The sequence below is a fragment of the Vicugna pacos genome, chromosome X (genome assembly GCF_048564905.1).
Source record: "Vicugna pacos chromosome X, VicPac4, whole genome shotgun sequence".
Lineage (NCBI taxonomy): Eukaryota > Metazoa > Chordata > Mammalia > Artiodactyla > Camelidae > Vicugna > Vicugna pacos.
The window spans coordinates 77950296-78021481 of record NC_133023.1 but is presented as its reverse complement, the minus strand read 5'-3'; the positions used below and the strand labels follow the sequence as shown (position 1 = coordinate 78021481).

Sequence of the window (71186 nt, the reverse complement as noted above, 5' to 3'; positions counted from 1 at the left end):
CCCTCAGGTGGGTTCATCCCTAACTTTGTGCTAATCACCACTCCTACCATTCACATTTTGACTGAGTGGTAGGATTAATAATAATAATACTAATAAAGCCAAAACCCCCACAATAACAGTAATAAAAGATACCAACAATTATAGCACACACATGGATAAGTTACTTGCTCAAGATCGGTCAACCAGCAAGTAATAGTTCTAGCATCAAATCCTGGTCTTCTGACCCAAAAGGCCCTGCTCCTAACCTCTGCTTCTATATTGACTGTACTTCTGTGTTAAGACAGACAGAGGCCAGCACAAGGGAAGGGACTCAGCCCAGGTCCTTTGCTCAGTTGATGGGTCTGGAACTGGATACAGGTTTGATGACTCCCATGTTCTGTCTAGCTGACCTGTTCCTATTCTTTGCTCTTCTGTACTAATTCTTCTCCCTGGGTCTCAATAAAAAATTACTTCTGGTCAAACTAGAATGAAAAAAAGGAGACAGGAAAGCATGTGGTAAAAAGAAATGACGAGATGGAATCAAAGTTCACTTCCTGCTGCTGCATTTCCAGATGCCGTTTCAAATTTTCTATTTTATAGACCAAAAGAGGCAAGGTGGGCTGGGAGTAATATATCCCAAAGTCCTAGATATTCCGCATGCCAGATATTCTTTGAGGTTTTTTCCTTTTCTTCTTACAACAAATCTAGAAGTAGGTACCCTTAGTCTCATTTACAGAGGCCAATCTCAGACTCACAGAGTAAGTAAATTTTCCAGGGTCAAATGTCTACCCTTTGCCCTCTACACAGGCCAATCAGCAGCTCCCATTTGGATGACACACTTCTAGGGTTTAAAGACTGATAGTGGAAAACTTGCCTGATGTGGAATGTGGGCTGTGTCATGCTCCCCACTGGGCATGAAGATGATGTTGGGGATGAAACCCTGCCCCATGGGCCAAGAGGCCTGGGTGTGGGGGCCACACAGATGGACTGACTCCTGAGATGCTGAACTAGAACCAGGAAGCAGCTCAAGCTGTTGCCCTTTGGAAAGAGAACCTGAATGGTGGGATATTGACATGTACACAACTACTATATGAAAAGGCTTTTACGTTTTATCTCCTTTAATCCTAAACTTTATTCAAGACCAGTATGTATTTATCAATGACCAGAAACAGATTTTTTTGCATTTTTTAAATTGAAGTATAGTTGATTTACAATACTGTGTTAATTTCAGGTGTACAGAAAAGTGATTCAGATATATATATATATATATAACTGAGTCCCTTCCCCTGTGCTGGCCTCTGTCCTAACACAGAAGTACAGTCATATAGAAGCAGAGGTTAGGGAGAGGGCCTTTTGGGTCAGAATGTGTATATATATATATATATATATATATATATATATATATATATATATACATACATATATATACATACATATATACATATACATATATACATATATATATATATACACACATTTGTATTATTTTCCGCTATAGGTTATTACAAGATATTGAATATAATTCCCTGTGCTATATAGTAAATCCTTGTTGTTTATCTATTTTATGTGAAACAGATCAAGACAATTTATTTGACAGTTTTCTGTGTGTGTGTGTTTGTGTATGTTTCTTTGTCTCAAACTTTTTCACATCAGTTATTCATAAGCTAACTCACACCAGTCATTCCTAAACGAACTCATGCAGCTTTCTACTGAGTTCACTTAGGGGCTGGATTTCCAGTCCCAGGACTTGAAGATTCTGCACGAATTCAGAAGGATTACTGCCAGTGTGTGAAGTCTAGACATCTTGGCCCATAGCTGGAATCCATTCAGCTACCTTGCTCCCCACCAACACCACAGCCCTTTCTATCCTCCACGCTTTGCCAAGGCCCCAGTTCACTTTCACACCTGCAGTTCTGACAATGGTCACCAGGTGGCAACGCTCTCCATTTTCTACAGATTTTTCTTTCTGCCCGCACCGCTACCCACCCCCCCCGCCCCAAAAAGACATCATTTTTATGAACAGAAGCAAAAAGTTTCCTCAAAGGTCTTAACTTTCCTTGAAAAATTCAGATGTGTATAAAAAGACTAAAAGGACATCTGTGTGGTTTCCATCCAGCTTCTCCTTAATTTATTCATGTGTCTTGTGTATGTACTGTGTGCCAGGCACTGTCAGTCCAATTCCTTATCTGCATCCCAACCTCCCCTCTCTTCACCTCCAGACCTGCATAACTGGAAGTGCCCACAGGAAGCAAGATGGATGTTAGTGCCCACTCCATGGGGTATGAACTCAGACTCTATTCCAAGCAAGGTCAGTCCAAGCCTGACGCTGGATCATGGCATCCAGCATCAAAACAGGAGATGATGCAGCTGAGTGGGAGAGGTTGTAGCTTGGGAAACTGTGGCACCTTTAACTCACACCCCCACCCTCTTACACAGGACTAACAGCCTATTACCTTCTCCTGACAGACCTCACTCACAGAGAGCAAAGGACCAGGCAAACAGTGTTGGTTTCAGTCTTGCTTCTTCTCATGGGCTTGAGCTAGAGGTTTTGCTTTCTCTTTGGTCCTTTGCTCTATCGGAGTGGTGCATTTCGGATTTGGTTCTGTATCTGTTTTATCTCTAAGAGGGTGGTTCTATCCATTCAGTCACCTGACAGGTCCATTTGAGGTGACATGGGGTTTTTGCTTCCTGTAAGAACTTCTCTACTTGTTAGGGGAGCCTGGGTCAATAACCAGAGGAGGCAGAAAAGAGGTATTGAGCTATCAAGACAAACACAAGACCAAGACTCTGGTCCAAACATCTGATTCTCTTCACTTAGTGAAATGGTTTTCAGATTTCTTACATGCTACTCACCTCTTCTCTGGTTTCCTTTTACACCTGACACTCTAATATAATTCCTTTCTCTCCTGTCCACAAATGTGCACCCACGGTAAATTCCTCTATTAATTAGTAGTAGAGAAATTTTTCTAAATATGACTTCAAATCCAGAAACAATCTGATTTCATTAAAAACTGCATGGCAAAAAAAACCCATAAGCAAGGTAAAATTAAAAATTACAAATTGGGAAGCATACAACTTATGTCACAGACAAAGGTTATATACCTTGTAGTAGAAAGATTATGAAAAAGGAAAAACAAATTAGAACATTCTGAAGGAGAAAGGACACTAGATACAAAGATACATTTCACTGAAAAATGTTCCTTAAACATATAAAAAACCCTGCTAAACCTAACATTTGATAAGAGATGCAAAGAAAAAAAACCTGAGATGCCTCTTACCATTTACATAATCTGTGAGGAAACAGACAGTCACCTTGCTGGTGGTAATGTAACATGGTACAACTCCTAGCCAGGGGATTTGATATTGTTTTATAAAATAACCGGGATACTTACTGTTGGAACCAACAATATCTCTTCCAAGAATCTATCCCAAAGAGACAATGTGGAGACAAAAAGTCATAAACAGAAAGCCATTCCTGCCAGAACAATTCATATAGCAGAAGACAAGAGACAAAGACACATCCACCAATAGGGGGCTTGTTGAATAAGCTATGGTCCATCTGCATCTGAGAGGAAAATGTAGCTATGAAAAGCAATGAAGACTCCCTCTCTGTACTGCTATGGTGTCATCTCCAGGGTATATTGTTCAGTGAAAAAAGGCAGGTGCAGAAAAGTGTGTAGCGCTACTGCTGTCCGATATGGTAGCCACTGGCCTCAAGTATCTATATTAAATGACATGAAATTTAAAAATCAGTTACTCAGTCACAGTTGCCGCATTTTAGGTGCTAGATGTTCAGTTCCTGAAAAAGCATTCAGGCAGCTAATGACTCCTGTGATGGACAGTACAGATACAGAACATTTCCATCTCCACAGAAATTTCTGTTGGAAAGCATTGGTGTAGAATATGACAACTTTTACCTATGAAAAGGAGAGCAAACTAAAATACATGTTATATTTTTAAAAAGTGGTTAAAACAAGATGATAAAAATGCTTACCTATAAAGGAATAGAGGAGAAGCCCAGGATGCAAGCCAATGATGTACATTCTCTTAAAAATATAGATTTATTGGCTCCATGCACTGAGAAGGTCAAGAAACAATGAGCAACCCAATAGTAACTGGCAACTACAGTCCCTAGATTGAATTCTCTAAACACATTTCCCACTAAGAGTAACCAGGCTTCCTTGGAGAAATGCCTGATTTCTGGTCTTGTTAAGGATTGTACCAGTTGAGTCTGGACTGAACTTTCATACCAGAAAGTATGTTAAAAAGACTCATAACCTGAGGGGCTCCCAGTGGCCAAAGATAGAACAATTTGAACAACAAAAACTTTAGTGACTACAGTGCACTAAAACATGTCAACAACAGAAACATCTGTGAGCTGATGATGACACAAAAAAGCCAACAAAATCAACTCATTGTCCACCTTTGAGAATCCTAGGGAACAATTCATTTTAGAAAGTGGAAATATTGCAAAAAAATTGTATATTCACCCTACCTTTCCTGTGCATGTTATACCTATGCATAACCTAAGAGTTGATGAGGTGAAGATTCTTTTATAAAATAATTTCAGCTAATACATGCAGAAGAAATTGAAGAATTAGTATATCATACTTTTGCAATCTTCAATGAAATGTCGCTCTAGGCAGTGATCAATAGAGGCTGCAAAACATGATGGGAGAAGTAGATGGGAAATTTTATGATGGCTGCGTTATAATATTTCTGAGTTTGCCTTTCTTCAGTTATAAAATGGGGCCAGTTTTATCCATATTAGACAATTACTGGCAGGAACAAAGTATTTCAAGTCAATCCAGCATATGATACATGTAGTACTCAATAGATATGAGTCATCTTCTTATTCTATACCTGACCTTTCTTTAAAAGAGATTCTCAAATAGCATGGTTATAAGACAATAATGTGGAAATATTAAATGGAAGGGAAGTGTATAAGTTTTCATTATATATTCACTTCAGTGTCATTTCTTTGTGCTGGAGTCATTTCTCAGATAATTTATGGAAAAAGGAAAACAATGACTGGACCACTTCCATTGGGTATGCAAAAGAAAACTATTAGTCTGTTTCCCATTATTTCATATACTTTCCTATCCCACTTTTTATCTTCTGTGTTAATTTCTTAAGACTAACGTGTGTGTAATGTAACCCAGCAAGAATAGGCTTTGCAAAAGACCACTGCAATAAATCTCTGGTGGCCAGGCACATCACAGGTACTTAGGAGAGTCATTTCCCCTGTGCTGGACAGTTTTTGAATAAAACCTCTCAGATGTACAAGCTAATGAGATCCCATCCGGGAAAGCACTTTTGAGACCTTAGGTGGGATGGAGGGACAAATTATTTCTAAGTAATTACTTTCCAATCTGCACTACAGATATTTTCATACTCTGTGTTGAATGAATTCAGTAGGCATAAGTCCTTGCATTACTTTGCACTTGAACAGCCATTTGTGGATGGTCTTAAGGTGGTTGGAACTTAAACATGATATATTAGGACAGGGCCTCTGACCCAGAAAACCACGGGGACTTAACCTTTTGTGAATGAATGCATTTTTCTATCTCATGTATTTTCCACAACATTTCTTGGGGGGTAGAGGATACATCTCCACATCATTTTGTAGCTAGAGAAACAATAAGGTACAGAGGTTAAGTCACCTGGCTGGGGTTCATCCTCCTCTTAAGTGGAAAAGCAGAGACTGACACCCTATATGTCCAAGTGCAAACTGCATGATGCTCAGCTGCACATCACACTGTAATCAAGTAAGTCTTGCTTTTCCGCTGACCTACGGTGTCACTACTGAAATCTGTATCTTCGCTTCTGATACCAAGCTGTTAGTCCTGCCTGTATTTCTGCAAGTCAGTGAACATCGTCGTCAATTTCCTATTCTGTTAAAAAAAAAGAGAGGGAGAGAACATGTTTAGGTCATTTGTTTTTGAAAGTCAATTCCCAGACAACATAAGGAATATGCTCTGTCTAATAGAGGGACAGGTGTTATGCTGTTGATGACAAATTGAAGGAGCAGTCTTCAAATGCATGGAGATCAAAGGCGCCTGGATTCTTTGATGCATACTGATAAATCAACCTGTAAAAATGTTCTACTAATGGAAATCCTCTCCAGCAAAATCAGGCTTTGTAGGATTCCCCATATGCACACGCACACTGGGAATTCTCAATAGTTTTATTGTTACGCTTGAAAAACATGAAATTAGAAATTATTTTATTGTTATCATACTTAGTTGGATAATAAGGTTATTTTAAAATATTCTTAGTATGCAAAAATGTCCTGCTAATCATTGTCATTAGTTATTAATGCAAAAAGGTCTAGTGACATTTGCATCCTAACAGTGTGTGATGACCACATGAGCCGGCACGTTCTCCAAGGGCTGCTACCTACATGTGGTCTCCAGGTGTTTTGTGTGTGTATATGTGTGTGTGTGTGTGTGTGTGTGGACTTGGGGGGCTCCTAATGACATTGTATATACCTGAAGGATTACCAGTATCTCTCTGATACATATGGTGAGGAGTAGGATCTGCTCGTTCTTGAGTCTTTCCAAATGGCACAAGAGCTGGACCACACACTTCCAAGCAGACCGTGAGATGGAAGACAAGCCTGTCTGTGAACTCACCTGCTCAGATCAGGGGTGGATCCCTCCAGGATGTAAGGTGTGTTGGTCTGCCTAAATCCACTTCTAACCACTGATGTTGGGAGCTCCCATCTTGCAGCCATCAGCTGCAGAGTTCTGAGAAGCTGCATCCTCTCACCCACTCAACACCATGAGTTTCAGTCATCTGCATGAGGAGCTCTACACTTGGAGATAAAAATCCTCAAATTCCCAGCTCATGTGTGACACATCTTGTATCCATCCAGTCATATATTCATACATCTAACAGGCATTAAGAAGAAAGTCTACACTATCCCTTTGGTAAGTTTCAGGCTTCTCCAGAATGGAAACAAGGAAGAAAAGTATGGGAAGGCTCGTGTGGTAAGTTCAGATGTTAAATCTAAGAAGCGATGGCTCCTTCCCATTAAGATTTCAACCTGCTCAAGTCTCTTATAATTGATGATTTTAGAATATCATTTAATGCCATGGACTTCGGTCCACATCTCTTGTTACTGTCCTCTTTATATATGTATATATATATTTTTTCTTGCGCTTTACAACCAAATACTTGCAATGAATTCTTGGAACTCAATTCACATCCCCTGACCTTCCCTCCAACTCAGTCTTCATCCCTTCTCTAATGAGGAAGTCCCCCGACTCCTCCACTAAAATTTAGCTTGCCAAAGTCAACAGCTACCTTTTTGGCACATTGTACACCATGAGGGTTGAAATGCAGGTCAAATGGAGACAAAGTTTTCCCTTCCCAAGACAAAATTAATTTGCTTGTCCCCAGACAAGGATTACCTTGCCAACTGATGCTATCAGTTACCTGAAATCTAGAACTGTAAAATACTTACCATGGCAATCAAGTCAGATAATGGGGAAGTGTGTGCTACAGACAGTGGGCTTTCAAATGAAATATAAAATTTCTCAATGTATCTTACACTTTTGCATCATTGAAAGGGATTTTACAAATAGGTCTACAGCAGGATAACAATTTTTAGGGTCGCTTCACTAGACTCTGTCTTACCTGTTTCTCTTTTTTTTTCCCTCAAGGTCTTTCCAAGTATGGAGTTGAATCACCTGGAGTTGTAATGTTGTCTTACCCCTTGAGGTGTCTTATGATCCAGTGATTCCAGTCCTAGTTACATACTCGAGAAATAAAAAAATTTGTCTACGCAAAAATTTGTACAAAATGTTCATAACACCATTATTCATAACAGCCAAAAAGTGGAAACAAGACAAATGTCTATCAATTGATAAATGCATAAATAAAATTTGGCATATCCGTACAACAAAATATTATTCCGCTATGAAATGAATGAAGCACTGATACATGTACAGCATATGTGATCTTTGAAACCATTATACTAAGTGAATAGAGTCAAACATAAAAGACCAAATATATGATTCAATTTATAGGAAATGTTCAAGATAGGCAAATCCATAGACACAGAAAGGAAGTCATTGTTTGCCTGGAGCTAAGCATGGGTGCAAGGATTTACTGCTTTCAAGCATTATGGAAATTTTGGGAACCATGGAAATGTCTAAAAATCAATTATGGTGATGGTAGCATGCACTTACTAAGAATCATCATACTGTACTCTTAAAATGTATGAATTTAAAATGTATGAATGTAAATTTTACCCATAGAAAGATGTTGAAAATATGATGTTGACCTGGTCTTCCATTGACCACAGTTAACAAGCAAACTACATTCAGGATGTAGTTAAGGATGGTGATAGGAGTTGGTTATAAGGATTGCCGTCCTGCTAAATCACTACCTTCATTTCTGGGCCTGGATTTAGGAAGGGAGAACAAATGAGAAGCAACACCTTGAAGGGGTTGAAGGACACAAAGGAAATGTGGTTGTCAGCACTCACACACACACCATAGATAATTCATACATCTACCAGATTCTGTTATGAATTCTAGGACTCCCACAAGACACTTTGCTGGGCTCAAAGAGGACACATTCAGCTCACCAGTGCAAACAGCCATGCGAACTGTATCCTGAACTGTGCCCTTCAGTACATAAATGCCAGCCACACAGCATTGACAATGGGGAATATAAGAAACGCCGAATTCCAAATAATAGGGGGTTTTGAGAATTGATTCTGTCATATCCATAGGATGGAATTCTAGCCTGGCAGCAAAAATGAGAATGAAAGCAATGAGGAGAGAGGATTTATTGTCTATCAGATTAGCAACAATTCACATTATTTCTAAAGTGTGTAGAAACAAGAATTTTTCATACAGCACTGTTGGAAACATAAAATAGTAATAGTTTCCCCAATGTTGTGTTCATATAAAATATAATTTTCATGGTTTTGAAAGAACACGTTCAGGAACTTACAAAAAAATGCCTACTAAGGAATCTGCATATATGTGAACAAGAATGGTAAGTACATTATTATTTGTAATGGAAAACATGGTAAAGGAACTATATTCACCTCACTAGCACTGGAAAAGTGAATTCTGGAACATCCATGTGATGCATTGATACAATGATGGTCGATATAAACAAATAAATGAAATCATCAATTTAAAATGCTATATTAACGCATTTACATGGAAATATGGTCACAATAAGTGGCAAAGCAGGTTGCAGTGGTCATAAATGACACGGATCCATTTTTGCTTTTAAAGGTGTATATTTATCTAGAGGTCTTAAAATAAAAATGATCTTTTTGTGGAAACAAATATAAAAATAGTCCTTTTGTTGAACTCACATAGAGCTTTCTGTTCAACATAGAAAGAGGCTGGACTTTCTGTCTGGATACCTCAGTATCCCTGTAACGCCGGCAGTGTTCCCTTTCCACGCAGACTTCCGGAAAGCTCTGGGTTTTAGCCACAGCCCCTCCCGACCTTCAGGCTGTGATGTTCAAGCTGCAGTTCAGACTACTGTCACGAGGTGGCACCAACGTGCCGCCATCGTCAAATTTCTCTAAGAAGGCCGTTATTAAGAACTAAAAAATACCATCACTTTTCACAAAATCCAGCCTGTGAACCTATGTACAGAATGGTTCTAATTCTGTATGAAAAACGTATTAGGTGTCAAAGAAGACTGTAAAAACATATACTCCTGATCCTGCATGCGATGACGATGAAACATCAGGTGGCAGCAGCGCCTTGGCGGTGGTTTGCTGTTGAAGGGCTATGCAGGACTGGTGGGAGGTGACAGAGAGAATGAGGTGCCAGAGCGGGGTCTGGGCAGCTGTGTCCAGTGTCATGGACAGGGTATGACAGACAGAGGATAGGAGAAGGTCTGGACAGACTCAACAGGGGTGGGAAGATGGAGGGTGAACATCCTGCTCTCTGAGAAGGACCCCTCTGCAGTGTGGACACTTCAACCTACGCTGATGAGGGAAGAGATACATCAATGAACTCGATGTTCAGCAGATGGAACTGATTTACTAACACATTCACATTTTGCGAACATAATTAGTGTCTTAGTAAACAAAACATTCCAAAACTTTTCTAATTTTTGGCATAATGTACTCATTTTCTTTGACAAAGAAAAATGGAGACGGAAGCCACCTGCTGGCCAGAGCCAGGATTGCAGCTCTGAGGCTCAAACCAGGGAGCTTGGCAGAGTGAGGAGGAAGTTTGGAATCTGGGCTTTAGCCAGAATTTTCCGGAATTTTTCACTTACTGGCAGCAATTTCTCTGTATCCACCATTTTCTGGCACATCTAAATCTGAGATAGGAATAAAGCCCCAGTCTTATCTGAAGATATAGGTATACTTGTGACATGGAGTTTACAAGCTATAGGAAACAGAAAGAGACACACACACACACACAGAGTCAATTCAATTTTTAAAATCTACTTTGTTCTCCTATAAAACTGAATATAATGAATGCTTATAAAGAGAAGAATGCATGTACTCATCATCAAGAGGGACTTTTGTGTGAGTGCCCATGGGACCACAATATCAAGGGAGTGTAAGAGGCTCATTTCTTAAGCCTTGGGAGCCCATTTTTGAAAAGGGAGGCTGCTCTGTGCTCTCTAGGGAGGGCGAGGAATGTTACTTCATTCAGGTCCTGCCACTTATCTGGAGAGGTAGTGTCGGTTCTGTGAGCCTGTGCTTTCTTGTTTATGAAACGGGATTCAAGACACTTTCGTCAAACAGCCATCCCGAGGGGAAAATGAGAACACCTGCTGAAAGTATAAGGCATGTGGTGGGACTTTAGGGGCTCTTTAAAAGTTAATACTCAGCAGTAGGGGCTGGCTGAGCCTCAGGGCTAAGGCAGGCATTGTGGAAAGTCATTTCTCACTGTTTTTCCTAAAGAGAAGATAGAGATATTTATGAAGGAATCAAATGCTTCTCTGATATGCCTTGAGTTCAAAGTCTTAAGAACAGAAAGATGTCTAGTTTCTGGGGTGATTAGAAGCTCATAAGAGCTGCCCAACATCGTGCCTCTGAGCAGATCCTAATCCAGTTCCCCACGCTGGGAAGACATGTTTGTCTTTGCCTCACCTGGTGAGCTCAGTGAGAGATGGCACCAGGGCAGCAAGGTGTGGTGTTTGCCTAACTGCTGCTCCTGGACTGTTTGGTATGTTAATATATTAAGAGGAAAGTTCTGGATCCGACCCACAGTCACCAGTGCACGGGTCCTCAGATTATGCATCATCCAGCCATGTCACAGCAGGACTTCAGCCATCTGTGAGAGACAAAAATCCAAGAATTAATAGCATTTTTGGACACTTAATTGTCCAGCTTTTAATTCACTAATAACTATATATATATATATATATATATATATATATATATATTTGTTTGGCTTAAAACCCATACTGTCCATTGAAAGTGTTTCATTAACTCTATTGTGAAATAAGAAGGTAAGAAGAAAGGGAGGAAAATGAACATATAGGAAAATGCAAGGGTTAAATCTGAGATAAGATAGCTCCTTCATATTAACTTTTAAACTTGTTCAAACTTCATGGCATCAAGGATTTAAAGAAAATCCCTCTTAGGGCGCCTAATGCCCCTGCAGACACAGGTCTCCTTCTCTCTGTGTCTCTGTGTGTGTGTCTCTCTCCCTCTTCTCCTTCAGAATAAAGGCTCCAGAAAGAGTTTTCTGCATTCCCTGTTAGCATTCCTCCTTCCCACAGACCCCTTATCTCACTGCATTGTCGATTCTGCGCACACGGTTTCAATGAACATACTCTCACCAAGGTCACAAGCCACCTTTCTGTCACGAGGTCCAGATGTTTTGTACAAGTATTAACATATTATTACTTTTAGTGACCACCTGCAATAAGCATGCTTGCACAGACCGCTCCTGTCACTTAACAACAAATCTTTGGAATTTTTCCAGCCTCTGCAGAATGAGGCATTGGGTACAAATCCATGCATGTGCGCTACCACTGAGCTATACCCTCCAGCCCAAGGCTGTACTATTTGAATGACACGCCAGTTGCATATAAAATCTTTACTTCAGGCTTTCTTTTTAGTCAATCTGTTTTTAGATTCTTAAAAATATAGTGATTAAAGGTGAGTTTCATATCCTCCAAAGCTTGCATGATTGTAATTATTTCTGTTTGGAGTGCTGACTTATAGTCTCTTTCTGCTTCATGGTTGTTTAACATCTGTGCAGTTTTGTTTCCTCATCTTTCTTTTTTAACAGTGTTTTGGATGAAATTCCCTTCCTTATGTCCATCTGTATGATATTGGCTTTTTCACAAGATTCCTGGTTTAATGTCATTTTTTGTCAGTATATAGTAAAATCCAGATTTTGTATTTATTTTGTTTGTTTTGGTGATGAAGTGAACAGCTGTGAATGCTCTGATTTTGTAGTTCTCTTGTCTTGTAATATCCTTAACTTTCCCCTTTTGCTTATTTTCCCCATAATTACCCAAGTACCAAAGGATGCTTCTGCCTTCCTCTTTGCCTTTTTTCTTCCGTAAAAGTCATATGTTTGAAAGACTGCACTTTTAAATCACCCCTGTCCCTTCAAAGTCTCATATTTTGTAGTCCCTTCCTTGTAGCCCCGGCTCTCATATTCCAGGACACCTTTTTGCTATTTTTAGATTTATTCTGTACTAAATCTTTCTGCTGTAGTTTTATATCACTTTTAAGCCCCTCTTCATCTTCCTTCCTCTGTATCTCTTGCAGCTTTTCTTGGTCTGTCTTTTTGCTTGCCACAAAGCCTAGTAATGGAGTGTGACAAATCTAGTGTGGGAGTTTCATGATTTTCTTTTTTTACACACAATTATTCTGAGTTTTTGGCATTCTCCATTTTAAAGTAATGATGAGGGTGTGGCTTTTATCTAATTTACATTTTCCTTCTTATTGGTTTGTATCCTCTTGGGAGAAGATATTGGGAGGAAGGCAGATAGGTGGTCAACATTGTATTCTGCTAACTTGCCTCTGATTTCTAAGGGCATTATCTTATGTAAATGTGTGTATATATACACATATAGTTAAATATACACACAAGTCTATTTTCATTCTATTCCTATAGTAGATGTCAATTGAGGTGGCTGTATGATTCACCATATCTTTTTCAATAAATATTTTGTCCATAGCTAACCTTGTGAGCAAACAAGACACTGTAGATGTCTTCTCAGGATTTCTAAATATTCTTCACCCCAAAGCAGGTTTATGAAGATGGACCAAAAACCCACAGCCACACTGCTAGAACTTGCTGCAAAGAGTCTGCTGAGTAATGAGCCTGCAGCTATCCATGTGCTGAACGAAATCCCAAGAGACCTCTTTGTTCCCTTGTTCAACGCTGCCTTCTTGGGTAGGCATAAGCAGATGCTAAAGGCAATGGTGAGGATTTGGCCTTTTTGCTGTCTCCATATTGGGTCACTGAATGCTCGAGAATCATACTATGAAATCGTGGAAGCCATGATTGATGGTCTGCAGATCCTCCCAGCCCAGAACTCTTCCTCTTGGTAAGACTATGACCACTAGAGACATAGTGAATCAGCAGGAGGGTATGCTGTAGCCTGGGGCAGGGGAATACCTAACAGTCTCCCAAAAGTAGCCAAAGGTGAATGCTGCAGATCTTTGCGGAACTCTCAGTCCAAAAGTTGGGGTCACCTTTGGGACTTCAGTGTCTTATGGAGTTGATTACAAAATAGAGGTGAGTGAGGATACAATGGATTTATTTGCCTCATGGGTGTGATTATATATAAAAAGGATGTGGGCACTGAGATAGGGAAAGATGGGAGGGAAAGAGTCTGGGGAGGGGGAGGGTATAGCTCAGTTGTAGAGCATGTGCTTAGCATGCACGAGGGCCTAGGTGCAATTCCCAGTACCTCCATTTAAAAAAGTATGGGGAAAAGAATGAAAGATGCTGAAATTGTGTGGAAAGTGTGGGAAGGACTTCTTGGTGAATGGTACATGAAGTGGAAACCAAGTCAAAGTGTTCTGTCCTTGCTTTCCATCATTGACCTCGCTGGGTTGTATTAAAATTGACTAACTCTTATATATTCTGTCTCCTCCTTTCCTTACAGGCGGCCAAAACTGAGGATCTTAGATTTAAGATACGACTTGGACTGTGGGACAACATGCTCTGAGATCAGGACCACATTCCCTTTCTGTCTTCAGTCATGCATTTACTCTCAGCACTCTATCCTTAAAATAGAAGAAGCTCAGAATAATGTCAGGTGCCTTGGGATTGGTAATTCAGCATCTAAGCCTCACTTAGCTCAGGAACCGATGGAATTAATAGTAGATATTTCCCTCAATGGTACCTTGAGAACAGAGCAGTTTCTTTCTTTACTTCTTAGTAAAGTTGAGCAGAGCTCGGGGTCCCTGCACCTCTGCTGCAGAGATTTGCAAATTGATACAGTATCTGCCCATAAAACTATCCTGCAGTTTCTGGATCTGGGATGCATTGAACACCTGGAAATTGATCAGACTTATCTGAATGAAGTTACCACTCTTTTGACTCAGGTGAACCACCTTAGTGGCCTCAGTCTTTCTAACATCCCCTTTAAATCTTATAAGGGAAGAAATTTCAGATCTTTCCTCATCTGGCTTGGGCGGCTGGACACCCTCCAGGAGCTCAGCTTGTCTTACTTCTGCCTCACAAATCAACTGTACAAACTGCTCAGGTGAGGGATGGGGAGGAACCTGGGTTCCCTGAGCACCTCGTTGTTAAGACAAAAGAGGCCATGCTTGGATATTCCTAAGCTCTTTGTAACCTATTTCTCCTTTCACCTCAGCACAGGCATGGCTTGGAGTTTGACACTAGCCAGGGGAGGGGGAGGTACCTTATAGTGAGAAGACAAGATTAGAAAGGAACTGTGATCATTAATTCATTCATTCAGTGACCACATGCAGACACTAGATAAGTTCGTAAATATATTGGTGAAAAAACTCAGTTCTTCTCCTATTGGAGTTTACAGCTCTCTAGAGAGGAAGGGGAGACATTCAGATGGAGAAACATTTTAAGCTATAGCACTAATACAGATGCCCATGGATGGGCCACAATAGTTAACATTGCCAGATAAGTTTGCTCCAGCATTCTTCCCAAGGCTTAGACCCTGAATGGAGAACATGTCATCTGGGAACTACTCAAGGAAAACCTTCACTTGGCTGCTTTCCCAGACCCATCCTCACCAAATAAGTGAACCAGATCCAACACTGATAACGTCGAATATACTAAGTGCAAACAATTTTTTCACTTAATCTTCCCTGCAACCCTGAATAATAATTACTGTTGTGCACATTTTCAAGATTAAAACCCTGTGTCTAAGAGTGAAAAAGTAAGATTTTCGGGGTCACAAATCTATAAATGTAAAGTCTGATCCCCACACCCCCATTGTTAACTACTGTTGCAAAATATATACACATTAGTTTATTTTAGAGCCTTAGATACCTATAATTCAGGGCTCTTTGCCTTCATTCTTCTAAAATAACCTTTCTTTTTTCTCTCTATAGAGTCCTGCCACCTTGGATGGATACATTGTATCTATCTTTCTGTGGCCTTTCCAACAGAGATGTCATTGTCCTGTCCCAGAGCTCTCAGGCCACCCATCTAAGGGTATTGAATCTCAGTAACAACCAGATATTCTCAGAAGTTGATGAGCCCTTCCTGACTCTGTTGGAGAAGGTCTCAGACACTCTGGAACATCTGGAGGTAAATAATTGCTTCATTACTGATTCAACTCTCTCTGCTATCCTCCCAGCCCTAAGTCTCTGTTCCAAGCTCTATTTCCTTAGCTTTGCCTTCAACCCCATTACGATGCCTGCACTCAAAAGCCTTCTGCAGCACTTGGCACCCTTGAGGAGGCTGAAGCATGTGATTTATCCTGTCCCTGTCCATTGCTACGATGAATGGAATTTTCTTGAGACTTTGGACCGGCGCAAACTTGCTGAAGCTCAGGCCCAGGTGAACGTGATGCTGAAGGAAGTACAGCGGGAGGATATGAAATGGACCTCTTGTTGTGATTGATTTCCACACAAGGTGTACAAGGTGTTGTTTCAACACTGACATGTGGCCATTTAAGCATTCATTGTTATGCCTGAAGCCCGAATTTGTAGAGACACATAGATAAAGTTCTACTGTTCCAGGAAACTGGAGTTAGGAACACTGGATATGTAACTGACCTCTATAAAAGAGGAACTTTAAAAAGGAAATAGAGAGGTTTGAAAGGTCCTCTGGATGTCTTGCCCACTGCTGTCTACATCTTCTGGTTACTAACCACAGTGTTAAGTATGTGAAATAAGCTAACCCAGTCATGACACGTCATTTCATTCTCCACACTGACTGGCCCATTTATCCATTTATGGGCACTTGACACAAGTCAGATCAGTTGAAACTCTAGATGTGGTAGTTGTTGAAGCCAATATGTTTACCATGCAAACTTGTATTTCTGATTGCCTCAGGTTGCTTCAAAGAAACCATGTGCAAGCAAAGGAAACACACTATGTCCACTATCTACTGGTACCTTCATCAACATGTTGCTGCCTGGTTTCCCAGGTCTTAGACCCCTGGCTCAGTCTTTCCTTATTCTACATGCATTCATCAAGCATCTGTTATGATTTAGGCACTGTTCCAGATGCTAAGAAAAAGTCCCTGATCTCAGTCAGAGTGTAAGATGTTTCTGTGGTTTATCATTTTCTCCACTCTTTCCTGGAGCATTTGAAAAATTATTTATCCCCCCATAGCCCAATTTTCCCCCACTCTTTCCCTCACATACTCCTCTTAAGCCATATTGACCTCTTCATGCTATTGGATAACTGCTTAGTCCTCAGGTCATGGCTTAAATGTTACCTCCTCAGATAGGTTTTCTCTTATTTCCCTATTAAAGTAGGTTTATTCTACCATTGCTCTCTCTTAATGTACCAGGTACATTACCTTCATGGTACACATTATTCCACATGCATTTGCTCCCTCTTCTCTTCCATTAGAATTGCATTGTTGAGTATGGTACACACTAACCATCTGTGGCTACTGAGCTCTAGAAATTTGACTACTTTCCAAAGTGATGTACTCTGAATGTTAAATGCACACTGTATAACCAAGAGTTAGTAAGAAACAAAGGATGTAGAATAACTAATTGATAATTTACTTGTACTGCTTATGTAATGTAATAACATGCTGCATATCCAAGACAGTAAAGGAAAAAGAATGTCAATTAAGCTGTTTATATTGTTAAAGTTGAAATGATAGCATTGTATTTCAAAGATTTAGTAAGAAAATATGTTAAAATAATTACCTGATTATATGTTTACATGTCAAAGTGGTAAACCTTTGCATTTTAAAACTTATTGAGAAAAATAATGTAAAGTTAATAGATTGTTCCTCTTGTTTACATGTTGAAATAGTAAAATAGAAAATGTCAGTGATTTGGTACAAGAAAAGAATGGAAATGTCAGTAGTTTGTGTATAGTGTTTCCTTGTTGAAATGAAAGCAGATTGCATTTTAAAGACTTAGTAAGAAAGAAGAATGTAAAGGTAATTAATGATGTTTATATCATTTCCATGTTGAAATCATAACATACACATTTCAAAGACATAGTAAAAGTTTTAAAAATTGTTTTTCTTATTACTTAGGGGTTTAAATGATAAACTGCATTTCAAAGACTTAGAGAAAATGTAACAATCAATAATTAATAAAAATAGTTAATAATTTTTTTATGATTTCCATTTTACTCCTGCATTTCTGACTTAGAAAGAAAAACATGTTAAGGTAACTAATAAGTTAATTGTATATAGTGTTTCTTTGTTGATATGATAACACATGGCATTTCAAAGACATCATAAGAAAATCAGAGTGCCTCAAGGCCACCATTACCCTGATACCAAAACCAGACAAAACACTACCAAAAAAAGAAAATTACAGGCCAATATCTTTGATGAACATAAATGCAGAAATCCTCAATGAAACACTACCAAAGCAAATGCAGCAATACATAAAAGGGTCATAAACCATGATCAAGTTCCATTTATTCCAGGGTCACAAGAATGGTTCATTATTTACAACTCAAATCAATGTGACACACCACATTAACAAAAGGAAAGATAGAAATCCCATGACTATCTTAATAGACACAGGAGAAGCATTTGATACAATTCAACATCCATTCATGATGAAAACTCATTGAAGGGCGTAAAGAGGGAACATGTCTCGGCATAGTGAAGGCCACTTACCAACACTCATGGCCAACATACTCAGAGGTGAAAAGTTAAAAGCCTTCCTGCAGAATTCAGGAATAAGAAAAGGATGCCCAGTCTCACAACTCCCATTTAATATTATATTGGGTATCCTAGACACAGCAATCAGATGGAATAAGAAATAAAACATACCCAAGTTGGAAGGGAAGAGATAAAACTGTCACTCTGCAGATGACATGATACTTTGTATAGAAAACCATAAAGCCTCCACCCAAAAACTTAAAACTGATGAATGAATTCAGCAAAATTTCAGGACACTAGATTAATATGCAGAAATCTGTTGCATTTCTATACACCAATAATGAAATATCACAAACACAATGTTAAAAAGGAAATCCTATTAAAATCCCATCAAAAAGAATAAGATACCTAGGAATAAACTTAACTAAGGAGGGAGGCAGAGGCCAAGATGGCAGAGTAGAAGGACGCTCGTAGCTCACCCTCTCCCATAAATACACCAAGACTCACATCCACAGAACCACTCAGCCAACCAGAGCACCTGTGGAACTCCAACAGAACATCGTCCTCTTCAAAAGACAGAGATGCCAAAAATCTGGTAGGAGAAAAGGAAAAAAGAAGAAAAGGCAAAACAGACCGGGACGGGTTCCGCAGGGAGGGAGCGGCAAAGGAGGACTGGTGCACGTTCACGGGGTCTCCCCCTCCAACTGAGAGGCCAGCGGGATGGAGGGGGAGCCTCCGAGGCTCGGATCTGTACAGAGCAGCCCTTGACTGACAAAACTAAGTTAAACAGGCACAGAGGGTCCCCGCAACACCCAGCCTGAGATGCAGCCCAGCAGCTGGGGGCAGGGCCAGGCTTCCCGAGATTGGAGGAGGACCAGGACAGCTGCACTGAGGCAGCCCGGGGGGACTGCAGGGGGCTGCGTGCTGTGGCTGTGGGTGCACAGGGCAGAACAACCCAGGCCATCCATAAAACAACATGGCTGATGTGCCCTGGGGGGAAGGGTGCATACCCCCATCTCTGAAAACCCGTGGAAAGTTTTCGGGTGAAGAGAGGTGGGGCTCAAGCACAGCCGCCATATCCTCCGGCGCTTAGCACCCAGGTGGGGGCGGAGGCGAAAACTGCATCCGCACCTAAGGACTAAGCAGCCTCAAGGGCCAGACGGAGACTTGTCTACAGCCCGAGGCAGATAGGATCCTTCCGTACTGGTCCCTCAGAGAACTTGCTCTGCCAAGACAAACAAGGAGCTGGATTTTGGCTCGGAGCAGGGACAGGGCTGTTCCTTGGTCTTCCCTGAGCCGGCCTGTGGAGCGCCAACCCGAGGCGGAGCACACAGTGGCAGAAAGCACCAGAGCGACTGGTGCTGGGAGAGGGCGGGCGGCCCCCTGCCTTCCTGGCAGGAACGCAGCCCCTGACCGTGGTGATGGGAGGGGGCGCGACCCCCCCTCCCACCTGCCAGTCTGCAACATCTGACTGCGGCATCCGGAGGCACAGTGACCCGCCCGCCCACAACAAAGGAGAGCTGCACCTGATCCAGTGTTGGGTAGAGGTGCGATCTGCTTGCTGACAGGCACTGGGAGCAGCACAGACGAGGGCGCCAATGGAGAGCCTCTGGAAACAGCAAGCTGAGCTTCCAAAACAGGACGAAGATAGAAAGACTTCACATTAAAAGCACACAGTCTCCAGGAGAACACCGACCGCCCCTCCCCCCTTTTTTTAAAATCTGTTTTTACCTCTTCTATTTTCTATTACACTTTTAATTTTTACTTCTTAAACAATTATATATATCCCCAGTTTTAATCCCTTTTAAATTGTTAAAAATTATTTTATTACTATTATTTTTTAAAATTCTGCTTCAACTTGCTCTTCTATTATTCATTGTACACTATTTTCAAACCTTTTTTCTCCCTTCTTTTAAAATTCTTTCTCTCTCTCTCTCTTTTTTTTTCTTTTCTAAGTCTTATTCCTACATAGGCATTAGATAGATAAACTCCTTAAGGACCACTATCATAACTGATACTCCATAAACCACAGTGCCAGAGAGGTATGAGCAAGATGAAGAAGCAGAGAAACCATTCCTAATTAAAAGAACAAGAGAAATCCCCTGAAAGAACGATCAATGAAATAGACATTGATAGCCTAGTAGATCAAGATTTCAAAAAAGGATGATCAAAGTACTGAAGGAACTAAAAGAGATAGTGTTTAGAGGTATAAAATACATCAAAAATGAAATTGAAGCTATAAAGAAGAGCCAAGTAGAACTGGTAAACTCATTGGCTGAGATGAGGAATGATCTAAAGGCTGTGCAAAGCAGACTAGATAATGCAGAGGAACAAATTAGTGACCTAGAAGACAGGACAATAGAAAGCAGACAATCAGAAAAGCTACAAGATAAACAAATAAAAACAAACTAAAATAGCATAAGGGACCTATGGGATAATAAAAAACATGCCAATCTTCCATAATAGGGGTCCTAGAAGGGGAAGGAAGATCAAAGGGGATTGAAAAGGTTTTTGAAGAAATCATGACTGAAAACTTCCCAAACTTAAAGAAGGAATCAGATATCCAAGTACAGGAAGCTCAGAGGGTCCCAAATAGGAAGAACCCAAATAGACCCACACCAAGACATATCATAATCACAATGGCCAGAGTCAAGGATAAAGAAATGATACTAAAGGCAGCAAGAGAAAGCAAGGAGTGAGTTACAAGGGAACCCCCATAAGGCTCTCAGCTGATTTCTCTACACAAACACTACAGGCCAGAAGGGAGTGGCAAGATATATTCAAAGTCCTGAATGAAAACAAAGATGCAGCCTAGGATGCTTTATCCAGCAAGGCTATCCTTTAGAATAGAAGGAGACATAAAAATTTCACAGACAAGAAAAAGCTACAAGAGTTTAGCAACACTAAACCCATGCTAAAAGAAACATTGAAAGGTCTACTCTAAATAGAAAAGCAGCAGGATGCTACAGAAATCAGAAACTCACAAGTGGAAAGGTGATAACTCATGAATTACAAATAAAACAAACACAAAAGTATAAAAGAAGACATACAAATCAATGAGAGTGGGAGAGGGAGACAGGAAAATATAGAATTTTTTTCTTTCTTTTTTAAATTTTTTGTTCTCGGTAGGATGGGTTTGAGATCATGTTACTATCAGTTTAATAAAAACAGTTATAGTAATGGGCTAATAGACTTACAAAAAAAGGTAACCACAAGCCAAAAACTTACAAGGGAGTCACAAAAACTAAATAAAATCCATGATAATACAAAGGAAAATTACCAAACCACAAAAGAAACAAAGAAGAAGTACCAAATCAACTGCAGATAAGTTCAAAATGGCAATAAACACACATCTATCATTAATTACTGCAAATGTTAATGGACTAAATGCTCCAGTCAAAAGACATAGAGCGGCAGGCTGGATAATAAAGCAAGAACCTTCAATATGCTGCATACAAGAGTCCCACTTTAGGGAGAAGGACACATATAAATTAAGAGTGAAAGGATGGAAAAGGATATTCCATGCAAATGGAAAAGCCAAAAAAACAGGTGTTGCAGTACTGATTTCAGACAAAATAGACTTTAAAACAAAGGCCATAAAAAAGATAAAGAAGGACATTTTATAATGATTAAAGGAGTACTACAAGATGAGGATATTACACTCGTTAATATATACGCACCCCATATAGGAGCACCTAAGTACATAAAACAATTACTAACAGAGATAAAGGGGGATATTGATGGGAATACAATCACTGTCAGGGATTTTACCACCGCATTAACATCACTAGACAGTCCTTCCAGACAAAAAATAAATAAGGCAACAGAGAAATTAAATGATACAATAGAAAAATTAGATTTGGTGGATATTTTCAGAGGATTACACCCCCCAAAAATAGGATATACATTCTTTTCAAGTGCACATGGAACATTTTCCAGGATCGATCATGTACTTGGGCACAAAAGAAACCTCAACAATTTTAAGAAGACAGATATTATCTCAAGCATCTTTACTGGCCACAATGCCATGAAACTAGAAATCAACAACAGAGAAACAAAGGAGACAAAAAGGAAAGCATGGAGATTAAACAATACGTTATTAAAAAACCAATGGGTCAATGAGGAAATCAAAGCTGAAATTAAAAAATACTTTGAGACAAATGACAATGAAAGCACAACCACACAAAATTTAAGGGACACAGCAAAGGCAGTGCTAAGAGGGAAGTTTATAGTGATACAGGCCTTCCTCAAAAAAGAACAATCTCAAATAAACAATTTAACACACGAGCTGAATGAACTAGAAAAAGAAGAACAAAAAACCCCAAAAGGCAGCAGAAGGAAGGAAATTATAAAGATTAGGGAGGAAATAAATTAAATACAGATTAAAAAGACCATAGGAAAAATCAATGCAACCAAAATCTGGTTTTTTGAAAAAGTAAATAAAATTGACAAACTTCTGGCCAAACTCACAAAGAAGAAAAAAGAGAGAGCACAAATTAGCAAAATAAGAAAGGAAAATGGAGAAATTACAACAAATAAAATAGAAATATAGAATATCATATGAGACTATTATGAAAAACTATATGGAACCAAACTGGATAACCTAGAGGAGATGGACAAGTTTCTGGAAATATACTGTCCACCAAGAGTGAATCAAGACGATACTGACCACTTGAACAAACTGATCACTAGAAATGAAATCGAAATAGCAATAAAAACCTCCCTACAAATAAAAGTCCAGGACCAGATGGCTTCACCAGGGAATGCTACCAAACATACAAAGAAGAACTCTTCCAGAAGATTGAAAAGGAGGGAATACTCCCAAACTCATTCTATGAAGCCACAATCACCCTGATACCAAAACCAGGCAAAGACACCACCAAAAAAGAGAATTTTAGGCCAATATCACTGATGAACATAGACGCCAAAAATCTCACCAAAATATCAGCAAATAGAATCCAACAACACGTAAAAAAGATTATACATCATGACCAAGTGGGGTTCATCCCAGGGACACAAGGGTGGTTCAACATACGCAAATCAATCAATGTAATACATCACATCAACAAGAGGAAGGACAAAAACCACATGATCATCTCAATCGATGCAGAAAAAGCATTTGATAAAATTCAACACCCATTTATGATAAAAACTCTCACCAAAGTGGGTAAAGAGGGAACACATCTCAACATAATAAAAGCTATATATGACAAACCTACAGCCAGCATAGTACTCAACGGTGAAAAACTCAAAAACTTTGCACTAAAATCTGCGCCAAGACAAGGATGCCCACTGTCACCATTCCTATTCAACATAGTCTTGAAAGTCCTAACCACAGCAATCAGGCAACAGAGAGAAATAAAAGGGATCCAAATTGGAAAAGAAGAGGTAAAAGTATCACTATATGCTGATGACATGTTGTTATATGTAGAAAACCCTAAAAGGTCCACACAAAAACTACTAGAGCTGACTGGAGAATTCAGCAAGGTAGCAGGTTACAAGATTAACGTTCAAAAATCAGTTGCATTTCTTTACACTAATGATGTATCAACAGAAAAAGAAAGTCCCCTTTAAAACAGCACCCAAAGTAATAAAATACCTAGGAATAAATCTAACCAAGGAGTGAAAGAATTATACACAGAAAACTATAAACCATTGAAGGAGAAAATTAAAGAAGACTTTAAAAAATGGAAAGATATCCCATGCTCCTGGATTGGAAGAATCAATATTGTTAAAATGGTCACATTGCCCAAGGCAATCTACAGGTTTAAAGCAATCCCTATCAAATTACCCAGGACGTATTTCACAGAACTAGAACAAATCATAATAAAATTTATATGGAACCACAAAAGACCTAAAATTGCCAAAGCATTACTGAAGAAAAAGAAAGAGGCTGGAGGAATCACTCTCCCTGACTTCAGACAATACTATAGAGCTACAGTCATCAAGACAGCATGCTATTGGTACAAAAACACACATATAGACCAATGGAACAGAACAGAGAGCCCGGACATGAATCCACAAACTTCTGGTCAACTCATCTTTGACAAAGGAGGCAAGAATATACAATGGAATAAAGACAGTCTCTTCAGCAAATGGTGTTGGGAAAACTGGACAGCACCATGTAAAGCAATGAAGCTAGAACACTCCCTTACACCATACACAAAAATAAACTCTAAATGGATCAAAGACTTAAACATAAGACAAGATACAATAAACCTCCTAGAGGAAAACATAGGCAAAACATTATCTGACATACATCTCAAAAATGTTCTCCTAGAACAGTCTACCCAAGCAATAGAAATAAAAGCAAGAATAAACAAATGGGACCTAATGAAACTTACAAGCTTCTGCACAGCAAAGGAAACCATAGGTAAAACAAAAAGACAACCTACAGAATGGGAAAAAGTTTTTGCAAGTGAAACCGACAAAGGTTTGATCTCCAGAATATATAAGCAGCCCATATGACTTAATAAGAAAAAAATAAACAACCCAATCCAAAAATGGGCAGAAGACCTAAACAAGCAATTCTCCATGGAAGAAATACAAATGATCAATAGGCACATGAAAAAATGATCAATATCACTAACTATCAGAGAAATGCAAATCAAAACTACAATGAGGTATCACCTCACACCAGTCAGAATGGCCATCATTCAAAAATCCACAAATAACAAATGCTGGAAAGGCTGTGGAAAAAGGGGAATCCTCCTTCACTGCTGGTGGGAATGCAGTTTGGTGCAACCACCGTGGAAAACAGTATGGTGATTCCTCAAAAGACTAGGAATAGACTTACCATATTACCCAGGAATCCCGCTCCTGGGCATATATTCAGAAGGAATCCTACTTCAAAATGACACCTGCACCCCAATGTTCATAGCAGCACTATTTACAATAGTCAAGACATGGAAACAGCCTAAATGTCCATCGACAGGTGACGGATAAAGAAGCGGTGGTATATTTATACAATGGAATACTACTCAACCATAAAAACCGACAACATAATGCCATTTGCAGCAACATGGATGCTCCTGGAGAATGTCATTCTAAGTGAAGTAAGCCAGAAAGAGAAAGAAAAATACCATATGAGATTGCTAGTATTGGACTCTAAAAAAAAAAAACAAAGCATAAATACAAAACAGAAATAGACTCACAGACATAGAATACAAACTTGTGGTTGCCAAGATGGCGGTAGGTGGGAAGAGACAGACTGGGATATCAAAATTGTAGAAATAGATAAATAAAATTATACTGTATAGCACAGGGAAATATACACAAGATCTTATGGTAGCTCACAGAGAAAAAAATGTGACAATGAATATATATATGTTCATGTATAACTGAAAAATTGTGCTCTATACTGGATTTGACACAACACTGTAAAATGATTATAAATCAATAAAAATGTTTAAAAAAAACTTAACCAAGGAGGTGAAAGACATATACACTGAAAACTATAAAACATTTATGAAGGAAACTGAAAATGATATTCATAAACAGAAAGATAGCCCATGCTCTTAGATTGGAGTAATTAACATTATTAAAATGTTCATACTACCCAAAGCAATCTCCAGATTCAATACAATCCATATCAAAATACCCATGACATTTTTCACAAAACTAGAACCCACAATTTTATAATTCATGTGGAATCACAAAAGACCCAAAATTGCCAAAGTAATGTTGAGAAAAAAGAACAAAGCTGGAAGTATCACCCTTCCAGACCTCAGATTATACTACAAAGATACAGTAATCAAAACAGCGTAGTACTGGCACGAAAACAGACACAGATCAATGGAACAGATTAGAGAGCCCGAAATAAACCCATGCACCTATGATCAATTAATCTCTAACAAAGAAGGCAAGAATACATAATGGAGAAAAGATAGTCTCTTCAAGAAGTGGTGCTGGGAAAAATGGACAGCTACATGTAAAACAATGAGATTAAAACTTTCCTTCACACCGTATACAAAAATTAACTCAAAATGGTTTGAAGACCTAAATGTAAGACCTGAAACCATAAAACTCCTGGAAGAGAACATAGGCAGAACACTCTTGGACATAAATTGTACCGGTATTCACTTGGATCAGTCTCCTAAGGAGAAGAAATAAAAGCAAAAATAGTCAAATAGAACCTAATTAAACTTAAAAGTTTTTGGACAGCAAAGGAAACCATCAAGGAAATGAAAAGACAACTGATGGATCGGGATAAAGTATTTTCAAATGATGTTACTGACAAATGGTAATATCCAAAATATACAAAGAGCTCATACAGTTCAATAGTGAAAAAATACATCAAGCAAAAATAAGCAGAAGACCTGAATAGACATTTTTCCAAAGAAGATATACAAATGGCCAACAGGCACATGAAAATATGCTCAACATTGTTAATTATTAGAGAAATGCCAATCAAAACAACGAGTTATTTCACACTGGTAAGAATGATTATCATCAAAATGTCTACAAATAACAAATGCTGGAGAGGATATGGAGATAAGGGAACAATTGTACACTGTTGGTGGGAATGTAAATTGGTGTAGCCACTATGGAAAACAGTATGGAGGTTCCTCAAAAGAGCTACCATATTACTCAGCAATTCCACTTCTGGATGTATATCCAGAAAAATAATGAAAATATTTACAACTGATTCAAAAAGATACATGCATCCCAAGGTTCATAGCAGCCCAGCACTATTTATAATAGCAAAGATATGGAGGCAACCCAAGCACCCATCAAAAGACAAATGGGTCAAGAAAATGTGGCATATATACACAATAGGATATTACTCTTTTCATAAAAAAGTGTGAAATTCTGCTACTTGCTGCAGCGTGGATGGACTTAGACAATATTACTGCTTACTGAAATAAATCAGATAAAGATAACTACTGTATGATATCATTTATATGTGGAATGTAAAAATAATACAAATGAGTGTGTATGCAAAACAGAAACAGACTCTCAGATATAGAAAACAAATTTGTAGTTACCAAAGGGGAGAGGGAAGGTGGGAAGGACAAATTAGAGGTATGGGATTAAGAGATACAAACTACTATGTATAAAATAGGTAAGCAACAGGATATACTGCATAGCACAGGGGATTATAGCCATTATCTTGTAATCACTTATAATAGAGTATAACCTTCAAAAATACTGAATCACTATGCTATACACCTGAAACTAATATAATATTGTAAATCAACTATACTTCAATAAAAACGCTATGAAAAATTATTTAATAATTTGTTCATAATTCTTACATATTGAAATAATGCACTGCATTTCAAAGACCTTCCCCAAAACACCTAAAAGTAAGTAACCATTAATGTATATTGTTTCCATGTTGAAATTAAATATTTTTAACTTTTAAATGAAATAATTATTTAAAAGTAAATTCACTTTTTTGAGGAACTTTTTTGGGTTTTCCTTGTTTTGATGTGGTTTATACTATGTTCTATTGGACAACACAGCACTAGACCATGCAGGCAGAGGCTATTTCTGTTTTATTTATGCATTAATCGTGCCTTCTCATGTTCTGTATTTTCTGATGTTTTGACATCTGGGGCCTTGCTGTCACTGGAGAGACTGCCCCTCCCAAGGCTAGCTAATTCCTAGAGATAGCAGACTATTGCCTGTGAGCCTGTGAGCATGCTTTCCTTATGCAAAACAACCAGTACAGAGCTCTACCCCCACAAGAATCACCTTGTTTATGGGCTCTCACAGGGCTGTTACACTCTGGGCCATTATCCCTTTAGCCTAGTTACCCCATGTATAAATATCAAACAACTAGAGAAAAATTCTACCTCTCAGTGCCCAGGGAAAATACCCAAATTAGCTCATCTTGAACTTGTTTAACCTACCTTGCCATGCCTTCCCTTAGAAACCACAGTAAAGGGGACAATCTCTAGACCACTAAGCAAAGGGATGAATAAAAATTTTATTGGTGTGGTGTTAACAATGTGAATAACATGATTAGAAATTCCTTTTGAAGTCTGGTGGTTTCCAATTCTTTGTTCTCAGAAGACTGAAAGAATGACCTAAATGACTTGTCAGATAGGGAATCACTGAATATTATTTTGGAGGATAACAAGACATTCAAATAATTTACTGCTGTTTCTATGGGGAAAAAAATCCTCTACTACTTTGTTTGGGTCACAAACGCAGACTAGAGAAGTTCAGAGATTCATTTTGTTTCCTGCAGGAGACCAAATGCCTTAGAACTCCATTATTTATTTATTTATTTAGTTAGTTAGTTAGTTAGTTAGTTAGTTAGTTAGTTAATCTATTTATCTACCTGTATGTCTTCCAGTTTTATGGAGATATAATTGACACACAGCACTGTATAAGTTGAAGGTGTACAGCATAATGATTTGACCTAATACATCATGAAATGGTCACCACAAAAAAAATTTAGTGAACTTCCATCACCTCATATAGATTCAACATTAAGAAATAGAAAAGAAGTATTTTTTGTGTGTGTTGAAAACTCGCAAGATTTACCTTCTTAACAGCTTTCATATATCACACACATGTGGTATGAAACACATACAGTGGTCTTAAGCATTTTTATCATGTTGTATATTACATCTCGAGTACTTATGTATAACTGGAAGTTTGTATCTTCTGATTAACTTTGTCTAATTCCCCCTCCTCTCATCTCCCATCTCTTGTAACCACAAATCTGATTTCCTTTTCTATGAGCTTGTTTGTTTCCTAGTTTGTTTTGAAGTGCAATGGATCCACAACACTATATTAGTTCCTGGTACTTAACATAGTGATTCTGTATTTCTATACCTTTCACAATGATCATCATAAGTCTAATTGTCACCTAGTTACACGAGACACACCGACCTGTACAAATACTGTCTTCTCTTACCATTCTTCACTCCAAACCTTATGACATCTATCCATAGGCCTAGAACCACAGATTCTTGTCTTTTCTAAATTCCTCAACTTTAACCACAGTGGAAACTTTGGTCTGCTGCATTTTCCTCAGCTCATTTATGTAGCCAGACCACACTGCAGGGACCTAGTGAAATAACACCAACATAGATAGAGCATTGCTTGCCTAAGCCAGCAAACCAGAATGATCAGATCAAACTTACCCTGGACATACTGACAAAGCTGCAGTTTCCCAAACAAATCAGAAAAAGAAGTGTTTGTGGAAGTGCAATTAAAATAACCCTGCAGTATATATTCTTCTACTCCTTTCTGTGTGCTTTCTGGGGAACACAGACAGCATATATACTGTAAAACCTGATCAATTCAGATTCCACTCATTTGTAACTGTTGTAAATCAGACAAGGGGACAAGTAAAATGATTAAACATTAGGATAGTTTCCTTTTCAGTGTTTATTTATAAGAAGGAAATGTTTTCATCTAACATCAAGCAATTTATACAACACTCTCATATACACATTTCACATATTAGAGATAGGTTTATATTTATACATAAACCTCAAATGGAGTTCATTAAATGGACTTCTCTTTGACTGGCTCTAATTACTCATAGTATTTGAAATTATTTACCTGGCATTTCAAAAAGACTTCTCACGATTTCAGCTTTTTAGTACCTGAGGCTTGTTTGCCACATTTTTTGAATCAGGGAGGCTGAACCCCATATTTCTTTCCATTGAGGAGTCAGGCAAGTGACCAGAACACAGAGCCTGGAGCCAGATGACCTGTGGGCAACTCTTGGTTTGCCACCTACATTATCTGTGACCTCTTAGCCAACTGATTGATTTAATACCGCTATACTTCAATCTTCTCACTGTAAAGTTCTGTAACAATACCTAACCTATACAGTTACCTCTCTAGGTGAGTTATCCTTTTAAAGTGCGTGGCAAGTAGTAATCACTACACACTTGTTCTTCCCAAATTAACAACTAAAACTCATTAGATTTGCTTTAATTTCCTTTAGACCTACATGAAGTCAACAGTGCTGGCCTGTACCCACTAGTTAGGCTCTTACAGTAGTTTCTACAGTATGCCCAGGATTGTGGGTTTTGGGGGGACTTATTTAATCATTATGTATTAATTTGTTATGTATTTAATTTCATGTGTTATCTAGAGAAAAATGAAATAACATTAACACATTAAAGAGGGATGGGAGTAGATAAAGCCCAATCTGTGTGCTATAGAAGGCCACCTGGAGCCACTAACGTCATGTGGAGTGTGGAGGGGACCAGGAATGTGGGCAAACTCAGATCACTAGTTCTCCTGAAGATAAAGTTCTCCTGAAACAAGCAGATCAAAGAGAACCCTCATATCTTTGGCCCCTACTCTCTGGAAGCTGACCCAGTCCTCCCAGGCACTGGAGCATTGTGGGTTCCAAAGGCTGCAGGCCTTGTGGGTGCTGCGGGCCATGTGGGTGCTGCCATCAAGTGGACAATGGTTATGTGGCAGGCCCAGACCTACTTGTCCTGTCAGTACCATGGACTCCTCAAGCCAAAGGTTATGTGGCCCTGTTGCTGCTATGATCATGAGGTAGATCCAGCTCTTCAAGTCACTAGAGTACTGTGGGCTCCTAAACCCTTCCTGTCACGTGGATCCTTCTCTTATGTGACCCCTAGTAGCTACCAGCATGTGGAAGCTTCAGCCCTTGATGTCACATTGGTGATCTACTGCTTAGGTCATGGATGCTATGGTCTGGTACCCCTCTCTCCAGGGTACATGACCAGTTCAGCCGTCTCTGTCATGTGAAGGTTGTGGGCAACGAAACTGTAGATCCACATAGAGGCAAAAACGTGGCTCCCACCACACGTGGCAGACAAAGCCCTAGCAATCACGTCAGCACAGCAGCTTCTCTATCGCTATTGGTCAAGTGGCTCCTACGGCCACGTGCCAGGATGTGGTCACGTGAGACTCGGGTCTCTCAGACACGTGAAGATCGAGGTCTCCTAAACTCAGTGGTTCCCGAGGTGATGGGACCGCCTATGGCCGTGCACTAGGGTGCGTCCCTTGAGTGTGGACGTGTAAGGAGAGTCTACTGAGCTATAGCCCGGCTTGGCTTTCAGCGGAGTCAGACGTATAGGTGCAGAAGACCGTTAGACCTGTGGGGGCGCTCTAGCTCAGGGGGAACTCTGACGAGACTCGGGCTCGGGTACTAACCTTTCCACCCACTATTCTATCCCTCCGTGGTGGGCGGTACTCGGGTAGGAGGGGCTCCCGCCGGTACTAGAAGTTCACTCAGAGAACTGGGCTTCTGGGGGCGCCCAAGCGACCTCAGATCAAGGCCTGGCGGAAGAGCAGAGGGCCCGGAGAGGAGACTGGACGGAGGAGGTAGGGAGTGGCTTCGGAGCGTGGCTTAACTCGTACATCTGGCAAAGAAAGCCTGTGGGTGTGTGTGACCTGAACTTGGAGCCACGGAAGCTGGTGTCGCAGAGTCGGCAGAGAGTGAAGTGGAGGAGGACGATGTCCTGCCTCTGGGGGTGGGGTGGCGGCGGAGGGGCGGCAGTGGTTCGTGGATTTTATGTCATCTCTCAGCAGCAGGGCCCTGGTTCATCATTAAAGTAGTATTGAATGAGTAAAGTTGAGCAAATAGCGAAATCGTGCTTACACTTTTTGACACGCAGTTCAAGAATATTGTCACTTGTGATAGTTTATATTACACGTAGCTTAAATAATCCCCTTTATTTTTCTCTCATTTCAGCACTTCCAAGCTTGTTCTCCAAACTACTAGGGCCAAAAACAGCAACGACAAAAATGTACTCCACGTTAGCGAAGTCTGGGACACACAGGACTGAAGGTAAATTAATTTCCATACTGTAGGATTTTTTTTTTAGATAATATGGTAATATGCAATATGAATCTCAAAGGAAGGGATAGTTTCCCCAACTTACGTGGGAATGAAATATTTTCTCACAGAGCATTGGAGGAAATAGTGTTCCTCAGAAAATATTCTGGGAAACTGTCCAAACTAAATCGTCCACCACTTTAAAACTTTGTACCTTTGTTTACAAAGAACCAGGTAATATATGTTTATAATAATTATATTCTATTCTTCTTCTCATTAAGAAATTAATTATTGCTCTTTAATTCATTTTATCTTATCTCATCCTGTAGTCTCTCCTGCTTAAATCTTTTCACTTTTTTTATTCTTCAGAGATAACTCCAATTTCTAAGCATGTTTCTGATAGCGTGGTAGCAAAAATAAGTGCATAAGTGCAAAACATTAGAAAGTCTTATCTATATGACAAATATACTGTCCTCTCCGGAAAGCAAGATGCAACTTTCCTGTCAGGATCAGCAGACACAATACCCCTTTTTTGGGATGGTGGTGGGAAGGAAGAAGAAAAACTGCCTTTATTTGCAGACATGATCACCTATGTAGAAAATTCGATGGATTTTACAAAAGAACTACCAAGCTAATTAAGGGCTTCAGCAAGTTTGCTGGTTACACTGCATTTTAGAGAGACATACTGTAAGAACGCATAAAAATTAAAAATGAGATTTCATTCTCCCAGTTGAAAATGAGGGATGAGATGCCCCGCACCTTTTTAATATTTTTTATTGATTTATAATGATTTTACAATGTTGTGTCAAATTTCAGTGTAGAGCACAATTTTTCAGTTACACATACATGAACATGTATATAATTCATTGTCACATTCTTTTTCTCTCTGAGCTACCACAAGATCTTGTATATATTTCCCTGTGCTATACAGTATAATCTTGTTTATCTATTCTACATTTTGAAATCCCAGTCTATCCCTTCCCACCCCCCCCGCCCCCTTGGCAACCACAAGTTTGCATTCTAAGTCTGTGAGTCTGTTTCTGTTTTGTATTCATGCTTTGTTTGTTTGTTTGTTTTTTAGATTCCACATATGAGCGATCTCATATGGTATTTTTCTTTCTCTTTCTGGCTTACTTCACTTAGAATGACATTCTCCAGGAGCATCCATGTTGCTGCAAATGGCATTATATTGTCGGTTTTTATGGCTGAATAGTAGTCCATTGTATAAATATACCAATTCTTCTTTATCCAGTTATCTGTTGATGGACATTTAGGCTGTTTCCATGTCTTGACTATTGTAAATAGTGCTGCTATGAACATTGGGGTGCAGGTGTCATTTTGAAGTAGGATTCCTTCTGAATATATGCCCAGGAGCGGGATTCCTGGGTAATATGGTAAGTCTATTCCTAGTCTTTTGAGGAATCACCATACTGTTTTCCACGGTGGTTGCACCAAACTGCATTCCCACCAGCAGTGAAGGAGGATTCCCGTTTCTCCACAGCTTCTCCAGCATTTGTCATTTGTGGATTTTTGAATGATGGCCATTCTGACTGGTGTGAGGTGATACCTCATTGTAGTTTTGATTTGCATTTCTCTGATAGTTAGTGATATTGATCATTTTTTCATGTGCCTATTGATCATTTGTATTTCTTCCTTGGAGAATTGCTTGTTTAGGTCTTCTGCCCATTTTTGGATTGGGTTGTTTATTTTTTTCTTATTAAGTCATATGGGCTGCTTATTCTGGAGATCAAGCCTTTGTCGGTTTCATTTGCAAAAACTTTTTCCCATTCTGTTGGTTGTCTTTTTGTTTTACCTATGGTTTCCTTTGCTGTGCAGAAGCTTGTAAGTTTCATTAGGTCCCATTTGTTTATTCTTGCTTTTATTTCTATTGCTTGGGTAGACTGTTCTAGGAGAACATTTTTGAGATGTATGTCAGATAATGTTTTGCCTATGTTTTCCTCTAGGAGGTTTATTGTATCTTGTCTTATGTTTAAGTCTTTGATCCATTTAGAGTTTATTTTTGTGTATGGTGTAAGGGAGTGTTCTAGCTTCATTGCTTTACATGGTGCTGTCCAGTTTTCCCAACACCATTTGCTGAAGAGACTGTCTTTATTCCATTGTATATTCTTGCCTCCTTTGTCAAAGATGAGTTGACCAGAAGTTTGTGGGTTCATGTCTGGGCTCTCTGTTCTGTTCCATTGGTCTATATGTGTGTTTTTGTACCAATAGCATGTTGTTTTGATGACTATAGCTCTATAGTATTGTTTGAAGTCTGGGAGAGTGATTCCTCCAGCCTCTTTCTTTTTCTTCAGTAATGCTTTGGCAATTTTAGGTCTTTTGTGGTTCCATATAAATTTTATTATGATTTGTTCTAGTTCTGTGAAATACGTCCTGGGTAATTTGATAGGGATTAAATCAAATCTGTAAATTGCCTTGGCAGTGTGACCATTTTCCCCCACTTTTTCTTAAAGCAGTTACTTTAGAAAACTTGTAAGTTATTTATGTCTCTTTGAAGGTATGAGTATATTTTTAAGGCTAAAAAAAGCTTCTGCTCAGGTTTACGACCTAGGAATACCTCTTATTTTAAACAGATGTTCCACACTCTTCCAAAGTAGTTTTGTTATTATTAGTTAATAATCAAAGCTGCTGTGTTTTAAATTCCTGTTTATGTCAAGCACTGTGATAACCTCGTTATGTAAGTTAACTCATTTAAATCTCAGGAAAATCCTGGGAGTGTGTTATTTTAATTTACAGATGAGATACAAGAGTCAGGAGAGACTGGGTTGTGCTGTGGTCATAGACAATCCCCAAACCTCAGTGTGGCATATGCCTCATTCCCACTCCATGTCTATGGCAGGTGCATGCCCATTACAGAATTGTGGTTGTAGGAGATTTGATCTATTCTTATTGGAATAATTTAGAGACCCAAATCGACAGAGCAGTCACCATCTCAAAAGCTATCAATCACTGTGCTGTGAGGGAAAGAGAGCCCTGGGGTTAAGGGGTGGTCTCAAACCAAAAACCATATGTTTTGAACCAGAAATAACACATATCCCTCAAACCCGTTAGCCAGAATGAGTCACATATATGGCCCCGCCCAAACAAAGAGGATAAAGCAAGAAGTACAGTACTGCCAGGTGCCTGGAACAGGGAAGAAATGGAAACAACTTGGCAAACAACACCCCTGACTACTGCGCGATGCAGGTAGAGCTCAGAGAGATGGAGTACTTGCGTAAAATCATGTGAGCAATAAGTGAGAGAGCCCAGATTTGAGTCTAGACAGGGATGTTTTCAAAGTGGATGTTCTTTCCTACACTTTGCTATATTGTATGCTATTCTCTCTCTTAAGTGAAATACATAAATACAGTTGACCCATGAACAGCACGGGTATTAGGGGCGCTGACCCCTGCACAGTTGAAAATCTGCACAGAACTTTTGACCCCCCCAAAATGTAACTACTAATAGTCTACTGTTGACTGGAAGCCTTATTGACAGCACAAGTAGTCGATCAACACATATTTTGTGTTATATGTGTTATATAGTGTATTCTTGCTATAAAGTAAGCCAAGAAAAGATAATGTTATTGAGAAGTTATAAGGAAGAGAAAATATATTCACAGTACTGTACTGTACTTCTCAATACTGAAAGTTTGTTTCATCTGTTTACAAGATGAATCATCTGTCTGTCAGTAACTACATCAATACTGTCTTATATGATACAAAACACTGTAGATGTTATACATATTACTAATACTAGACATCAAAAGTAAAAAGATGATGTGAGAAAGAAATTCATATTTATTTACAGGTATTTGAGAAGGAAGAAGCTGCAATATGATTGTTTTACAGTAGCCTGTGGTGATCAATACCATTGCTTCATGGTAGCCTAGTCTATATACTAATGGATGAATCACTTTAAAACTTTTATGGCATACAGTATTACAGTCATCTTCATAATATAGCATTGGGAGCATTGTTATATTAAAAACACTTACCTGTGGTGATAATAGACAGCTATACAGTTTCTACAATTACAAGAGAGAGAGAGAGAGGCATACTGTACAGTCATGGAATTATTGGAAAGAAAAGTTATAAAACAATAAGGAAACTAAACATTATTAATTTGATATTAAATGTCACTCACCTTCTGCCTATGTCAGGTAAGGATAGGCTATCTACTTCAATACAAGTCTTATACATGATTCTCTACACGTATTTTTTTGTGTATTTGTTGGGGAAAAAATCCACGCATAAGCGGACCCATGCAGTTCAAACCTGTGTTGTTCAAGAGTCAAGTGTATTTAGAGTAGACTCTATTACTTCACTGCTCCAGTTCCCTCTTCCTTAATCGTCTGATGTGCCAATGGTGGAATTAAATAGAGCAGTAGCACTGACTGAAAATACCAGCACTGCTGAGCCACAGGTCTCTTCCAAACAGATGAGTGTATTGGATATTTGAGTATCTGTTATATTCAAGGATAAAAATCAGAAAATAAAACCTGATGGTAGATGAAAAGATTGCTCATTGGTCATTTACTTAATAAAATGCAATCTCTTGTCTTTCCACTATCTTCAAGGAAAAAATAGTAAGGATAAGAGTATAAATTGATGAAATTGATAACAGATGACAAGAGTTCAACCAAAAACTCCTACATGCCAGCACTTTAAAGAGATAAGATAATAGAGAAATCTCTGGCAACAGGGGTCAAGAAAATTGGAGACAGGTACAGATGAGTCACTTTTGGAATGAAAAAAGCTGTCATGCTTGCAGTTTCAGCAAAGCTTAAAAAGATACAGTAATCTTATTAAAAAGATATGCTGGTAAATTTAAAATTTAGATTCAACAGATAAATCCCAGAGAAAACCACGACTTTCCATACTAATGGAATAGAAAATCGTATATATTGTTAAAAGTATTCTTGACAAATAATATATGAGAAAGCAAAATTATTAGCCAATCTCAGTTAGTTACATTAATGCAAAAGGTATAAATAAATTAATAGCAACCTAAGTCCTGCCATGGCTAAAACAGGAAATACAATATGACAGAGCTGTGTTTAATCCCAGGCATGCAATGTTGGTTTAACATGAGAAGATCTGTAATGTAATTGAGCCCCTTAGTGAAATAAAGGAAGGAGGAAAGGACAATTATCACAAAATATCCAGTATTTTTTTAACATTTTTTATTGAGTTATAGTCATTTTACAATGTTGTGTCAAATTCCAGTGTAGAGCACAATTTTTCAGTTATACATGAATGTACATATATTCATTGTCACATTTTTTTCTCTGTGAGCTACCATAAGATCTTGTATATATTTCCCTGTGCTATACAGTATAATCTTGTTTATCTAGTCTGCATATGCCTGTCAGTATCTACAAATTTTGAACTCCCAGTCTGTCCCTTCCCACCCCCAACCCCCGGCAACCACAAGTTTGTATTCTATGTCTATGAGTCTGTTTCTTTTTTGTATTTATGTTTTTTTTTTTTAGATTCCGCATATGAGCAATCTCATATGATATTTTTCTTTCTCCTTCTGGCTTACTTCACTTAGAATGACGTTCTCTAGGAACATCCATGTTGCTGCAAATGGCATTATGTTGTCGATTTTATGGCTGAATAGTATTCCATTGTATAAATATACCACCTCTTCTTTATCCAGTCATCTGTTGATGGACATTTAGGCTGTTTCCATGTTTTGGCTACTGTAAATAGTGCTGCTATAAACATTGGGGTGCAGGTGTCTTTTTGAAGTACGGTTCCTTCTGAATATATGCCCAGGAGTGATAAAAAAGGCCTACAAAAAATAAACAACCAGTTAGCATTAAACAATGACAATAACAATAGTTCTCAGCAGTTAATAAATAGAAAGGCGTTTCTTTAAACTGACAGTGAATATTAAAAAAAAGAATGAACTACATCAAACATCATACTTAATAGTGAAACATCAAGTGCATTCCCTTTAAAGTCAAAAAAGAGACAAAAATGACTTATATGACCACTTCTTTTCAGCTTTGTAGCCTCTCCTGGGCAATCCAGTAAGCCAAAATATATCCATGCAGCTATACATGCATGAATTAATAAATGTGTACAAGTGAAAATAAAGCTGTCAATATATGTTTATCATCATATAAATTCCAGAGAGGCTACAGAAAATTAAAATTAGTGATAGAGATCAATAAGTCTGTTGAGTGTAAGTTTAATATACACAAACTAATTGTAACAAATGGAAAATATAATTTTCAGTCTGAATATACCATTTAAAATGGCAAAAATTATAACATTCGGTGAAATCAATTGTGAATCAGATCGCTTGGCAACTGTTCCAACATATGGAAACACTCATATGCTTTTCTTTTCTATAGAGACTAAAAGACTAAAACCAAGAAAGTAGACTTATATGAGTGTGTGTGTATGTTTGTGTGCATGTGTGTATCAAACACACATACCATCCTGAGACTTGGAGATGTAACTGAATGACATGGGAGCCTCATTTGGCTCAATGATATGGTGAACTATGTATGATGGGAGGGGCCTCTGGTTTTTATGAGCAGTCACAGAAGAGTGCCTGGAATTCAGTCTCTGTTGTACATATTGGTTAGCATGTAGACAGCAATAGTATTTCAGCTATAACAGTCCCATAGCATGAGTGGGCTTCCCCTGCCTTGCACCGTCCAAGCCCACTTTTTTGACGTTCACTGAGTTTTTGTAAGTGATATAATATGTTTTATTAAAGATAAAATAGCTGGAATGAATACCTGGCAGAGGCAAGTGGGGACTGTGATTAATAGAGTACTTGACAGCAAAATTGGCTGCAAGCCAGAGGCCCTGAAGGAAGTGGGGATCTGGGAAAAGTTATCTGGCCAAGGTGGATCTGAAGATAGCAAGGATCCAGCTGATATGAGGGCATGAAGTTTTGGTGTTCCATGGCACGCAACGGTGAAACAGTTGCAAGAGTCACCACCTGCGGTCATTTGAGTGGAAATGCCTTTGAAGTCAATGTAAGTCGGTGGACCAAGCAGCTGCTGTAGGGACTCAGAGGACACTCCCTTCCCCACAGCTTTGAGAAACATATTAGTGAGGAGGGCATCTTCATCTTGAAGTGTTCTGAGGTGGCTACTTGTGTGGGCCACAGATGAGATGGGAGATCCTGTCATTGACATGGTCATCTTCATTTCATTATGGATGTGGGGATCCTGGAGTTGCAGGCCCAGTAGGAGCACTTAACCTCCTGCCTTAAGGTGAGTTCTGTTTACCTTAAGAAGCAGCAAGTACAAAAGGATTTTCACATTGGTTTGACCTATACCAACCTTTGAAGGTGGCTAGTTGATCAGCAGATCCTCTGGATCTTGAAATATATGAACATCCTTTAAGGTTGCATTTGATCAGTGTAAAAATGAATAATAGATAAATAAATATTTATTCATAGTAAAATATAAGAACACAAAATATATATAAATAAAACTCTAGATCTGGTGATCTGAGCTATCCTGATGGCAGCTGGTTGTCCTTTATTCAGTTCCCACACTTGACACAAGACACCATTAATGAATGGACTACTGGGGAAGGACTGTACAATGAAGACACAAGTAACTGAAGTAAACCTTCTTCCTAGGCTTAGCAAGTGTTTCTCTGTTGTTCAACTTGAAGGTGGAGTAACAGAGACGGACACAATATACACGGAAAGAAAGGGAGGTTTCCAGAGGGGTGTGTATCGCAGGGATGAATTCATTTCCTCCGGGGCTTTTTCCATTTGTGTTTCACTCTCTTCCCAATGCTCACCCTCATCTTTCTGATCCATACATCCATCCCTTGGCCTTTTCACCCTGTATGTCAGGTACGCACGTCCCTTCTTTCCTATCTATCCTTAATTCCAAGGACAATCACTTCTACCCCTCTTCTGACCATAGCAGCCACTCTCTGGTCCAGTCGTCCTTCTGTGCCAAAGAGCCTGTAAAGCACATCCATGTAACTATAAGTATACATTTAGGCAGGGAATATTTTGTATGATAAATTCAAAAAGTGAAAATGTCTGGGCCAAAGTGACCCAGGATTCTGTAGAGAATCAGGCTCTCATACATTGTTGGTGGAAATGTATATTGCTATAACTATCATCAAATGTCCTTAGGAAACTATCTCTTACATTAAAAAGAATGTTTATGTTCTTCTGAAAGTACCCTGAAGCCCAAGCTGTGCTCTACTATGTCCTTTGGCCTCCACCACTGGGGAAGCTCTGTAACCCTGGTCAATCAATCGGTATTGTTCCATTATTATTTTTTTGTATGGATAACTATTACTTTCATAATTTAAAAAATCAAATAGTCAAACACCAATATGAAAAAAATCATTAAGAATCATATTAAGATAGACCAAAGAGCAAAAATTGGTCATATATGATACAGAAAATGTACAGTAGGATTCAGTTTTGTGTGGCAATGCATTTACCAACATGATTTGGAATACATGCATCTGTAACCTAATTATAAAAGCTCATAATGCAAGATATTACCATGCACACACACACTCTTCCCTTCCTCTGAGACAGTGGCCATACTTACTGTCTGTCACAGAGCTGAGTGCCCACAGATATGCCTGTGAGTCCAGAAGATTCTTCCCACACACCTGACGGCCAGGAAGAAGCTGTGTCTCCTAGATTCAGGGAAACCTTCTCCTGGTTTCTGTCACCGCTGTTTGCAAAAGCCTCCCTTCCTGTAATCAGAAAAGCTGTAGTTTTGGCGTTAGTCAACAGGGAGGAGCTTAGCTCTATTTCTCATTGTACACTAATGAAAAATGTGAATTTTGCAAAAACAAGATCCCACACATGCTAGTTTTACAGGCAGGTTATGAAACAGTTCTGCAGCCCAGTTTATTTTTTCGTTTCTGAAATAAATAGATGTGCTTAGAAATGGTTGAGTTGTGTGGATTCTCAAATGTGGTTTTGTTGAAGATTTCAAATCTTCATTACATATATTCATTTGACAAATATTAGTTGATATTCTGTGCCAGACGTTGCAAGCCCAAAGTGACTCCCAGTCTGCAAACCCCATGGTCCAAACAGATTTCTCCATCTGGTTTAAGAAAGATATGTCCAGTTGGTCCAAGAGCACCTGGACCCACCCAAGCAGGAGCAACTAGTTACCAGTCACAAAACATCATCCCAGGTCTGCCCACAGAAATCTGTGCATTGCAACCTGAAAGTTCACCATTCAAGGAGAACCAGTGCAATACTGGAGGAATATTTGGTATGTGGAGGCAGACCAACAGGTGAGGACCCAATTCCTGTTCTGCCATTTACCTGGCTGAGAATCCTAGGAAATGTATCTAAGCACTTTGAGCCTAATGTTCCTGACCTGGAAATGGACTGTGGATACAGTCGTCGTGGGGTTTCCATGAGTAGGTCAATTAAATCTAGTGAGTCTGCCTAACACTGAGCAAATGTTGGTTGCCACTGGGCAAGTGTTGGCTTACTTCTCACTGTTCTTTTTCTACCATAACAGGGACGCTGTTGCCATGTACTCAACGGCATAGCAATGATGTAGGCAGAGTTCCAAACTGACACAGGAAGTAGCCATATGAACACACATGATGTCATAAAGGATACTAATGACCATTTCTTCATGGGTGGATCAGCTAATGCCTGGTGGAGGCTGAAGGGGAAACCCAGGCAGCTTGGGTGGAGGCACTATTTGCTTAAAATATTCCTGTGATCACCTTTTATTCCCGCAGCACATCTGTGAGACAGGAATTGTACTGAGATGCAAAAGTTCAGTAAGTGAATTATGCGTGTGTTTGTGTGTGTGTGTGTGTAAGATGGCCCCTCTGTGTCTTTTTATCACATGCCACTCTCCTGTGAGACTCCCCAAATGAGGCCATGCCTGAGATTGCTTGTGTCAGAATCACCTTGTTGAAGGAGGGCTCTGGCCATGTTTAGGCACTGACAGAGTTGGTTACCGTGGAGATTACCATAGCTGTTTGTTGGCTTACTTTTACACTTTCCCCTCAGCAAACCTTGTTTATGAAGTAAAGTCGGTTCTTGAAAATGACTCTGACCCTTCCTGTATACCTTACATTGAATACGTGCCCTTCCTCCTCCCTTCAGTAATTTTTTCCTTTCCTCGACAAATTTTCATAAAGATGAGTTGGTTGCCTGGCATTCTCCAAAGGTCACCAGTAAGATTCCTCTTTGTCATTGTTACTATTGAGGAGTATCCTTATGAACTCATGGCTCTTTAATGAGTTGATGGGCTTCGAACCATTGGTATATGATGTTGAGCAGAGGAGTGATATGATTTGACTAATATTCTGCTTCTGGGTAGAAAACACAGGTAAGGGAGGCAGGATGAAAGCAGAGGGGCTAGTTGGAGGACAGTATAAATGCAGGAGCTGGATGTTGGAGTCTTGGCCAGAGTGGTAGTAATAGAGGTGGTGAGAAGTGGATAGATTCTGGACATACCTTAAGAGAGGGGACAAGAGAATTTCCTGACCAGTTGGATGTGGAGTATGGGAGTTTTGGGGGCTGAACAAGTGGCATTTGTCGGTCAGATGCTCGATTCATGTATAATTTCACTTCCAGTGCCACACAAGGAAAGTTGCAAGGCTGTGAGTAGCAAGATCGTCCTGCCAGCAGGCCACACAGTGAAAGCAGTGACCCCTCAGAGGAGTTCATCTGAGGCCTGGTCATAATCACTACGCCATGGCATGATCAGCAGTGGACGGGCTTTTCCTCATAAGCATGCCCTGAGACAATTAATGTACAAAATGTACAAGACACATGCCTAGAACACCTGAAGTGTTAGAACCCAAAAGGAAGCTGGTTTTTAACAGTGTAATTACCATAATCTTCCCTCCCCTCGAACCAATAGTATGATTATCTGCTGATTCGCGGTTTCAGTAGAATATGATAAAAATAAAACACCCTAAGTGAATCCACTTATAGGAGAGAGGATCAACACTGTCTTATCTCTGCAGATGCCAAAAAGCTTCTAGATCTTTTCACATGGTGAATTAGATATGCTGGCAGGGAGAGACTGTGGGTGGAGGGGTAAACAGCAACGCAAGTCCCAGGAATGAATACAAGGTGAGATATAACCAAGACACTTTATGGGCATACCTGTGGCTTCAGTAGCCAATAAAGTAGATGTCAGAGTAAGGGAAATTAATGAGACAAAGAGAGGCATTACATAATATAAAAGGATCAGTCCACGACACAGACATAACGATCCTAAATTTGATGCACCAAACAACAGAGCCTCAAAGTACACAAAGCAAAAACCGATGGAGCTGAAAGGAGAAGTAGCCGGGTCCATGATTATATTTGGGGCCTTCAACACCCACTCTCCTTTTACCAAGTGATCCAATTGCTAGAGAGAAAAATCAGCAAGGATATAGGAGATCTGAAAAACACAATAAACTGACAGAATCTACATGGTATAAATAGAACAATCCACCCAACAACAGCAGAGTACAGTTGTTCCCCCTGAGGGTCTATGTAACATTCACCAAGTTAAACCATCTTCTGGACCGTCAACCTCAGTAAGTTCCAAAAGAATTGAAATCATACAGAGTATGTTCCCTGGCCATGATGGAGTCAAATTAGAAGTCAGTAATAGAGAGAAAAAAGAAGAATCCCTAAACACTTGGAAATGGTACTTGACACATCATTCCAGGTTGTCGTTCAGACACTTGTTATAGAAGAACTGAGGTTAGGAAGAGTTGCCTCCTGAGCTGAAAGACGTTTCAGGCTGGTCCAAAAGAGAGTTCATTCTGGGCATTTCAAACAGTGTACTGCTGAGGGCAAGGCTGGAGAGAGGGAGACAGTTTAGGAGGCTATTACATCAGTCCTACCTGACACTAATGCTTTTACTGCACTGTCAAAGGAAGGACAGCTTGCTGGTTGTTAGTGGAATCAGTCTGGTGACTGAATGGACTTGGGAAGCATGAGAGAGGTTGCTTCCCAAGTACTGGTGTGATTATTAGAAAGTCCTGAGAGGAGGCAAGATTCAGGTGCCTTCCTGGTGTATGACTGTGTCCAGTCTAACCTGTGAATGCATATGCCTCTGTTCTTCATAAATCCTGCTCCATTGTTTTAAAGGGTTCAACACGGTTTTCCTCTTTCCTCTTCTCCTAATTCTTTCTCCTCCTCCTCCTGCTGCTCCCCCTTGATTCCTCCCCTGATAGTGCCTTCTATCTGCACAGGCAGAGAGTTTCCTTTCTGGGATTTGTGGGATTGGATCCTTAAGGTAGGTTGTGTGTGATTGGTCCCTTAGGGCAGGTTGGCACTTTGTTTTCCCTACCATCATGTTAGCCTAAGATGTGGTACATGGTAAGTGAACCACTGATGTGTCTTCAAATTTGTATTTTTGTTCCCCTTTCAGAATACAGTTATGGTAGTAGCTCATGTCAAGGAAGAAATGAAGGTTGGGGTTCTTTCCGAGGTAATTTTGGCAGGAGGAGCCCTCGTTATGAACGTGGTGGATGTGAGCCTCAGCCTTCACACCTCCAGGAGGAGGATGGAAACATGGTGATGGGGGATGTCCAGGAGGACCCCCAAGTGAGACAGTAAGTGACCAGGCAGCAGAGTTTGCATGCAGCAGCCCCTAGGACTGTGCAACCCTTTCACTCTCCATGCTCTTCTTTCTCTTCTCTCACTGGAAAACGGAAGTGTGCTAGAAGTGGAATAGAGGTTAAGTAATCCTAATCATAGTCCTGGTGTCAGAGAAGCAAGGCTGTACGGAAGACTTTCTTAGCATTTATGGCCACACACCCTCCTTCTCTCCACATTCCCCTGCAGCACTCCGTATACCACCTACCGGAACAAGAGGAGAGTGAGATGTCATAGTGAAGGCCGGATCCGTGTTACTGTGTGGAGAGATAGAAAACCTCCGCAGAGAGAAATGAGAGAGAACACACAAGATGGAACCCCAGGGAGCTGGTTCAAGATCACAGTGAGTGTCTTGGCAAGGTCTGCATTGGATAGGACATCCCAGAACCTTTTAAAAGGAAGACCGTATTAAACTACTTATGAAAGTTTATTCAGAGGAGAGCTTTCTTTTTTGCTTTTAACTGACGTGTAGTTGATTTACAATATTGTAATAGTTTCAGGTGTACACTATAGTGATTTGGGTTCTTTTTCCTTTTTTGCAGATTATACTCCATTATAGGTTATTGCAAGACATTGACTATAATTCGCTGTGGTATAGAATAAATCCTTATGGCTTATGTATTTTGTGTATAGAAGTTTGTATCTGTTAAAATTATACTCCTAGTTTGTCCCTCCCCCTCTCCTGGAGGAGAGCTTTTCAGTGGAGAGAAAGAGTGTAAAGGAAATCCATATTAGGCTCAAACATAAGAAAACATACTATCGGTCCATTTTTTTTTCGAAGCTCAGTAGGAGGTTGCAAAAGACTTTGTGTTATGTCTGTTCTCCAGCCTTAATTCCTACTGACTGTCTTCTCCCCCATTCCTTCTTTTCACCCTCAGATTTCTTATGGGAGAAAGTATGACAAGATGTGGCTAATGAAGTCAATCCAGAATCACTGCAGTGTCCCTTTCACTCCAGTGGATGTAAGAGAGGATGGTGAAGCCAGATGAGTGGGCAGAGGGAAGAGGGGGGATGGGGAGCCCACTGACGGGAAAGGCTTTGTCCTCTGAACTTATTGTTACCTCCCCATCCTGCAGTTCCACTATGTGAAAAACCGGGCTCGGTTCTTTGTCCAGGGTGCTAGCACTGCCTCTGCATTGAAGGATGTCAGCTACAAGATTTGTGATGAGGAGAATGAAAAGGTGTGTGTCAGGGGCATTACCTGTACCTTATCCCAGGACAGGACAGTCCAGGGGCTGGTCCTCTTCTTTGGAACTAGAGTTCCTGGTACTAACCTTACCTCTTCTTCCTGCAGGTGGCTATCTTTGTCAGTCCCTCTACTGTTCCCTACTCTGTGCTGAATAAGTTGGAGCCAAAAGAAATGGAGCAGCTAAAGGTAGTGTAGACTCAAGGCATGCGGTGTGCCAACACTCAGACCCACCTCTTCTTCCTCCAGCCCCCAGTTCCCCTCGCCCCCAAATTTCCTGTCACCATCGCAGCTTCAGAGTGGCTCTCTCCATCTCTCTCTGCAGCTGACTTTGAACAAACGATATAATGTCTCCCAGCAAGCCCTTGACCTCCAGAATCTCCGCTTTGACCCAGGTATGGCTGACAGCAGTAATTCTAGGACAGGGGAGGGCAGAGGGGTCTTCCTGGAGGGAGACTTAGGGAGGGTAACGTGTGTGGTGTGGGTGCTGGTTAGTGCTGGCCCCAGACCCCACTCAGCCTTCTGATTCACTTCCCTCGGCTTCCTGAAGACTTGGTGAGCCATGATATTGATATAATTCTGAATCGAAGAAACTGCATGGCTGCCACCCTGCAGATCATCGAAAAGGATTTCCCTGAGGTGAGGCTGTAGGCCTAGTGCTGGTATTATGGTAAGGGGTGGAAGACATGGGGCGGAGGGCAGGTTGGTCTCCCAGGCCCTAGATAGTAACTGTCACTCTAACTTTTCTCCCCCCAAAGCTGTTGTCCTTGAACTTGAGCAGCAACAAACTGTACCGTCTGGATGGCCTGTCTGACATTATACAGATGGCCCCCACAGTCAAGATTCTGAACCTCTGCAAAAATGAGGTGAGAGGAGGGAGCCAGATCAAAGTTGGGTTGAGAGCTGGGGAGTCGTGGTCATCACAGTGATGACAGGAGGCTGGCGAAGGTACCTGTCAGGGAGGGTGGGGGTGGAGGTGCAGGATCTGGAAGTGTCTCTTTCCCTGGGATTCGTTTTCCAATTTCCTCCCCATATTTCTCAGCTGAAGTCAGCCTGGGAGTTGAGCAAGATGAAAGGGCTGGATCTCGAAGAGCTGTGGTTGCAAGGAAACCCACTGTGTGGCACCTTCCCAGACCACTCCACCTACGTAAGGTTGGTGATAACCACTGGCACCTTTCCGGGGACCTTTGCCCCCTTGGGAGCCTGAACTGCCCCTGAGAGCGCATGTGTGCAGGAAGGGACAACCCAGGTACTCGAGAAGGAGCACAGACCCCACCTTCTGCTCTCTCTGTGTCCCTCACATTTGAGGAGTGTCCTTCCTCTGACCTGCTCACCTCTTCAGGTGCTCTGGGGTCTGTTTCCAAACGCTGCACCCAGCATTCTCTACCAAGTCCTCCCAAGAGCGTGCTCCACAAAGTGGGACTCCCCCCGTCACCAGAACGGGGAGCCAGATGCTGATTCCCTGGCCTGAGAAGGGTCCTCCAGCTCAGGGTCTCAGGCTGAGACAGGCTTTCCAACTCTATGCTGATATGGGGCTCCCCTCCCCCATTCTGAGAGAAGTCCTCTTTCCCTTCCTCCAAGACGGTCCTCCCTCCAACCCCAGGTTGACAAGGGGGCTTTCCTGCCACATACTCAGGGTAAAGCCCTGGTGGTTCCTGACATGACATCCGTTCCTCTGGCCCAACACCAGGAGCTGGGCCCTTCTTGTGGAAGAAGCAGGGTTCCTTGAGTCAAGGGGCCAGAAGTTTGTCACAGACAGTGAGCAGAGGGCTTCCCAAGGGGGAGTGGAAGGCAGAGGGCAGAGGAAGTAGAGGAGACAGAAAGAGAGGCCTCTCGGGGACACTTGCCCCTCCATCCCAACACACATCACATCATCTTGCCTGGTCCTTCAGAGGAGCCCTGGGCAGCCTGAGACAGATATGATTCCTCAGGTAAAGAACCAAGCAAGACAGGTGCAGGGACCATTGGGAGAGAAGACAGGCATAGGGAGGCATAGACCCTCACTCAGCCCCACACTGAGCTGGGAGCTGACCCTTTACTCTTCTGGGGAAGGTCTGCCCCTGTGGCTGCTGTTTCCAACGCCCAGCTCAGACTGAGCTCACACAGGTGACAGAGACTCAACCAGCATCCAGCAGGCCCCAGGCCCAACGTGTGCATGGTTACCATCCTTACCTCGGGTCCCTGGGACATTTGGGGGCAGGTGAAGGAAAGGGCTGCAGCAGGGGAGCCGGTTCCCCTTTCTTCTCTCTTCTTCCCTGATCCCCCACCCCAAACCATGGGAGAGGTTCTTTCCCTTCCCTTCACTTTGCTTTCTCTCCCTTGTCTCTGTGCCCCTATGTCTCTGTCTTCTCTTCTTCATCCTTCACTTCTTTTTTGTCTTAATCCCCCTCCATTTCCCTCCCTGCCTCACTAACCTCCTTGGCCCAGCATCCTGGGCCATCCCTGGTGGGTGTCCTTGTGTTGGCAGGATGCAGGACCCCCAGGAAGGATGAAGAGCCCCTAGCTCCAACCTCATTCCCTCTTCCCTCCAAAGCCTACAGTGGGGACCTGCAGGAAGGGAGGGAAGGGAAGGAAGCCTGCTTCCTTGTTGCTTCTTGTGGCACCTGGAGAAGGGAGTCAGGGCAGTCTAGGTGGGAGGTACCCAGGAGGGAAGGAGTGGAAGGAGAGGGATGGAGGGAGGCAGGCAGGTAGGGAACACTCTTCTGGTGCATCCATCAGTCCATGTGGAAGGTGCCCAGGGCCGGGGAGTGTAGGTGGACACACTGGACTGTGTCTGGTGTAAGTGTACTTGCTCCCACGAGAAGAGACCGCTTTGTAGTTTCACTGACTTTTCATCTTGGCAGCTCCATCCTGGAATTGTTCCCCAAGTTATTACGCTTGGTAAGTGTATTCCTCAATCACTGACTCCTCTAACTGACACTGACACCGCCCACAAACTACTCTGAACCCTTTAGGTCTTGCCTGAGTTCGATTTTTGAATGTGGCCCTTAAACGTTCTGGGGGCAGAGGGAGGGTACAGCCTCTGTGGGAAGCTCACAACAGCTCTGGGTCTTCTTCGACCACGTCTGCCACAGCCTTCAGGGACCTCGTGGTGATGACCCGAAGTGTAGTCCTGCCCTCAGATTTTCCAGGGCCCTTCCACAGTTGACCTCTGACCCTCACCCTCCTGGGCCCGTCCTTTTCCTTGACCATCCAGAAGTGCCTCTTGGTCTGCACCACTGACTTCCTCTTCCCTCTCACAGGATGGCCAGGAGACACCCCCACCAGCTAAGTTAGGTGTGGACACCCATAAGAGCTTACCAGCCTGCAAGGTGAGCACGGAGAATCAAGCAGGGCTTTGGGAGGTGCGTGAGGAGAGGGTATCAGCCCTGGTGCTGAGGACTGTTTTGATTCCAGGAAAGCAGTGAAGGATCTGATCAGCTGAAGAGTCTGATCCTGCAATTCCTGCAGCAGTGAGTACTGCTGGCAACCTGAGGAAGGGGAGGGCTGGGACAGCTGAGGCCACCCAAGCTCAGCTCTGCTCACGGGAGTTTCCAAGTCTCATTTGAGGTCCGGACCACAGAGACAGACTGTGCTCATGGCTCCCCGACAGGTATTACTTGATCCACGACTCTGGAGACCGACAGGATCTCCTGGGTGCTTATCACGACGAGGCCTGCTTCTCCCTGACCATTCCCTTCAACCCCGAGGACCCAGCCCCGTGAGTATCACAGCTCACACTCTGCTCCTGGGCCGTGTGGCTCCCCAGCAGACGCAGGGCAGCTCCTGCAAACCCCCACACTGGGGCCGCCCACCTCCCCCTGCTTCTCTTTTTCTCCCAGGAGCAGCTTGTGGGAGTACGTCAAGGACAGTAGGAATATGAAGAAGCTCAAGGACCCCTGTGAGTGTGTGATGAGGAGGCGGGGCGGGAAAGGGGGCGGGAAGGGGTCAGTCCTAGGGCCCAGGGCGTGGCAGCCCCTGACCTTCCCTCGCTTCTCCTCCCCCCACAGACCTGCGGGTCCAGCTGCTGAAACACACAAAACGTGACATTGTGCGCTCCCTCTGCCTGTTGCCCAAAACTCAGCATGACCTCAGCTCCTTCGTGGTGGACATGTGGCTCCACACGGTGAGCATCTGCTTCCATCTTGGGCAGGACCAGTTGCTGCAGGTGGGTAGGAGGTTTAGGTGGTGACTGAGCGCCTGGGCTCTTCCTTTTCAGGACACAATGCTCTGCTTCTCTGTCAACGGGGTGTTCAAGGAAGGTGAGTGTGTGTAGACCCCCCGTCCCCAGATGCCCCACTGCTCCGTCCCCCTGGCCGGGCTCCCTCTCAGCACCCTCCCAGCCACCCCGATCCCTCCCCTTCTCTTCCCGGCCCCTCTGTGTTCTCCAGCCCTCGCTCTTCCCACAAAGGACCCAGGTCTGACCTGCGTTCATGCCTGTCTGCCCCGCACACCCTGGGCGTTAGGGACACAGGCTGTGGAGTTTGATGGCTCTCATCCCAGAGCCTTCCTATGAGATCCGGGGACCATTACTTAACCTCTCAGTTTCCTCATTTGCAAAATGAGGTATTAGCATCCATGTCTTGGGCAGCAGTGACAAATGCATCAATGAACTGGTGAAGTGGTTGTCACGGGCCCGCGCACAGTAGAGGTCCTGCCACCGGCAGCAGGTTGCTCCTATAGCTGCCCTCCACATTCCCGACACCCTGGCGCCCAGTGGGCACCTGTCCCCTCAGCATGAGTTTCCAGTCAGACTCTGTCTGCAGACCCCTGTGTGAGCGTGTGAAGCAGGTGGGGCTCTCGGGGGTACTGAAGTTTGTTGTTTGTCGTTGAAGTGGAAGGAAGGTCTCAGGGTTCTGTTCGTGCCTTCACCCGGACCTTCATCGCTATCCCTGCCAGCCATTCCAGGTGAGTGCTGTGTGGTGGGTGGGAACCCCCGTCCCAGCCTGGGCTCAGGGGTGTGGGAATGTGATGGTGCCCACCTTAGGTTTTCTCAATACTGTGGAAAGCCAGCAGGTAGATCCAAGGAGCAGTCTAGCCTAGTGGTTAAGAAGGGCATGGGCTCTGGAACTGGAATGTGGCTTCTCTCCCTGGTCCCAACACTCATTGGCTGTGTGGCCTTGGTCAAGTCACGTGGCCTCTGTGCGACTCGGTGTCTTCCTATGACAGTAGATTTCAGATTGTCCACTCCTTGGGCTGTTGTAAAGGGTAAACGTGAAACTGTCCCTGAGTTGCAGGTAAACGTCCTAATGTCATGAAGACGGTGGATAATCTCCCCAAAGGTGGGCTTGTGGGAGGGGCATAGGTACCAGCCAAGGAACCTGGGGGACACACACAGGAGGAGGGTGGAAGGAATCTGGTTGCTGAGTGGCAGTGGGAGCAGGATGGTTGTTGGGGGTGTGGGGTGGTCCATCTGTCCAGCTGTTGAGGGCCCATTTTTCCTCCAGTCTGTGCATCGTGAACGACGAGCTGTTTGTGAGGGATGCCTCCCCCAGTGAGCCTCAGAGTGCGTTCTCCATCCCAGTGCCTACACTCACCTCCAGCTCCGTGCACACCGGCTCCCGGGAGCAGCAGGAAATGGTGCAGGCTTTCTCTACCCAGTCTGGGATGAAACTCGAGTGGGCTCAGAAGTGAGTGCTGGGTGTGTGTGGGAATGAAGATGGGTTGGAACAGCGGGGGAGTGAATCATGGAAACTCGCAGGCAATTTGGAAAAGTGACTTTTTGGATATTTTGCTGCCAGAAAAGGGTGATCCCATGAAAAAGGTATCATACTATTAAATGTGTAAAGTATTTTTAAGATAGGATAATGCTCGGTGACAGCACCTTGTATATGGAAAAATCCAAAAAAATCCACGAAAAATAAATAAATAAAACATAGAACTAATAACTAAGTTTAATGCAAGAACTATATACAAAACTCACTTGTATTTCTATGTAGTTGCAAAATGAACACTCCAAAAACGAAATGAAGAAAACAAGCCCAGTTAAAATAGCATCAAAATAGTAAAATATTTTGAAACCAATGTAACAGAAGAGGTGAAAATCTTAAACTCTGGAATCTGTAAAACATTGTTGAAGGAAATAACAAAGACCTAAATAAGTGGAAAGACACTCCATTTTCATGGGTTGGAAGATTTGCTGTTATTAAGATGGCAGTACTACCCAGAGCAATCTAGATTCAGTGCAGTCCCTATCAAAATCCTTCCTTGCAAAAAAAAAAAAAAAAAAAGAAGTTTAGGATAACCTACACTTCACATGGAGATGCTCAAAAACAATCTTGAAAGAGAAAAACAAAGTTAGAGAACACACACTTCCCAATTTCAAATCCTGCTGCAGAGCTACAGTACTCAAGACTATGTGGTGACTGGCATGTGGACAGCGTTAGGAATCAGTGGAGTAGAAACGAGAGTCCATAAATAAACCCTCACATTTATGGTCAGTTGATTGTCAACCAGAGTGCTGAAACAATATGGTGGGGGAAATAATAACCTTTTCAACAAATGGTCCTGGGACAACTGGATATCCACATGCAAGCCAATGAATTTTGACCCCTGGCTCACACACCATGTACAAGCATAGATTGAAAATGGAGCAAAGATCTAAAAGTAAGAGCTATCACTTTAAAATCTTGGGAAAAAATGTAGGTATAAGTCTTCATGACTTAGGCAATCATTTCTTACATATGACACCAAAAGCACAAGCAACCAAAGGATAAAATGGATAAATCGGACTTCATCAAAATTAAAAGCTTTTGAGCATCAGTGCACACTATCAAAAAGGTGAAAAGCCCACCAGCAGCATGGGAGAAAATATTTGCAAATCACATATGTGGCAAGAATATATGAAGAACCCTTGCAGCTCAACAATAAAAAGGCAAACAACCCCATTTCTTTTTCACATGGGGAAAGGATCTGAATAGACATTTCTCCAAAGCAGATACATAAATGGCCAACAGGCAAATGAAAAACTTCTCAACATCGTTAGTCATTAAGGAAATGAAAATTGAAACCACAGTGAGTTACCACTTCACACCCACTAGGATGGCTTTAATCAATGAAGCGAAGGATAACAGGTGTCGGTGAGGATGTGGAAACATTGGAACTCTCACGTGTTACTGGTGGGAATACAAAATGGAACGGTGGTTTGGGAAAACATTTTGGCAGTTCCTCAAAATGTTTAACATGCAGTTACCGTATGACCCAGTAATCCCACGCCTAAGTATCTATTGGGAGAAGTGAAAACATATGTTGACTCTAAAACTTGCACAGGAACGTTCATAGCAGCATTATTCACGAGAACCAAAAAGTGGAAACAACCCAAATGTCCTTTAGCTGGTGAATGGATGTATAAATCTGGTACATCCATATAGTAGAATATTATTCAGTCATAAAAAGGAATACACTTCTGATATGTGTCATGACATGGATGAACTTTGAAAGCATTATGCTAAGTGAAAGAAGCCAGCCACAAACGGTGGCATATTGCATGATTCCATTTATATGAAATGTCCAGAGTCGGCAAATCCACAGGGACCAAAAATAGATTAGTGGTTGCCAGGGTCTGGGGGAAGGGGAGGAATAGGGAGTGATTGCTAATGGTTCAGGGGTTTCTTTTTGAGGTGATAAAATTTTTTTGAAATTAGATGGTTGTGATGATTGCACAATCTTGTGAATATACTAGAAGGCACTGAATTATATACTGTAAAACGCTGTGTGCATTATATCTCAATAAGAATGATAGGAATCCTGTACTTTAAAATTTTTCACTTGTCATTTTCTTGAACATCTTTCTTGATCAGTATATATTCAGTTTCCTTGTTCTTTGGCACAGCTCTACTTTTCTGTTTTGAATTCTAGTGGGCATGAATGCTAGTGGTAGATATTTTGGTTTTCACTGGGTCTTTCTTCATCATTACACATAGTGCTCATACTGGTACATGTGTCCCAGCAAGACAGTGGCATAGATTTAGCAGTGGCATTGCACGGTCAGCATGTCCGTACTGTGGAACCAATGGAGATCACCTGTTCTTCTCCCACTGCAGGTGCCTTCAGGACAATGACTGGAACTACACCAGAGCTGGTCAGGTCTTCACTACGCTCAAGGTGAGGTCTGGGAATCAGGTGGGTTAAAGATGAACATTTCTGAGCCTTCAGGAAAGCCAAGAAGGTGGAGGCCAGTGGCCTGGGGGTGAAACTCTGGGAGCTGGCTTTTCTAACATCCCGACTCCTTCTCTCCAGGCCGAGGGCAAGATCCCAGAGGAGGCCTTCAAACAAATCCCCTAAAAGGAGCCCTTGGATGACGTCTTTGTCTACATCCATGTCATCTTTGTTTCTCTCTTCTCCAGCCTCAGGCCACGCCCATGGCTGGGGTTGGAGGCCTAGCCAACTAAGAAGCCAACGTTACCTTGTAGACCAGGTGACATAACCACCTGAAGGGTCAGTTGTTCTGTGTATTTTCCCACCCACAATTGCTGTTTAATTTCATAATAAAGAGTGATGTTGCATGTTGTATGCTGTGTGTCCTGCATCTCTCTTCCCTGTCCCAACCATGAGCCAGTGGGTCCAGGACTGAAAGACCCTGCCTTCCTACCCTATGAGGAGGCACCTGCTAACCCAACAAGTGGGGTTTATATACACTTTTTTTCCATTTAAAAACATGAAGATTCTGTACAAAAATAGGATAATGGGATTTAAAGTGCATGCATCAAAACTCCATTATGTCCCACCACATTACTAGGTGGTTTACATATGTATATCATGACTCAAGTTGTCTCCTCCAAGCCACCTCAGCTACATCCAGTAAAACACCTAAAGCCATTCCCACCAAGTCAGGTTTATGCAAGAGTAAAATCCACTGTCGTCATTTACCACCACTGTTTTAACCAAAGGTAATAAATGTAGTTTAACTAAATGTAGTATAATACATGTAACTAAATTCATTCTAACAAGAATCACTTCTTGTCTGTTACAGATAAAAATGCTGCTTTTGTTGATATCAGCTATATAGTGGTAATACAAATTGGTTTTTCCATGATGTGTAAGCATAAATTTAGAGCAAAATTTTCCTTTTATCACATGGTGCTTAGGAACCGCTAGCACTTCCAACTCTGACTCACTTGCCTGGTTTCTCACACCAGGGCATTAAGTGAATTTAATGCCATGTTGCCCGTGTGCCCTTAGATTTTGCCCATTCTTTTTGTGGTCACCCCTTCTGGAGCCACAAACCCCATCAAAGATCAATTCCTCGCTTCAAGTATAATCCTCACTATTGTAAACTCCTAGGCATTTTATTCTGGATATTTGGCAAAGCTTTTCTTTTTCTTTCTTTCCTTCTTTTTATATTAACCATAATATATTTCTGCATTAGTTTTGTACTGCTGCATAACAAATTACCACAAAGTTTGGTAGGCCAGAATTTTGCAACAGGGTTCTGTGTTCAAGGAACCATAAGTCTGGTATCAATGTGCCAACTGAACTGTGTCCTCACTGGAACATCTAGGGTGAAATATGCTTACAAATGCATTCTTTCTGTTGTGTTGGTAGAATTCATTTCCTTGTGGCCATAGGGTTGAGATCCCATTTCCTTGTTGACCGTCAGCCACAGGCCACTTCAGCTCCTAGAGGTAACTCGCATACTTTACCACTTCATCTACTCCATATTCAACCCAGCACCAATGTGTCAAATTCTCATGCTTTCAACCTCTGAACCTTCTGTATTTGACCTCTAGACCCAGATTTAAAGAGCTTATGTGATTAGATCAGGACCACCCAGATAATATTCCTTTCTTAAAGTCAACTGTGCCATATAACATATCCTAATCATGGCAGTAAAATTCATCAGATTTATAATCCTGGGTATTATGCAGGATGTGTACACCAGGAGGAAGGGATATTTGGGCCATCTTATAATTTTACCTGCCAGAGAAGTTTACTTTCCACTAGGGTCATTAGTTTAAATTTCACTCATGTCATCGTCCAATGCATGAACCCTGCAGTGGTTCTGAGACCCAGACGCATTGGATCTAGGGACTCACTTCCCTGAGGTGTTGGAGTTTGCTACTGTATTCTTGTCATCCAGGAATCTGGCAAAGAGGGAAGAAAACATGTCTGTGGAATCGTGCTGCTTTTAGGGTCCAAGTCTGAAAGATGCATGTATTATTTAAATCCCCATTCCTTTGGACAGAAAAACTCGGTCATAAGGCTTCACCCCATAAATTTCTAAAATGTCTATGTGACAATGACAAAAAGAAGAGCTTGGGTGAACACATGACATTGTCTCTGCAACAACACTTAACCTCTTCTTGATTCCTCACGGTTGTGGTTTTAAACACATAATAGATTCTCACTAATTGTTGCTCATGGCATGAATGGATGAATAAGTCAGCCAACTATTACACAGTAATGTCACCAGGGATTTTTGAGGTGAGGAAAATCATTTCATGGCGTACAGTTTTAGTCTATTTTCCTTTTGATCATGATGCTCAGCTGTTACTTTTCAACCTGCCAGTATCTGAGTATACTGATCTTTCTTTTCAGTCTTACTTAACTCTTTTGTGAGTTGTGAAGAGATAAAGATTCAGAACTCTGTGTTAAACAAGACAAAATCATTTCTAAGTTATGGCTTGAGGAATTCTTCTCTGAGCAAATCCGCTGAGATTTAATTGGTACCAAAGTGAGAAGAAAGAGTAAACTACAAATTATGAAACCTATAATACATGTCAGGAAATTTGTGTTTGGAATCTCATTATATCCTTTGCAGTTACAATTTGGTTACAGTCTTGTTAGATATTTAGGGAATATTACAAATGAGGAAACAGAGACGCAAATGCATTATTGGTAATAGACACTTGCCTGTAAATACACAAATATTTGATAACTAAACAACATACCTCTAATTATCCTATGGGTTAAATAATAAATCATAAAAAGTTAAAATGAAAATGCAAACACAATGTGTCAGAATTTGTGAAATACAGGGGAATTTATAGTTTCTTTTGCAGGGCTTTCTCTTTATTTTTAATTGAAGTACAGTTTATTTACAATGTGTTAGTTTCAGGTATACAGCAAAGTGATTCAATTACACATATACATATATATATTCTTTTTCAGATTCAAATTTTCCAGTATAGATTATTGCAAGATATTGAATATGGTTCCTTTTGCTGTAGAGTAGGTCTTTGTTGTTTATCTATTTTATATGTAGTAGTGTGTATATGTTAATCCCAAACTCCTAATTTATCCCCCCCCAAAAAACTCCCCTTAGGTAACCATAGTTTCATTTCTAGGTATGTGAGTCTATTTCTGGCTTGTAAATAAGTTCATTTGTATTATTTTTTAGATTTCACATACAGGTGGCATCATATAAATACCTAACAAGATTGTAACCAAATTGTAACTACAAAGGATATAATGCAAAAATTAGTTAAAAATAGCAATAAACACACACCTGTCAGTAATTACTGTAAATGTTAATGGACTAAATGCTCCAATCAAAAGATGCAGAGTTATATGACCCAGGAATGCCACTCCTGGGCTTGTATCCAGAAGGAAATCTAATTCAGGATGACACCTGCACCCGAATGTTCATAGCAGCACTATTTACAATAGCCAAAACATGGAAACAGCCTAAATGTCCATCAACAGGTGACTGGATAAAGAAGAGGTGGTATATTTGTACAATGGAATACTACTCAGCCATAAAAACCGACAACATAATGCCATTTGCAGCAACATGGATGCTCCTAGAGAATGCCATTCTAAGTGAAGTAAGCCAGAAAGAGAAAGAAAAATACCATATGAGATCGTTCATATGTGGAATCTAAAAAACAAAAACAAAAACAAAGAAACAAACAAAAACAAAGCATAAATACAGGACAGAAATAGACTCATGGACAGAGAATACAGACTTGTGGTTACCAGGGTGGTGGAGGGTGGGAAGGGATAGACTGGGATTTCAAAAATGTAGAATAGATAAACAAGATTACACTGTATAGCACAGGGAAATATACACAAAATGTTATGATAAATCACAGAGAAAAAAATGTGACAATGAGTGTGTATATGTCCATGAATGACTGAAAAATTGTGCTGAACACTGGAATTTGACACAAACATTGTAAAGTGATTATAAATCAATAAAAAATGTTAAAAAAAAGATGCAGAGTTGCTAATAAAGCAAAAACCTTCAGTATGCTGCATACAAGAGACCCACTTTAGGGAGAAGGACACATGCAGATTGAGAGTGAAAGGATGGAAAAGGATATTCCATGCAAATGGAAAAGCCAAAAAAGCAGGTGTTGCAGTATTGATTTCAGACAAAATAGACTTTAAAACAAAGGTCATAAAGAAAGGTAAAGAAGGACATTTTATAATGATTAAAGGAGTAATACAAGATGAGGACATTACACTCGTTAATATATATGCACCCAATATAGGAGCACCTAAGTACATACAAGAATTACTAACAGAGATAAAGGGGGAAATTGATGGGAATACAATCAATGTCAGAGATTTTAACACCACATTAACATCACTAGACAGATCTTACAGACAGAAAATAAATAAGGCAACAGAGAAATTGAATGATACAATAGAAAAATTAGATTTGGTGGATATTTTCAGAGGATTACACCCCCCAAAAACAGGATATACATTCTATTCAAGTGCACATGGAGCATTTTCTAGAATTGATAATGTACTTGGGCACAAAAGAAGCCTCAACAATTTTAAGAAGATGGAACCACATGTTCATCTCAATAGATGCAGAAAAAGCATTTGATAAAATTCAACACCCATTTATAACAAAAACTCTCACCAAAGTGGTTATAGACGGAACATATCTCAACATAATAAAAGCTATATATGACAAACCTACAGCCAGCATAGTACTCAATGGTGAAAAACTCAAAAGCTTCCCATAGGATAATTAGAGGTATGTTGTTTAGTTATCAAAATTTCAAATATTTGTGTATTTACAGGCAAGTGTCTATTACCAATAATGCATTTGCGTCTCTGTTTCCTCATTTGTAATATTCCCTAAATATCTAACAAGACTGTAACCAAATTGTAACTGCAAAGGATATAATGAGATTCCAAACACAAATTTCCTGACATGTATTATAGGTTTCATAATTTGTAGTTTACTCTTTCTTCTCACTTTGGTACCAATTAAATCTCAGCGGATTTGCTCAGAGAAGAATTCCTCAAGCCATAACTTAGAAATGATTTTGTCTTGTTTAACACAGAGTTCTGAATCTTTATCTCTTCACAACTCACAAAAGAGTTAAGTAAGACTGAAAAGAAAGATCAGTATACTCAGATACTGGCAGGTTGAAAAGTAACAGCTGAGCATCATGATCAAAAGGAAAATAGACTAAAACTGTACGCCATGAAATGATTTTCCTCACCTCAAAAATCCCTGGTGACATTACTGTGTAATAGTTGGCTGACTTATTCATCCATTCATGCCATGAGCAACAATTAGTGAGAATCTATTATGTGTTTAAAACCACAACCGTGAGGAATCAAGAAGAGGTTAAGTGTTGTTGCAGAGACAATGTCATGTGTTCACCCAAGCTCTTCTTTTTGTCATTGTCACATAGACATTTTAGAAATTTATGGGGTGAAGCCTTATGACCGAGTTTTTCTGTCCAAAGGAATGGGGATTTAAATAATACATGCATCTTTCAGACTTGGACCCTAAAAGCAGCACGATTCCACAGACATGTTTTCTTCCCTCTTTGCCAGATTCCTGGATGACAAGAATACAGTAGCAAACTCCAACACCTCAGGGAAGTGAGTCCCTAGATCCAATGCGTCTGGGTCTCAGAACCACTGCAGGGTTCATGCATTGGACGATGACATGAGTGAAATTTAAACTAATGACCCTAGTGGAAAGTAAACTTCTCTGGCAGGTAAAATTATAAGATGGCCCAAATATCCCTTCCTCCTGGTGTACACATCCTGCATAATACCCAGGATTATAAATCTGATGAATTTTACTGCCATGATTAGGATATGTTATATGGCACAGTTGACTTTAAGAAAGGAATATTATCTGGGTGGTCCTGATCTAATCACATAAGCTCTTTAAATCTGGGTCTAGAGGTCAAATACAGAAGGTTCAGAGGTTGAAAGCATGAGAATTTGACACATTGGTGCTGGGTTGAATATGGAGTAGATGAAGTGGTAAAGTATGCGAGTTACCTCTAGGAGCTGAAGTGGCCTGTGGCTGACGGTCAACAAGGAAATGGGATCTCAACCCTATGGCCACAAGGAAATGAATTCTACCAACACAACAGAAAGAATGCATTTGTAAGCATATTTCACCCTAGATGTTCCAGTGAGGACACAGTTCAGTTGGCACATTGATACCAGACTTATGGTTCCTTGAACACAGAACCCTGTTGCAAAATTCTGGCCTACCAAACTTTGTGGTAATTTGTTATGCAGCAGTACAAAACTAATGCAGAAATATATTATGGTTAATATAAAAAGAAGGAAAGAAAGAAAAAGAAAAGCTTTGCCAAATATCCAGAATAAAATGCCTAGGAGTTTACAATAGTGAGGATTATACTTGAAGCGAGGAATTGATCTTTGATGGGGTTTGTGGCTCCAGAAGGGGTGACCACAAAAAGAATGGGCAAAATCTAAGGGCACACGGGCAACATGGCATTAAATTCACTTAATGCCCTGGTGTGAGAAACCAGGCAAGTGAGTCAGAGTTGGAAGTGCTAGCGGTTCCTAAGCACCATGTGATAAAAGGAAAATTTTGCTCTAAATTTATGCTTACACATCATGGAAAAACCAATTTGTATTACCACTATATAGCTGATATCAACAAAAGCAGCATTTTTATCTGTAACAGACAAGAAGTGATTCTTGTTAGAATGAATTTAGTTACATGTATTATACTACATTTAGTTAAACTACATTTATTACCTTTGGTTAAAACAGTGGTGGTAAATGACGACAGTGGATTTTACTCTTGCATAAACCTGACTTGGTGGGAATGGCTTTAGGTGTTTTACTGGATGTAGCTGAGGTGGCTTGGAGGAGACAACTTGAGTCATGATATACATATGTAAACCACCTAGTAATGTGGTGGGACATAATGGAGTTTTGATGCATGCACTTTAAATCCCATTATCCTATTTTTGTACAGAATCTTCATGTTTTTAAATGGAAAAAAAGTGTATATAAACCCCACTTGTTGGGTTAGCAGGTGCCTCCTCATAGGGTAGGAAGGCAGGGTCTTTCAGTCCTGGACCCACTGGCTCATGGTTGGGACAGGGAAGAGAGATGCAGGACACACAGCATACAACATGCAACATCACTCTTTATTATGAAATTAAACAGCAATTGTGGGTGGGAAAATACACAGAACAACTGACCCTTCAGGTGGTTATGTCACCTGGTCTACAAGGTAACGTTGGCTTCTTAGTTGGCTAGGCCTCCAACCCCAGCCATGGGCGTGGCCTGAGGCTGGAGAAGAGAGAAACAAAGATGACATGGATGTAGACAAAGACGTCATCCAAGGGCTCCTTTTAGGGGATTTGTTTGAAGGCCTCCTCTGGGATCTTGCCCTCGGCCTGGAGAGAAGGAGTCGGGATGTTAGAAAAGCCAGCTCCCAGAGTTTCACCCCCAGGCCACTGGCCTCCACCTTCTTGGCTTTCCTGAAGGCTCAGAAATGTTCATCTTTAACCCACCTGATTCCCAGACCTCACCTTGAGCGTAGTGAAGACCTGACCAGCTCTGGTGTAGTTCCAGTCATTGTCCTGAAGGCACCTGCAGTGGGAGAAGAACAGGTGATCTCCATTGGTTCCACAGTACGGACATGCTGACCGTGCAATGCCACTGCTAAATCTATGCCACTGTCTTGCTGGGACACATGTACCAGTATGAGCACTATGTGTAATGATGAAGAAAGACCCAGTGAAAACCAAAATATCTACCACTAGCATTCATGCCCACTAGAATTCAAAACAGAAAAGTAGAGCTGTGCCAAAGAACAAGGAAACTGAATATATACTGATCAAGAAAGATGTTCAAGAAAATGACAAGTGAAAAATTTTAAAGTACAGGATTCCTATCATTCTTATTGAGATATAATGCACACAGCGTTTTACAGTATATAATTCAGTGCCTTCTAGTATATTCACAAGATTGTGCAATCATCACAACCATCTAATTTCAAAAAAATTTTATCACCTCAAAAAGAAACCCCTGAACCATTAGCAATCACTCCCTATTCCTCCCCTTCCCCCAGACCCTGGCAACCACTAATCTATTTTTGGTCCCTGTGGATTTGCCGACTCTGGACATTTCATATAAATGGAATCATGCAATATGCCACCGTTTGTGGCTGGCTTCTTTCACTTAGCATAATGCTTTCAAAGTTCATCCATGTCATGACACATATCAGAAGTGTATTCCTTTTTATGACTGAATAATATTCTACTATATGGATGTACCAGATTTATACATCCATTCACCAGCTAAAGGACATTTGGGTTGTTTCCACTTTTTGGTTCTCGTGAATAATGCTGCTATGAACGTTCCTGTGCAAGTTTTAGAGTCAACATATGTTTTCACTTCTCCCAATAGATACTTAGGCGTGGGATTACTGGGTCATACGGTAACTGCATGTTAAACATTTTGAGGAACTGCCAAAATGTTTTCCCAAACCACCGTTCCATTTTGTATTCCCACCAGTAACACGTGAGAGTTCCAATGTTTCCACATCCTCACCGACACCTGTTATCCTTCGCTTCATTGATTAAAGCCATCCTAGTGGGTGTGAAGTGGTAACTCACTGTGGTTTCAATTTTCATTTCCTTAATGACTAACGATGTTGAGAAGTTTTTCATTTGCCTGTTGGCCATTTATGTATCTGCTTTGGAGAAATGTCTATTCAGATCCTTTCCCCATGTGAAAAAGAAATGGGGTTGTTTGCCTTTTTATTGTTGAGCTGCAAGGGTTCTTCATATATTCTTGCCACATATGTGATTTGCAAATATTTTCTCCCATGCTGCTGGTGGGCTTTTCACCTTTTTGATAGTGTGCACTGATGCTCAAAAGCTTTTAATTTTGATGAAGTCCGATTTATCCATTTTATCCTTTGGTTGCTTGTGCTTTTGGTGTCATATGTAAGAAATGATTGCCTAAGTCATGAAGACTTATACCTACATTTTTTCCCAAGATTTTAAAGTGATAGCTCTTACTTTTAGATCTTTGCTCCATTTTCAATCTATGCTTGTACATGGTGTGTGAGCCAGGGGTCAAAATTCATTGGCTTGCATGTGGATATCCAGTTGTCCCAGGACCATTTGTTGAAAAGGTTATTATTTCCCCCACCATATTGTTTCAGCACTCTGGTTGACAATCAACTGACCATAAATGTGAGGGTTTATTTATGGACTCTCGTTTCTACTCCACTGATTCCTAACGCTGTCCACATGCCAGTCACCACATAGTCTTGAGTACTGTAGCTCTGCAGCAGGATTTGAAATTGGGAAGTGTGTGTTCTCTAACTTTGTTTTTCTCTTTCAAGATTGTTTTTGAGCATCTCCATGTGAAGTGTAGGTTATCCTAAACTTCTTTTTTTTTTTTTTTTTTTTTGCAAGGAAGGATTTTGATAGGGACTGCACTGAATCTAGATTGCTCTGGGTAGTACTGCCATCTTAATAACAGCAAATCTTCCAACCCATGAAAATGGAGTGTCTTTCCACTTATTTAGGTCTTTGTTATTTCCTTCAACAATGTTTTACAGATTCCAGAGTTTAAGATTTTCACCTCTTCTGTTACATTGGTTTCAAAATATTTTACTATTTTGATGCTATTTTAACTGGGCTTGTTTTCTTCATTTCGTTTTTGGAGTGTTCATTTTGCAACTACATAGAAATACAAGTGAGTTTTGTATATAGTTCTTGCATTAAACTTAGTTATTAGTTCTATGTTTTATTTATTTATTTTTCGTGGATTTTTTTGGATTTTTCCATATACAAGGTGCTGTCACCGAGCATTATCCTATCTTAAAAATACTTTACACATTTAATAGTATGATACCTTTTTCATGGGATCACCCTTTTCTGGCAGCAAAATATCCAAAAAGTCACTTTTCCAAATTGCCTGCGAGTTTCCATGATTCACTCCCCCGCTGTTCCAACCCATCTTCATTCCCACACACACCCAGCACTCACTTCTGAGCCCACTCGAGTTTCATCCCAGACTGGGTAGAGAAAGCCTGCACCATTTCCTGCTGCTCCCGGGAGCCGGTGTGCACGGAGCTGGAGGTGAGTGTAGGCACTGGGATGGAGAACGCACTCTGAGGCTCACTGGGGGAGGCATCCCTCACAAACAGCTCGTCGTTCACGATGCACAGACTGGAGGAAAAATGGGCCCTCAACAGCTGGACAGATGGACCACCCCACACCCCCAACAACCATCCTGCTCCCACTGCCACTCAGCAACCAGATTCCTTCCACCCTCCTCCTGTGTGTGTCCCCCAGGTTCCTTGGCTGGTACCTATGCCCCTCCCACAAGCCCACCTTTGGGGAGATTATCCACCGTCTTCATGACATTAGGACGTTTACCTGCAACTCAGGGACAGTTTCACGTTTACCCTTTACAACAGCCCAAGGAGTGGACAATCTGAAATCTACTGTCATAGGAAGACACCGAGTCGCACAGAGGCCACGTGACTTGACCAAGGCCACACAGCCAATGAGTGTTGGGACCAGGGAGAGAAGCCACATTCCAGTTCCAGAGCCCATGCCCTTCTTAACCACTAGGCTAGACTGCTCCTTGGATCTACCTGCTGGCTTTCCACAGTATTGAGAAAACCTAAGGTGGGCACCATCACATTCCCACACCCCTGAGCCCAGGCTGGGACGGGGGTTCCCACCCACCACACAGCACTCACCTGGAATGGCTGGCAGGGATAGCGATGAAGGTCCGGGTGAAGGCACGAACAGAACCCTGAGACCTTCCTTCCACTTCAACGACAAACAACAAACTTCAGTACCCCCGAGAGCCCCACCTGCTTCACACGCTCACACAGGGGTCTGCAGACAGAGTCTGACTGGAAACTCATGCTGAGGGGACAGGTGCCCACTGGGCGCCAGGGTGTCGGGAATGTGGAGGGCAGCTATAGGAGCAACCTGCTGCCGGTGGCAGGACCTCTACTGTGCGCGGGCCCGTGACAACCACTTCACCAGTTCATTGATGCATTTGTCACTGCTGCCCAAGACATGGATGCTAATACCTCATTTTGCAAATGAGGAAACTGAGAGGTTAAGTAATGGTCCCCGGATCTCATAGGAAGGCTCTGGGATGAGAGCCATCAAACTCCACAGCCTGTGTCCCTAACGCCCAGGGTGTGCGGGGCAGACAGGCATGAACGCAGGTCAGACCTGGGTCCTTTGTGGGAAGAGCGAGGGCTGGAGAACACAGAGGGGCCGGGAAGAGAAGGGGAGGGATCGGGGTGGCTGGGAGGGTGCTGAGAGGGAGCCCGGCCAGGGGGACGGAGCAGTGGGGCATCTGGGGACGGGGGGTCTACACACACTCACCTTCCTTGAACACCCCGTTGACAGAGAAGCAGAGCATTGTGTCCTGAAAAGGAAGAGCCCAGGCGCTCAGTCACCACCTAAACCTCCTACCCACCTGCAGCAACTGGTCCTGCCCAAGATGGAAGCAGATGCTCACCGTGTGGAGCCACATGTCCACCACGAAGGAGCTGAGGTCATGCTGAGTTTTGGGCAACAGGCAGAGGGAGCGCACAATGTCACGTTTTGTGTGTTTCAGCAGCTGGACCCGCAGGTCTGTGGGGGGAGGAGAAGCGAGGGAAGGTCAGGGGCTGCCACGCCCTGGGCCCTAGGACTGACCCCTTCCCGCCCCCTTTCCCGCCCCGCCTCCTCATCACACACTCACAGGGGTCCTTGAGCTTCTTCATATTCCTACTGTCCTTGACGTACTCCCACAAGCTGCTCCTGGGAGAAAAAGAGAAGCAGGGGGAGGTGGGCGGCCCCAGTGTGGGGGTTTGCAGGAGCTGCCCTGCGTCTGCTGGGGAGCCACACGGCCCAGGAGCAGAGTGTGAGCTGTGATACTCACGGGGCTGGGTCCTCGGGGTTGAAGGGAATGGTCAGGGAGAAGCAGGCCTCGTCGTGATAAGCACCCAGGAGATCCTGTCGGTCTCCAGAGTCGTGGATCAAGTAATACCTGTCGGGGAGCCATGAGCACAGTCTGTCTCTGTGGTCCGGACCTCAAATGAGACTTGGAAACTCCCGTGAGCAGAGCTGAGCTTGGGTGGCCTCAGCTGTCCCAGCCCTCCCCTTCCTCAGGTTGCCAGCAGTACTCACTGCTGCAGGAATTGCAGGATCAGACTCTTCAGCTGATCAGATCCTTCACTGCTTTCCTGGAATCAAAACAGTCCTCAGCACCAGGGCTGATACCCTCTCCTCACGCACCTCCCAAAGCCCTGCTTGATTCTCCGTGCTCACCTTGCAGGCTGGTAAGCTCTTACGGGTGTCCACACCTAACTTAGCTGGTGGGGGTGTCTCCTGGCCATCCTGTGAGAGGGAAGAGGAAGTCAGTGGTGCAGACCAAGAGGCACTTCTGGATGGTCAAGGAAAAGGACGGGCCCAGGAGGGTGAGGGTCAGAGGTCAACTGTGGAAGGGCCCTGGAAAATCTGAGGGCAGGACTACACTTCGGGTCATCACCACGAGGTCCCTGAAGGCTGTGGCAGACGTGGTCGAAGAAGACCCAGAGCTGTTGTGAGCTTCCCACAGAGGCTGTACCCTCCCTCTGCCCCCAGAACGTTTAAGGGCCACATTCAAAAATCGAACTCAGGCAAGACCTAAAGGGTTCAGAGTAGTTTGTGGGCGGTGTCAGTGTCAGTTAGAGGAGTCAGTGATTGAGGAATACACTTACCAAGCGTAATAACTTGGGGAACAATTCCAGGATGGAGCTGCCAAGATGAAAAGTCAGTGAAACTACAAAGCGGTCTCTTCTCGTGGGAGCAAGTACACTTACACCAGACACAGTCCAGTGTGTCCACCTACACTCCCCGGCCCTGGGCACCTTCCACATGGACTGATGGATGCACCAGAAGAGTGTTCCCTACCTGCCTGCCTCCCTCCATCCCTCTCCTTCCACTCCTTCCCTCCTGGGTACCTCCCACCTAGACTGCCCTGACTCCCTTCTCCAGGTGCCACAAGAAGCAACAAGGAAGCAGGCTTCCTTCCCTTCCCTCCCTTCCTGCAGGTCCCCACTGTAGGCTTTGGAGGGAAGAGGGAATGAGGTTGGAGCTAGGGGCTCTTCATCCTTCCTGGGGGTCCTGCATCCTGCCAACACAAGGACACCCACCAGGGATGGCCCAGGATGCTGGGCCAAGGAGGTTAGTGAGGCAGGGAGGGAAATGGAGGGGGATTAAGACAAAAAAGAAGTGAAGGATGAAGAAGAGAAGACAGAGACATAGGGGCACAGAGACAAGGGAGAGAAAGCAAAGTGAAGGGAAGGGAAAGAACCTCTCCCATGGTTTGGGGTGGGGGATCAGGGAAGAAGAGAGAAGAAAGGGGAACCGGCTCCCCTGCTGCAGCCCTTTCCTTCACCTGCCCCCAAATGTCCCAGGGACCCGAGGTAAGGATGGTAACCATGCACACGTTGGGCCTGGGGCCTGCTGGATGCTGGTTGAGTCTCTGTCACCTGTGTGAGCTCAGTCTGAGCTGGGCGTTGGAAACAGCAGCCACAGGGGCAGACCTTCCCCAGAAGAGTAAAGGGTCAGCTCCCAGCTCAGTGTGGGGCTGAGTGAGGGTCTATGCCTCCCTATGCCTGTCTTCTCTCCCAATGGTCCCTGCACCTGTCTTGCTTGGTTCTTTACCTGAGGAATCATATCTGTCTCAGGCTGCCCAGGGCTCCTCTGAAGGACCAGGCAAGATGATGTGATGTGTGTTGGGATGGAGGGGCAAGTGTCCCCGAGAGGCCTCTCTTTCTGTCTCCTCTACTTCCTCTGCCCTCTGCCTTCCACTCCCCCTTGGGAAGCCCTCTGCTCACTGTCTGTGACAAACTTCTGGCCCCTTGACTCAAGGAACCCTGCTTCTTCCACAAGAAGGGCCCAGCTCCTGGTGTTGGGCCAGAGGAACGGATGTCATGTCAGGAACCACCAGGGCTTTACCCTGAGTATGTGGCAGGAAAGCCCCCTTGTCAACCTGGGGTTGGAGGGAGGACCGTCTTGGAGGAAGGGAAAGAGGACTTCTCTCAGAATGGGGGAGGGGAGCCCCATATCAGCATAGAGTTGGAAAGCCTGTCTCAGCCTGAGACCCTGAGCTGGAGGACCCTTCTCAGGCCAGGGAATCAGCATCTGGCTCCCCGTTCTGGTGACGGGGGGAGTCCCACTTTGTGGAGCACGCTCTTGGGAGGACTTGGTAGAGAATGCTGGGTGCAGCGTTTGGAAACAGACCCCAGAGCACCTGAAGAGGTGAGCAGGTCAGAGGAAGGACACTCCTCAAATGTGAGGGACACAGAGAGAGCAGAAGGTGGGGTCTGTGCTCCTTCTCGAGTACCTGGGTTGTCCCTTCCTGCACACATGCGCTCTCAGGGGCAGTTCAGGCTCCCAAGGGGGCAAAGGTCCCCGGAAAGGTGCCAGTGGTTATCACCAACCTTACGTAGGTGGAGTGGTCTGGGAAGGTGCCACACAGTGGGTTTCCTTGCAACCACAGCTCTTCGAGATCCAGCCCTTTCATCTTGCTCAACTCCCAGGCTGACTTCAGCTGAGAAATATGGGGAGGAAATTGGAAAACGAATCCCAGGGAAAGAGACACTTCCAGATCCTGCACCTCCACCCCCACCCTCCCTGACAGGTACCTTCGCCAGCCTCCTGTCATCACTGTGATGACCACGACTCCCCAGCTCTCAACCCAACTTTGATCTGGCTCCCTCCTCTCACCTCATTTTTGCAGAGGTTCAGAATCTTGACTGTGGGGGCCATCTGTATAATGTCAGACAGGCCATCCAGACGGTACAGTTTGTTGCTGCTCAAGTTCAAGGACAACAGCTTTGGGGGGAGAAAAGTTAGAGTGACAGTTACTATCTAGGGCCTGGGAGACCAACCTGCCCTCCGCCCCATGTCTTCCACCCCTTACCATAATACCAGCACTAGGCCTACAGCCTCACCTCAGGGAAATCCTTTTCGATGATCTGCAGGGTGGCAGCCATGCAGTTTCTTCGATTCAGAATTATATCAATATCATGGCTCACCAAGTCTTCAGGAAGCCGAGGGAAGTGAATCAGAAGGCTGAGTGGGGTCTGGGGCCAGCACTAACCAGCACCCACACCACACACGTTACCCTCCCTAAGTCTCCCTCCAGGAAGACCCCTCTGCCCTCCCCTGTCCTAGAATTACTGCTGTCAGCCATACCTGGGTCAAAGCGGAGATTCTGGAGGTCAAGGGCTTGCTGGGAGACATTATATCGTTTGTTCAAAGTCAGCTGCAGAGAGAGATGGAGAGAGCCACTCTGAAGCTGCGATGGTGACAGGAAATTTGGGGGCGAGGGGAACTGGGGGCTGGAGGAAGAAGAGGTGGGTCTGAGTGTTGGCACACCGCATGCCTTGAGTCTACACTACCTTTAGCTGCTCCATTTCTTTTGGCTCCAACTTATTCAGCACAGAGTAGGGAACAGTAGAGGGACTGACAAAGATAGCCACCTGCAGGAAGAAGAGGTAAGGTTAGTACCAGGAACTCTAGTTCCAAAGAAGAGGACCAGCCCCTGGACTGTCCTGTCCTGGGATAAGGTACAGGTAATGCCCCTGACACACACCTTTTCATTCTCCTCATCACAAATCTTGTAGCTGACATCCTTCAATGCAGAGGCAGTGCTAGCACCCTGGACAAAGAACCGAGCCCGGTTTTTCACATAGTGGAACTGCAGGATGGGGAGGTAACAATAAGTTCAGAGGACAAAGCCTTTCCCGTCAGTGGGCTCCCCATCCCCCCTCTTCCCTCTGCCCACTCATCTGGCTTCACCATCCTCTCTTACATCCACTGGAGTGAAAGGGACACTGCAGTGATTCTGGATTGACTTCATTAGCCACATCTTGTCATACTTTCTCCCATAAGAAATCTGAGGGTGAAAAGAAGGAATGGGGGAGAAGACAGTCAGTAGGAATTAAGGCTGGAGAACAGACATAACACAAAGTCTTTTGCAACCTCCTACTGAGCTTCGAAAAAAAAATGGACCGATAGTATGTTTTCTTATGTTTGAGCCTAATATGGATTTCCTTTACACTCTTTCTCTCCACTGAAAAGCTCTCCTCCAGGAGAGGGGGAGGGACAAACTAGGAGTATAATTTTAACAGATACAAACTTCTATACACAAAATACATAAGCCATAAGGATTTATTCTATACCACAGCGAATTATAGTCAATGTCTTGCAATAACCTATAATGGAGTATAATCTGCAAAAAAGGAAAAAGAACCCAAATCACTATAGTGTACACCTGAAACTATTACAATATTGTAAATCAACTACACGTCAGTTAAAAGCAAAAAAGAAAGCTCTCCTCTGAATAAACTTTCATAAGTAGTTTAATACGGTCTTCCTTTTAAAAGGTTCTGGGATGTCCTATCCAATGCAGACCTTGCCAAGACACTCACTGTGATCTTGAACCAGCTCCCTGGGGTTCCATCTTGTGTGTTCTCTCTCATTTCTCTCTGCGGAGGTTTTCTATCTCTCCACACAGTAACACGGATCCGGCCTTCACTATGACATCTCACTCTCCTCTTGTTCCGGTAGGTGGTATACGGAGTGCTGCAGGGGAATGTGGAGAGAAGGAGGGTGTGTGGCCATAAATGCTAAGAAAGTCTTCCGTACAGCCTTGCTTCTCTGACACCAGGACTATGATTAGGATTACTTAACCTCTATTCCACTTCTAGCACACTTCCGTTTTCCAGTGAGAGAAGAGAAAGAAGAGCATGGAGAGTGAAAGGGTTGCACAGTCCTAGGGGCTGCTGCATGCAAACTCTGCTGCCTGGTCACTTACTGTCTCACTTGGGGGTCCTCCTGGACATCCCCCATCACCATGTTTCCATCCTCCTCCTGGAGGTGTGAAGGCTGAGGCTCACATCCACCACGTTCATAACGAGGGCTCCTCCTGCCAAAATTACCTCGGAAAGAACCCCAACCTTCATTTCTTCCTTGACATGAGCTACTACCATAACTGTATTCTGAAAGGGGAACAAAAATACAAATTTGAAGACACATCAGTGGTTCACTTACCATGTACCACATCTTAGGCTAACATGATGGTAGGGAAAACAAAGTGCCAACCTGCCCTAAGGGACCAATCACACACAACCTACCTTAAGGATCCAATCCCACAAATCCCAGAAAGGAAACTCTCTGCCTGTGCAGATAGAAGGCACTATCAGGGGAGGAATCAAGGGGGAGCAGCAGGAGGAGGAGGAGAAAGAATTAGGAGAAGAGGAAAGAGGAAAACCGTG

At 42.1% G+C, this 71186-nt stretch overlaps 3 protein-coding genes and 1 pseudogene across 9 annotated transcripts in view; 3 read left to right on the top strand and 1 right to left on the bottom strand.

The window, feature by feature from the left end:
* Positions 1-7878, top strand: part of LOC140691942 (nuclear RNA export factor 3-like) — a 19679-nt pseudogene extending 11801 nt beyond the window's left edge.
* Positions 7879-13204: 5326 nt separating this feature from the next.
* LOC140691788 (melanoma antigen preferentially expressed in tumors-like) lies at positions 13205-16004 on the top strand. Its single transcript, XM_072955920.1, has 3 exons — positions 13205-13494; positions 14059-14661; positions 15491-16004. Exons 1-3 carry the CDS (start codon positions 13205-13207, stop codon positions 16002-16004), a joined length of 1407 nt encoding a protein of 468 aa, XP_072812021.1.
* Positions 16005-31069: 15065 nt separating this feature from the next.
* Positions 31070-54197, top strand: LOC116278916 (nuclear RNA export factor 2-like). Of its 4 annotated transcripts, none has more exons than XM_072955696.1 (22): positions 31070-31139; positions 31840-31935; positions 44297-44480; positions 44713-44866; positions 45402-45485; positions 45600-45704; positions 45818-45898; positions 46035-46104; positions 46260-46348; positions 46468-46575; positions 46752-46861; positions 48553-48589; positions 48952-49020; positions 49106-49161; positions 49302-49409; positions 49531-49589; positions 49699-49814; positions 49908-49950; positions 50524-50596; positions 51136-51318; positions 53731-53791; positions 53927-54197. In XM_072955696.1, exons 2-22 carry the CDS (start codon positions 31893-31895, stop codon positions 53969-53971), a joined length of 1878 nt encoding a protein of 625 aa, XP_072811797.1. In that variant the 5' UTR covers positions 31070-31139; positions 31840-31892; the 3' UTR covers positions 53972-54197. The 4 variants fall into 4 exon arrangements, with proteins under 4 accessions (XP_072811797.1, XP_072811796.1, XP_072811798.1 ...); XM_072955695.1 differs by lacking the exon at positions 31070-31139 and adding an exon at positions 31363-31469; XM_072955697.1 differs by lacking the exons at positions 31070-31139; positions 31840-31935 and adding an exon at positions 41549-41690.
* Positions 54198-61007: 6810 nt separating this feature from the next.
* LOC140691748 (nuclear RNA export factor 2-like) overlaps positions 61008-71186 on the bottom strand; it is a 23132-nt gene continuing 12953 nt past the window's right edge. For 3 of the 4 annotated variants that reach the window (XM_072955662.1, XM_072955661.1, XM_072955663.1), the window contains 20 exons: positions 70727-70910; positions 70341-70494; positions 69722-69805; positions 69503-69607; positions 69309-69389; positions 69103-69172; positions 68859-68947; positions 68632-68739; positions 68346-68455; positions 66618-66654; positions 66187-66255; positions 66046-66101; positions 65798-65905; positions 65618-65676; positions 65393-65508; positions 65257-65299; positions 64611-64683; positions 63889-64071; positions 61414-61474; positions 61008-61278 (listed from right to left, as the gene is read on the bottom strand). In XM_072955662.1, the coding sequence (XP_072811763.1) occupies positions 61234-61278; positions 61414-61474; positions 63889-64071; positions 64611-64683; positions 65257-65299; positions 65393-65508; positions 65618-65676; positions 65798-65905; positions 66046-66101; positions 66187-66255; positions 66618-66654; positions 68346-68455; positions 68632-68739; positions 68859-68947; positions 69103-69172; positions 69309-69389; positions 69503-69607; positions 69722-69805; positions 70341-70494; positions 70727-70910 (1835 nt within the window). In that variant the 3' untranslated portion in view covers positions 61008-61233. The remainder of the gene's footprint in view (positions 61279-61413; positions 61475-63888; positions 64072-64610; positions 64684-65256; positions 65300-65392; positions 65509-65617; positions 65677-65797; positions 65906-66045; positions 66102-66186; positions 66256-66617; positions 66655-68345; positions 68456-68631; positions 68740-68858; positions 68948-69102; positions 69173-69308; positions 69390-69502; positions 69608-69721; positions 69806-70340; positions 70495-70726; positions 70911-71186) is intronic. The other variant, XM_072955664.1, reaches the window with a different exon arrangement.

What these genes read in the sequence shown, in the direction of transcription:
- LOC140691788 (XM_072955920.1), top strand. Translation starts at nt 13,205, where the DNA reads ATGGACCAAAAACCCACAGCCACACTGCTAGAACTTGCTGCAAAGAGT. An exon ending in GCCCAGAACTCTTCCTCTTG is followed by an intron (nt 13,495 to 14,058) that starts GTAAGACTATGA and finishes CTTTCCTTACAG; the next exon opens with GCGGCCAAAACTGAGGATCT. An exon ending in CAACTGTACAAACTGCTCAG is followed by an intron (nt 14,662 to 15,490) that starts GTGAGGGATGGG and finishes TTCTCTCTATAG; the next exon opens with AGTCCTGCCACCTTGGATGG.
- LOC116278916 (XM_072955696.1), top strand. Translation starts at nt 31,893, where the DNA reads ATGTACTCCACGTTAGCGAAGTCTGGGACACACAGGACTGAAG. An exon ending in TGGGACACACAGGACTGAAG is followed by an intron (nt 31,936 to 44,296) that starts GTAAATTAATTT and finishes TTCCCCTTTCAG; the next exon opens with AATACAGTTATGGTAGTAGC. An exon ending in AGAGCTTACCAGCCTGCAAG is followed by an intron (nt 49,021 to 49,105) that starts GTGAGCACGGAG and finishes TTTTGATTCCAG; the next exon opens with GAAAGCAGTGAAGGATCTGA.